The sequence below is a fragment of the Solanum dulcamara genome, chromosome 6, assembly GCF_947179165.1.
Source record: "Solanum dulcamara chromosome 6, daSolDulc1.2, whole genome shotgun sequence".
Lineage (NCBI taxonomy): Eukaryota > Viridiplantae > Streptophyta > Magnoliopsida > Solanales > Solanaceae > Solanum > Solanum dulcamara.
Window position 1 is genome coordinate 9,922,206 of NC_077242.1, and position 60,948 is coordinate 9,983,153.

At 33.3% G+C, this 60,948-nt stretch overlaps 5 protein-coding genes across 8 annotated transcripts; 2 read left to right on the forward strand and 3 right to left on the reverse strand.

The window, feature by feature from the left end:
• Positions 1-4,110: 4,110 nt before the first annotated feature.
• On the forward strand, positions 4,111-5,891 carry LOC129892434 (xyloglucan galactosyltransferase XLT2-like). The gene has a single exon (XM_055968000.1). The coding sequence runs from the start codon at positions 4,280-4,282 to the stop codon at positions 5,741-5,743; it is 1,464 nt and encodes a 487-aa protein (XP_055823975.1). The 5' UTR covers positions 4,111-4,279; the 3' UTR covers positions 5,744-5,891.
• Positions 5,892-23,515: 17,624 nt separating this feature from the next.
• Positions 23,516-29,246, forward strand: LOC129892049 (fimbrin-5-like). The gene is made up of 13 exons (XM_055967584.1): positions 23,516-23,779; positions 24,195-24,439; positions 24,805-24,976; positions 25,058-25,096; positions 25,206-25,274; positions 25,384-25,500; positions 26,349-26,560; positions 27,007-27,162; positions 27,240-27,439; positions 27,656-27,813; positions 27,893-27,989; positions 28,272-28,363; positions 28,721-29,246. The coding sequence occupies exons 1-13, from the start codon at positions 23,666-23,668 to the stop codon at positions 28,874-28,876; spliced, it is 1,827 nt and encodes a 608-aa protein (XP_055823559.1). The 5' UTR covers positions 23,516-23,665; the 3' UTR covers positions 28,877-29,246.
• Positions 29,247-29,442: 196 nt separating this feature from the next.
• On the reverse strand, positions 29,443-35,550 carry LOC129892289 (BTB/POZ domain-containing protein At2g04740). Its single transcript, XM_055967855.1, has 5 exons — positions 34,679-35,550; positions 31,878-32,637; positions 31,497-31,533; positions 31,247-31,380; positions 29,443-29,902 (listed from the first exon to the last, which is right to left on the reverse strand). Exons 1-5 carry the CDS (start codon positions 35,118-35,120, stop codon positions 29,542-29,544), a joined length of 1,734 nt encoding a protein of 577 aa, XP_055823830.1. The 5' UTR covers positions 35,121-35,550; the 3' UTR covers positions 29,443-29,541.
• Positions 35,551-36,053: 503 nt separating this feature from the next.
• LOC129893245 (uncharacterized) lies at positions 36,054-40,681 on the reverse strand. The gene is made up of 7 exons (XM_055968756.1): positions 39,856-40,681; positions 38,619-38,735; positions 37,932-38,110; positions 37,740-37,833; positions 36,805-36,882; positions 36,590-36,691; positions 36,054-36,394 (listed from the first exon to the last, which is right to left on the reverse strand). The coding sequence occupies exons 1-7, from the start codon at positions 40,330-40,332 to the stop codon at positions 36,257-36,259; spliced, it is 1,185 nt and encodes a 394-aa protein (XP_055824731.1). The 5' UTR covers positions 40,333-40,681; the 3' UTR covers positions 36,054-36,256.
• Positions 40,682-44,767: 4,086 nt separating this feature from the next.
• On the reverse strand, positions 44,768-58,855 carry LOC129892024 (3-oxoacyl-[acyl-carrier-protein] synthase, mitochondrial). 4 transcript variants are annotated; one of them, XM_055967547.1, is made up of 14 exons: positions 58,572-58,855; positions 56,735-56,964; positions 55,510-55,617; positions 55,360-55,431; positions 55,084-55,170; positions 51,430-51,581; positions 51,203-51,283; positions 51,073-51,106; positions 50,735-50,801; positions 50,556-50,632; positions 49,341-49,401; positions 49,147-49,229; positions 48,715-48,786; positions 44,768-45,470 (listed from the first exon to the last, which is right to left on the reverse strand). In XM_055967547.1, the coding sequence occupies exons 1-14, from the start codon at positions 58,678-58,680 to the stop codon at positions 45,306-45,308; spliced, it is 1,398 nt and encodes a 465-aa protein (XP_055823522.1). In that variant the 5' UTR covers positions 58,681-58,855; the 3' UTR covers positions 44,768-45,305. The 4 variants fall into 4 exon arrangements, 2 of the variants coding, with proteins under 2 accessions (XP_055823522.1, XP_055823523.1); XM_055967548.1 differs by having other exon boundaries at positions 45,330-45,470; positions 48,715-48,871; XR_008767251.1 differs by lacking the exon at positions 44,768-45,470 and having other exon boundaries at positions 48,713-48,786; positions 49,318-49,401.
• Between the last annotated feature and the right edge of the window lie 2,093 nt (positions 58,856-60,948).

Genomic DNA, 60,948 nt, shown 5'->3' on the forward strand with positions numbered 1-60,948 from the left:
CTTGTTATATCATGTGGCAGATCGAGGGTGCATCTAAGTTTAGTTAAACAAGTAGAAGGATATTATTAAGATTGTCAATAATTTGAGGATGAAACTAATGATTTGCGCCAAATTTAGGAGTGTTTTCAATATTTCTCTCTTCTAATTAATATTAACTATGTCTCATATAAGTTGATCATTATAATAAAAATAATTGTCTCTTATTAATTGATTACCTTACTAAATAAAGAAAGCATTAGTTAAAAAAAAAATTCCATATTACCAGTGCAATTTTTTTTTAAGTGTTCATAATTATTTGTAAAGTCCCAAAAGAAGTTTTTAATAGTTGAATTGATAAAACTATCATTTTATTTATAATTTTTGTAATATATTTATAAAAAAAAGTTATCAACTAATATAAAGAGAAGAAACTAATACGAGACAGAAGTAATATACGATAGGCATATACCAAAAAAATAAGAGTGGACAACTGTTGTCCCCTAATTAATACTTATCGTGCTGTCATGTTTACATGGTCGACCCTTCTCGACAACCTCCAGATTCCTATGCTACTGTTTTGTGAGTATAATTTAATTAATTACTGGAAGGACTTAGTATACACTTGTTAAGCTTAAGCTAATTTGTAGCTAGGAGAATTATATTTTTATCTGGGGACAAAATTAAAAGGGGGGGGGGGGGGGGGAAGAGTAAGAGGTATTTGATTATATTCTGTTATGTAACTTCCATGAAGTCAATTGGGTACTTTAGACCACCATGTAGTGACTCTTCTATCTTTAATTAAAATTTTGAATTTAAATTTTAAATATGAAAAAAATTGATAAAAAATTTTAAATTAGTCAAATATCAATGTGGATAGTGATAATCAGGCAAAATCCAAAAAAAATTTTGCTCAAGGCCATTTTCTAATAATTTGACAACTATCATCAGACCAATTCTTCCTTTTCTCTTATGAGATGCACCGATTAATACTCCGTTGATTGGATTTGGAGACTACTCTACAAATTATCACAAAAATCCATTGATTATAACATATTTGAGAAAAGAGAAAACAGAGAAAGCGTATGTAGACATTAGCCAATATAATGCGCACACCTACTTTTTCAAAAGTAGAAGACTTTTGAAAACAAAGTGGTCATTAGTTGAATACTGTCATTGTCCCTTAAAAGAATACGTTAAAAAATAAAAAGATTAGTGAACTATTCATATATTGCAATTTTCATATCTATAAACTATATGGGAATTGGTTACGTTATAAATATATGTCTTTTCATCACAGTAGTTCTTATACTCCCAAAATTGTAACTCAAAGCTCTTAAGATCTTTGCTTTGTTGACGACATTGCTAGACAATTACTCTAGAGACAACCTAACAAAAATCATTTTTTTTCTCTTTTTATCCATTGTTTATTATTCTTACTTATTGCTTTTAATATTAAAAATATATAATTTGATTATTATTATTTATGTAAAATTAAAATTTTAAAATAAATTCAATTATTATTTTAAGTATTCACCCGAAGAAGACCCAGTTTGTGATGAGTGAGTGAGAGGCCCGATCTAAAAAAATTGTGGTGGAAGAGCATTGCCACATTGCGGATGTGGATAGGCTTATCTCTAAAAACTCAAGGTGATTCGTTCAATGCATAGGCCATGACCCTAATAATATTTTAAAAAATTATTTAAATACATAACTTATTTTATTATATTTTTAAAAAAAAATATATCATTTGAAAAAACTAGAAAAATCTATATTCTCTCCTATTTTTAGATATATCACTTTAAGCGATGTATCGATCGGATACATTACTTTACTTAATGTATTGGAACGTCGTATACATCACTTTACGCGATGTATCGGTCGAATACATCACTTTATGAAACGTTTTGAGATATATCCAAATTCCACCAAATTTAATTTTTTTGTAATTTGAAAAAGAGAAGGGATAAAATATAATTTTCTCTTAATACTATGAAATTTATGTAATCTTTCCGTAATATTATTTACACACTATTTAAGGACGTTAAATCCACTCATATTTCCCATCGATTGACTTCAAAATCTTCCTCTCAAATGCAGTGGAAAAAATATTTCTTCCATTTTAAAATAAGTGGTATTTTTAAATTATATACAGAAAATTTATTCACTTTCAAGAAATAGAAAATACTTTACTATTTTATCCTTGATTAAATGCAAGTGTTTAAAGAAAGAAGTGATTTTTTAATGATATAAAATTTTATGTATTATTAAACCAAGGGTAGTTTTGAGGGGGGAAAAACTAATTATTTCTTGATTATATAAAATATCAGTTGTTTTGAAATTAAAAAAAATATCACTTATTTTAAAATAGAAAGAAGAACAAAATTGTACAGTATAATTATAGTTAAGTGCTTTATTCTTTTTTAAGACGAGCAATTTGATATAGAAAAAAAAAAGAGAATAAATCTACGTTTGAATGATGTGAAATGATCTAACTTTTCTATTTCTTTAATAGTTGAGGTCATATATAGCTTGTTAGCTCTGCTTCGTGTACATACAAATTACAATTACTCAATATATGAGTAACTCTTTTATGTTAAACTGTTTCTCTTTTCAAATTTTAGTTGATCATGAACTTCTCGATACTAATCCAACTAACTCGGCTATTAAGATTTCTAAGAGGGAGGTATACCAACTTTAGCTGTGTCCATTCATGTGCCAACATGATTCCACTAATTACTTTCTTCCTAGAAAATGGAAATAAAAGAAGTAAACATGACAATTAAACCAGTAATGACACATTCTTAAAATACAAAAGAGAGACGATGTGAAACTGTTTGTCTGTAGGCATGTGCTCATCTTAACCCCACTAAAAGTAGATGAGATTTACAATTCCATGTGATAATATATGGTTTGCTATAAAAGAAATTTTAAAAAAACAGCTATTTGCTGGTTGCCTATCTGTCTTTTAGAGATTTTGTCCAAATGCTATTAATATAGATCTAATTAAAACGCGTTTTATTACTAAACAATAATCTTGATGTTTCTACAAAAATCAAAGTGTCATTTTCTAACTTGTTGCACTAGCTTTATGCCGTCTGGAAAAAGGCTACCCATTGAATTGAAACTAGTGTGTATAAATTAGTTACTATTAATTATTACCTTTAGGCACCATCCACCATAAATTGTGGATGCTTCCCATAACCATTATTATTTGACCAAGAAAATAACATTTCTAAATTTTATACTATTGAATTTAATTAAATAACAAGGTAACTTCTATGAGTCCGTTTGGATTGACTTTAAGTTGGTCAAAACCAACTTAAAGTCCTTTTTTAGCTTTTGGACGTGTTTGCCTAATGCTGACTTTAAGTCATAAAGTTCTTAAAGTCAGTCAAAAATGAAAAGTTAGGATTCCTAACTTTTTTTTTTCCAAAGTGCTTAAAATCATTTTCTTTGACCATGGAAATTATTTTTATATCCCTTGTATTTTAACTAAATTCTCAAACTACTTTTTTTTATTCTTTTAACCCTAAAATTCACATCATAAGCACTTTTATCCAAACACTCAACTGCTTATTTATAAAAATAACTTTCAGCACTTCAAAGTTCTAAAAGCACTTCATACATAAAAGTTACTTTTTTTAAGTCAATCCAAACGGGCTCTATATCTTCTAATTTCTAAAGATAGGAATAATTAAGAATGGAGTAGATCTCACTTAAGGAATTTCAAAAAAATATTGTTATTGTTGTTGAGCTTAACTTTTACTAGTACAATATTATTCTCTAGATAACATATTTTTACTTGATCAAATTACTTTAAAATTAATTACAAGTATATTGTATATAATTAGTGCAAATTGCAACTAGAAAATCATGCAAGTTAATACAAATATATAATATATATTAATAATCTAATTTTGAATGACAAATATTTTAATTTTGATCCTGAATTCAAAAATAAAATCTTGATTTTTTTTGAAAACTCTATAAACGCCACAATAATTAATAATTTGTACTTAAAAAATCTGCTCTAATATGAAAATTACAGTTAAAAAATTAAATTTTACTGTCGAAATTCGAACCAAATATAGAAAGGCAGACGGTCAAATACACTCAAAATAACTCACACAGACACAAAAGGAGAAAGATGGAACACTTTGTTCAGGTTTAATAATAAACCTAGCTAACTAGTTAGTAGTTATAAGCCAAATCGTACTACTGCTTAGCTCACACAGACCAATCTTAAGCTACTCCGTTTCACAGTTGAAAACATTCGTCGTCTATCTACTGTTAAGCTACGATGCTGCAGCTGAATCTCCCCAAGAGATCCAGCAACACTAATGAACATCATCATGATTCTTCTAAGAAATCCAAATTATCTATTGAGCTTAAACACGCCTTCCACTCAGTCAAATCTCAAATCCCTTTAACCCATTGCATATGGCTTCTTATTACCATATTCCTTCAGATCGTAATCCTCTTCTTCCTCATCCGCTCCTCTCCGCCTCGTCCTCCGCCTTCCAACTCCCAACAGCTCATGGCACTCAATCCGGACTGCCAATCCGGCTACTTCTATGTATACGACCTACCCGCCACTTTCAACACGGAGTTCATTGACAAATGTCAGGAACTAGACCCGTGGAAATCGCGCTGCAGCGCAGTTTCCAACGGTGGGTTCGGGCCCAGGGCTACTGGGCTCGAACACGTTGTACCGGAAGATCTCACTCCAGCTTGGTACTGGACTGACATGTATGCTGCTGAAGTTATTTATCATAATAGAATGTTGAGCCATAAGTGCAGGATTATGGATCCGGAAAAAGCAACGGGGTTTTACATCCCGTTTTACGCCGGACTTGATATTGGGAAGTTTTTGTGGTTTAATTATACGGCGAAAGATCGAGATCGGAAAAGTGAAATGGTTCTCGATTGGTTAAAACAGCAACCGACTTTCACTAGAGCTAAAGGAGTAGATCACTTCATTATGCTTGGTCGATTAACTTGGGATTTTCGAAGATTAACTGATAACGATTCAGAATGGGGATCGAGTTTACTTTACATGCCATTGATGAAGAATGTGTTCCGTTTATCAGTAGAGAAGCATCAAAACGACGATTTAGAAGAAAGCGTTCCTTATCCTACAGCTTTTCACCCTAGATCGGAATCTGACATAGTTCAATGGCAGAATTACATCCGGAACTACGACCGTACAAAGCTCTTCTCCTTCGTCGGAGCTAAGCGTGAGAAAATCAAAAAGGATTTCCGAGGAGTACTAATGGATTACTGTAAAACCGAAGAAAACTGCCTCGCCGTCGATTGCGCCACCACCGTCTGTTCCGACGGAGCTCCGGCGATTACGGAGGCGTTTCTAGATTCCGATTTCTGCTTACAGCCCCGAGGAGATGGGTTAACTAGACGGTCTACTTTTGACTGTATGTTGGCCGGTTCAATCCCGGTTTATTTCTGGAGAGGAACATTTAAAGGTCAGTATGAATGGCATCTGCCTTGGATGGCGGAGAGTTATACAGTGTTCATCGATCATGATAATGTGAGAGATACAAATGGTACATTAATTCTGAAAGTATTGGAAGCGATTCATAAAGATAAGGTGAAGGAAATGAGAGAAACATTGATTAATCTTCTTCCTAAATTTATTTATGCAACGCCAGGTAAACATTTAGGGAGTGTTAAAGATGCATTTGATATCACCATTCATAGAGTACTGAAGAGATTGAAGTCTCGCAGAGATCAGTATTTTGAATCGTAAGCATTATTACCATGCCAGAGTTTGTTTTTTTTTCTTCCAAGTTTTTTATTTAATTTTGATTGGTGGATAGAAATAGTTAAATTCACAAGCTGGTAATATATTGTTTTTTTTTCCCTCACTTTTGAAATATAATGAAACCACATCATCAAATATAGAATCATCACTTTAGAAATAAGTATTCAAATCACGTTCTTGAAAAGTCGATGTAAATCAAAATAAATACTTGTGATATGTTCTTTACCCACTAATTCTGCTCTTATTTGTTTCAAAAATCTTCTTTTTAGATTAATTTTTAAGCTTTTTTTTTTTTGAGGGGGGCACTCATCAACTGCTTTTTTTTTTTCCTTTACAAAGTTGGGAAAATAAGGTAAAAGGGACCTGAAATGAAGGATAGGGGATTTGTATTTTTTTTTATTATAAATATTTAATTAGATGTTAATTATGAAGAGATGGGGTTGAATTAGAATATTTAAAAGTTTAGGGTAAAAATTAAAAGATCAAAAACTTTTAATAAAACCCTAATTTTCATTCATTTACTCCACTTTTTAAAACTTATATTCTCTATTTCCCTCTTCTCTTTTCTTTACTCCATTTTTTAAAACTTCTGTTCTTCATTTCCCTCCTCTCTTCTCTTCTCTTTTCTTCATTTTTTTAAACGCTCTTGTTTCTTTTTCTTTCATCTTCTTCTTCCTTAACTTCTTTACTTTTTTTCTTCTCCGTTTTTCCCTTTCTTTTTAAACTTTTTGTGTTTTCATCATCTTCTTCTTCGGATGTTGTCATTCTCATTTTTTTCTTCACTCCGATTTGATTGTGAAAATTATATTAAAAAATTGATGAAAAGAGAAGAGAACAGAAGAGAGGATATGTTGTAAATGTTTATATAAACATGAGTTGTTCAAGCAACCAAGAAGATATTTAAACAACCAAAAGTTGTTTAGTTCAAAAACCAGAAGATATTTAAACAACCCTAAATTGTTTAGTTCAAACAACAGAAGTTGTTTAAACAACCAAAAATTATTTAAACAACCAAAAGTTGTTTAGTTCAAACAATCAGAAGATATTTAAACAACCCTAAGTTGTTTAGTTCAAATAATCAGAAGTTGTTTAAACAATCAAAAGTTGTTTAGTTCAAACAACCAGAAGATATTTAAACAATCATAAGTTGTTTAGGTGTTTTTTACAACCCTCTTATATGTTGGACCTATTTGTAAATAGCAAAACTTTGGGGTGTATAAAAATATTCTTTTTAAAATTAGCATAACCCATTAATACCTAATTATACTAGAGTCTCTTTTACCCAATTTTTAAAACTTGTGTCCTATATCCTCAAATAGAGAACTGAAAAGTCTCTTTTAATTAAAATCCCCTACAAAGTTACGATTTGTACTTCATTAAATTCTTTTAATAATCGGTATAACATTTTAAAGATATTCTTCTTTTTAATTAAGGTTGAAACTTGTGTGTATATATATGTATATTTTTTTTTTGGGTGAAACTAGTGCAGCAAAATTTACTAATATCAGTGGTAAAATATTACGTATTATAGAGAATATAAGTAAGCAGTTAATTCTATTCCTACATTTCTAGCATTTTTTGTATTCCTGTAACAAAGGGAACTAATCATCATCATACTGTTGTCAATTCATCCATTAATAAACATGTCTCTTTTCATTTCTTACAGCTGCAAATATTAGGTGATGTTGGTCTGGAAAATATTTACCCCTGATATTTATGTCAAACTAAAAATACATATTATATACTAAAGAATATGTAATTATTATTTAATTAATAAGTATATATATATATTTTTCATTATCGAATCAATCAGCCATGATATATATTGTTTAGTGTAAATACCTAGTACACGTAAGTTCTTACCTGTTGGTCTTGGCCCTTCTTTCAATAAATAAATAACCCTATTGAATCACCTCCGGAAAAATTCTTAAAAAAAGTTTTAAAAGTTATTTTTTTGGATTTTTACACCACCCATTCCTATGACCCCTTCCTACACCCCCACCATCCCCTTCAAAATTTTAATTTGTAACCACTCAAACTTTTAATTTTTATAATTTTTTTATAAAAGATAAATTAAATATGAAGTAGATTGAATTTGTTATATTTTTTACCCCACGACCCCCTTCCTCCATAACCGATACCCCCACCTCTCAAAAAAAAATGTTGAAAGGTTTTCATTTTTTATCCTCCATATCCGTTTTTTGAAAAAAATGTAAAACTTTAAAAAATAGTTTTTTGGGGGGAGGTTGAGGGTGGGGGGAGTATGTGGTGTTGTACAAAATTTTAAAAAATAATAATTAATAATTAAAAAAAAATGGGTGGGTTTGTAGAAGGATGGGGTACGTGGTGGTATAGGAAATTTAGAAAAAAAACTAAAATTATATAAAAAAAAAAGAGCCAAAAATACCCCTGAACTAAAGAGGAAGAGGGAAAGAGGCTGACGTGGCTTGGCCGTCTTTGTGGATATTTTTTTTATATGGCGCTGCCACATCAGCTTTAACGGTCAATTCGTTAAGTGAAAGGATATTTGTGGTCTTTTTTGATAACGGTGAGGGTATATTTTATCCCAAAAATAGTTGAAGGGTATATTTGAGCTATTTTGAATAGTTCGACAGTAATTTTGACCTTTTCCGTAAAAATAATACTAAATAAAGTGTATTAGTAATGTTTGTATTAATTATGCTTGCATTAATTATAGATCGAATATTTCCTATGCATTATTTGGTTTAGTATTTAAAATAACATGCATAACATAAAATATTTATTTACAAAAATATCTTCAACAATTATGGTGGAAAAGATGTAAAAAGAATTTTGAGGGGTAATTGAGTTTTTAATCATGTTAATGCTTGCATTAAATCTCCTTACATTATTAATACCTAGAAATTCATGGTATTAGTAATACATACCTTAATACACAATAGAGCGTATAACTAATTCAAACATTCGTTAATTATACATAACATGAAAGTATACCAAATAAAATATTATTAATACACCTAATTTATATATACATTAATTTTGTTAATACACTCTACCAAATGATCCCTAAGTAAATAAATGAAAAGTTAATCTAAATAACTGTTCACTCTTTTTATATTTTTTTTTATTTTCTTTATCTAGATCATAGCAATAAAAAACATTGTGTGGTCCCATTTCTTTGAATTCTTGAAAACCTCAATCATCCAATGGATTTGCAGATCTAGTTCCCTATTTTATTGTTCAGAATAAATTTCGATCTACTTTAAATTGTAGCATAAATCAAAGACTTTTTTGGACTAATTATGTGTTTATAGATATCATTAGTGATATTTTGATTCTTCACCTTATATTTATTTTCTACCTCCAATTATTTTCTTCTTTAAAGTCCTTACGATTAGTAATTAAGAGACATATATTATTTGAACGAAGACTAGCTATAATAAAAAGAAAAATAATGGAGCATTTTGTTTGTCTCCCTTTTTCTTTCAATGAAGTATGCCTCCAAATAATATCAGGGTATTTTTAAATGTATACTAAAGTTCAATATTTGTAAATGTCGAGTTTAACCATTAATATTTCTGGTAAATTTCAATATTGTTTAAAATATTTGTGACATAAATTTATAATCTCTTTTTGAGTATTTTCTCCATGTGGTAGGCCTATTATTGCTAACTTACAATTTGTGTTGGGCCACAATACGGGGGTGATAATACTATGAAGATCCCACATGAAATTAAATTAAATTAAATTAAAAAAAAGAAACAAGATTATACCAAATTATTGAAAGATGCATGCTAACACGTTGAAGTTAAAGCGACCCATGCTTCTGCATGTATTTGTACCTTAAAATCTTTCTAAGTTTAATATATAGACAACCATTACAATTATTGATGAATTTCATTCAGACATTTGAACTATAATTTCTTTTAATTGAGCAACAAACGCATAGTGTTTCTATTAGACACTCTTAATTCAAATTTTGAAAATACTTTTGCATGTGTTCTCAAGCATATATTAGATAGTTAAATTAATCATATACAAAATATGCCATATTCTATTATCCTTAATTATACGCATTAATTTTAGTTGGAACAAACTTGAGGTTTTATGGTTTATTAAAGTCAATTGCATATAATTAAAATAGAAAATAACATATTTCAAGTGGTTAATTTATTTATGTAACATTTACTTGAAACTAGGTGTTGCTCAGATGATTAAAAGTTAAAACTCTCTACTTCCAATCCTAAAGTTGTTAATTCGAGTTACCAAGGAAGCAAAAATATGAAAATTCATAGGAAGGGGTAAGAAAAATATAGGTTTTTTTTTTAATAAAAAAAAAACAAACTTTGGTAATTAGAAGCCTCTTTTTATCCATCTATCAAATTATCTCAGGCCTATTCAATATATACTGAGAGGCAGCCAGGGAGGTAGGGCAGAAGACTAGAAGGTACATATTCGATAGAATCAAATAATTCAAAAGAATTTAATGATAAATTTTAATTTCGAATTCGTGTCTATACATATATACTTAATATTTCCAGCTTTAATCCATCTATGATTTTAATTTTCCCTTCTTTAGAAAATATGTACATACACATTCATCCACTAGTGAGAGATTCCTTTTGAAATATCATTAATTTCGAAGGGACAATGTTTCGTGCTGGACCTACTGACGAGCAACAATGATGATTCCAAAAGTCAAAGTTATTTATTTTTAGGTTTTTATATTTTTCACGTCATATTTTAAACACCAAAATAAAAATAATAAATAATAAAATTAATTAATTAGCAAAAAAAAAAGAAGCTTATTTGACATAAATTGTGTCATTTTCAAGAAGAAGCCGAATCTACGATTTTTACACTAGCTTAGGAAAATAATAAACCCTACAATTCATTAAAAAAAAATTAAGATGGGTTACAATTGCATTAAATTAAAATAGTCAAATTATGATGAATACTTTGAGGAATGAATTTGTTTGAACATGCTTTCTTAGGCGCCTATCAAGTTTGTCCCTATTTGTTAATTTCTTTTTCCTCTCTATATATATACATGTGTGTTGAGAATGGACCAATCATTAAATCTTGGATGAAAATTTCTTTAACCGATTTTTGTTAATGTTACCTTCTTGCACTTAAATTATTTTCTTAATTATTGAATATTTGCATTAAAAAGTTTGGTTTTAAGAGAGGACTTAAATTATTTTCTTAATTATTGAATATTTGCATTAAAAAGTTGGGTTTTAAGAGTGGATTAAAATAACATACGAGGCTAAACTTGTCTGTTTAGGTTTAGATTTGTTACACAAATATGAAGAGAAATAAAAGCAAGGGCGAAGCTAGCTTGAAGGAAAGAGGTTCAACAAGGGAGGCTCTGCAGCTTTGAAAAAAAAGGCAATTGTCTTAGGCCTCTAAATTTGAGGGACCTCAGGTTATAAGAAATTTTTTAAAAATATCTAGTATAATTTGTAGAAAATATAAACTTTCCATATAAGAGGAAAGGAGTAAATAGAAGTTTGAGAAATTTTAAATACTATATCTCAAGAAAGATTAAATAATAAACTTCATAAAAAATTTATATTAGAATTTAAGACTTCCATTAAGATTTGACTTTGGACCATCAATTTTTTTGAGCCGCCCTGAGGTTCAATTATGAATCTCTTTTTTTTTTTTCCTGTATGTGAAAAATGTATCTATGTGATATAAAAGATAGTTCTAGTAACATGGTTCAGAGATTCAAAAAGTATTTTATGTTATAGATTTAAATCTTAAATATGATATTTTTTTAGTTCTATTGTTAAATTTCGGACTTCACCATTAAAAATGAGAGATGTGTGTGTAGTTCCTAAAACGAGGGGGAATATTTGTGTTACAAACCAAAATCTTCATGGTGATTATGACAGTTTGATAATTTTATTTTTTTTAGAATGGAACCAATTGTGTGCGTATTTTGTGGGGTGGTTAAACTTCACCGACACTATCGTAGATGTTTTACGTAGCATTTGGCCTATACCAAATTAACAATATGTAGTTTAGAAAAAAAACTTGTTTTCACCTTTAACTTGTTGCCTAATATGTAGATCTTTTTTGGTCCCAATCATTCAATTATTTGTGTTTTCTTTTCTAAGTTTACAATTCAAGTGACCATATAGGCTGTTTGAATGATAAGCAATCTCTACTTTTAATTTTTTAAGATTATAGATTTGAGTTATCAAAAAATTAAAAATGTAGGAGTTTTTAAGGGAAGAATTAAAATCGAAAGGACTACTCTCTCCTTCAATTTATATGACACATTTTATTTTAGTCAATTTCAAAAAAATGATACATTTTATCATTTGACAAATATTTAATGAAACTATATTTAACCTATATTCAAATGTCCTATTTATTTAGCCAAAAATCCACAAAAGAATAGTCTTCTATTTAAATTTTTAAATTTATTTCAAGAATAATTTTGAAACATTGTAAAATCTTTTCATATTTTTTAACTTCTATATATTAAGACAAACTACATCAAGTAAATTGGAAGGGGGAAACACTTTTTTCTTTTTTTTGATAACGAAAAAATTTATTCATTAAGCATAATTAAGAGTTATTATTAAATGGGATTAGTCTAGAAGACATAGCACCTATTTTATCCCTTTAAATACTGAAATAACAAAATCAGGGGAATTAAAATTGGGGACTTGAGAGGCGATGGTTTACCCTGCGGCGGATGTCAGCGGTTTGAGTTTCAAGCTATCAAAAATATCTAAATCATATCCACTTTTTGCTAATTGATCTGCAACACCATTAGCTTTTCTGTATATGTGATTGATCGGTCCCTTCTTACTTTATACAATATATAAGTACCTGCAATCATTCATTATATTTTGGTAGGAGAAAAAAATTGTTAGTAAGCATATTGATCAGTTCCTTGCAATCTGTTTCAATTACTACAAGTTTTTTCGAAGCGCAATTTTTAGTCCATACAACTTTGAAGTTTAAATCCGTCGGTTTCCATTTGATGTAAATAATTCTTTTAATTTGTTGACTAATGCTTTTATTGGGCATTAATTTGACTTTTTAAGGTTTTATTGTAAGCATGATCAATTACCGTGGTGTTGGTATCATCCTTAAAGATAATGTCATTTCTATTTTCAGATTTGCCAAAAAAGAAAGGGATGAATTCTGGACAAAATAACAAGTCATTTAATTTTTCTTTTGATTATAGTTGATCTCTTGGTTATAATGCGTAAGTTTTTTGAGTTGTCAATTCCCTATAATGGAATTATACCAAATATGAATTCGATCCCAAATAGATTTTAAATAACTATGCCTAAAAAGTAAGTGTTCAATGTTTTCTACTTTTTTTTTCCACATACGTTACAAAAATTAGTAGGGCATATTTTCTTCTATATAGCAAATCGATTGTAGCTTGTTCAAACTGTTTGTTTTTCAAATCCAGGTGAGATTTTTATTTATATTATTAATGTCATCATTTCTGCAGGAAAACATTACTCCCTCATCCCCTTTTAATTGTCATGATAAAATTTAACATAATTTTAATTTTTTTTTAATTAAAAGTACTATTTGACATTAATTTTTTTTTGTTATCAATATAGCTCTTAATTTTAAATAAGTAATGCTAATGAGAAAATTGAAAATAAATAAATAATTATCTCTTAATTATTTAAATTTATAATTATTTTAAAATAAATATTTTTAATATACGACCAAGAGTATTATTTTGTTGGTTAGATACATTTAATTTTCAACCGACAAAAACAATATAGAAAACTGTGCTTGAGAATGACAAACATATTGGACCCCTTTTTCTAATTCACCGTTGGAGAAAAGAATATCTTCTAGAATTAATTATCTTGAAATTGTAGCATTATTTTATTCTACATTCAAGATGGAATAATAATTTTAAAATAATTTATTCTCAAATTAAATGAGCCATAAGGGTGTGTTCAATATCCGGGGGATATTATTCAAAAACTGTTTTCAAGTTTAGCTAGTTAAAAAATAGTTTTCTTAAAAAATATGAAAAAAATATTTTTTTCATGTGAAAGCAGTAAAAATAAATTTCACAAGCGTCATTTATATTAGTTGTGTTCTCACTTTCCAATATGTCTCATATTTAACCCCCCCCCCCCAACCCCCTAGTATTTGTATAACTTAATTATATATAAATATTTTTAGATTAACCCCTTAATTCACTTTTATTTGTCCGCTATGTTAAAAATGAATTTTTATTTTTATTTTTACTTGTCACTTTTAACATAGCAAATCAAGAAAATACAATTTTTTTTATATTTTACCTTTAACATTAATTATTTATTCCCGAAATTATTTTTCAAGACCTAATACTAAACATTAATTAATAAAAATAGTGTGATAAAATAGTCATGTCAATTATTATTTTCTTAATGGGTGTGTCAAATTCAAATATGACAAGTTAAAGTGCACGGAGGAAGTATTTCATGAAAATAATTTTTCTTCATTGCAAACACATCCTAAATGATAAAATATAGAAATCCAGTTTTTGAATATGTAACCAAGTTAATCAGATACTCTTTCCGTTCACTTTTACTTGTCATATTTGGATTTGGCACACTCATTAAAATAATAATAATTGACATGACTATTTTACCACAATATCTATATTAATTGATGTTTAGTATTAAGTCTTGAAAAATGATTTGAGAAATAAATAATTAATGTTAAAGGTAAAAAAATATATTTCTTGATATGTTAAAAATAAAAAAAATCTATTTTTAAAATAGTTGATAAGTAAAATTAAACAGACGAATTAATATATTGTGCTTGAGTTCATAAGATGTGAATATTTAGGAAGTGTTGAGAAGCACCAAAACAGAGAGCAACTGCGCAAGAAGACCAAAGCAAAGAGCAACTGCGCAAGAAGACCTAAGGGCAACTGAGCACACAAAAGAGAATACTAAATAAATGGGACTTTACTCTTTTGGGTTAATAATAGTAATATAATAATTAATATTATAATATATACAGTAAAATTTCACAAGTAGGGTCTAGAGAGGATAGAGTGTACGTAGACCTTATCACTATCTCATAGAGATAGTGATGTTGTTTTCGAAAGACCCTCGGCTCAAATGTATCAATCCCAAGTAAGAAAAAAAATAGATATAGCATAGCTAAAACAAAGAGCAATGTAAATTCTACAAGATAAAAATAATAACAGTAGAAAAATAATGTGATAATCGAAAAGCAATAACAACACAACTATAATGGAACGACTTGTCCTATGACCAACCTTAAACAGTCACAAGGCAAAACAACATTCTATCCCCACTAGCCTTCTATCCTGATATGCGACCTTCACTCCTTTCTATCTAAGGTCATGTCCTCGATGATATAAAGTTGCGTCATATCTTGTCTAATCACTTTTTCTCAATACTTTTTCGGTCTACCCCTACTCCTCCGCGTAACTCCTAAATCCAACCACTCGCACCTCCTAGTTGGGGCGTCGACACACCATTTGCACATGTCCAAACCATCTTAGTCTCGCTTCTCTCATCTTGTCTGCCACAGACGTCATTCTCATATTCTCTCCAATAACCTCATTACTAATATTGTCCCTCCTAGTATGTCGATACATCCATCTCGACATCCTCATCTCTGCAACATGCATTTTCTGAACATGTAAGTTCTTGACTGGCTAGCACTTTATCCCATATAACAAAGACAGTCTAACCATAATTCTTTAGAACTTACCTTTAAGTTTAGGTGATACGTTCTTATCACACAGTTCTCTAGAGGCAAGCCTCAATTTCATTCATTTTGCCCCAATGCAATGCGTGACATCCTTGTCGATGTACCCACTACTCTGGATGACGGACTCAAGATGTTTAAAGTTTTCTCTCTTGGGAATAGGTTGAGTGGCAAGATTCACTTTCATGCCCTCTTCATCCATCGTAACATTCAATTTGCACTCCAAGTATTCTATTTTGGTCCTGCTCAATTTGAATCCTTTGGACTCCAAAGTTTGTCTCCAAACCTCCAACCTATCATTGACTCTGTTCCGTGTCTTGTCAATCAGTACGATGTCATTCTCAAATAGCATACACCATAGAACCTCCTTTTGAATAAACAGTGTTAGTTCATCCATCACCACGATAAAAAGAAAAGGGCTCAGCACAAATTACTGATGTAGCCCCCTCTTAATAGGATAATGCTCTGAGTCTCCTCCTACCTTTCTAACTCGAGTCCTGATTCCATCATATATGTCCTTTATCGCCCTAATACACACCATCAGAATATCTTTAACCTCCAGAGGACATCCCTCGAAACTTTGTCATAGGCCTTTTCAAGATCAGTGAACACTCTATAAAGGTCCCTCTTTCTTTCCCTATATTCTCCACCTTTCTCTGCATAAGATGGATTGCTTCAATAGTGTCACGACCCAAAATGGGCCATGAATGGCACCCACACTTAACCTCCTAGGTGGGAGAACCAATGTTACAAACCCCAACTAATGAATATGACAATAACGCGGAAGCTCAAATAAATATGTTATCCCAAAACCTAAAAGTCATCACATGAAGGACATCTAAATTCTAAAACTAAATCTGGAAATATCAAACACCAGAATAAACAAATAACAAAATGTGTCCGAAAACTAAAGACACCATGCCATAACCGAGAGAATCCATCACGAGCTAGAAGGATAGCTCACCCTACAATCTTCTGAATTGGAGACTAACTAGAGCTGAGGTCGAGTCGAAGTCGGTGGAACACTCGCTGCACCCCACAAAATAAAACAAAGAGAGATACAAGTAGGGGTCAGTACAGGACAACATGTATTGAGTAGATATCATCGACCGACTCAAAATAGGAATTAATATACATAAAATAATAGTGAAAAATCAACCATAACACTTAACAGGCGGCAACCAACGAACAATTACATAACCGGTCAACAATATCAAGATCACACATGAGGACTCAAGCCTCCACACCACACTCTTTGAAATATGAGTTTTTGGAGATTGGGTAGTATTAAGTAATTTTAATTTATTTCCCTTTAATATTACCGTGTCGGAACGTGACACCCGATCTAAATATACCGTGTCGGAACGTGACACCCGATCTAAATATACCGTGTCGGAACATGACACCCGATTCAAATATACCATATCGGATTGTGACACCCGATCCAAATGTAATTAATTTATCATTTCTTATGATTATATTCCCCTTCATTAACAATATTTCATCAAGCCTTCTTTATTCAAGGCACCATTTTTGATAAGGCAAGTTCAAGATTATGGATTTCATGGCCTCGGGATTTTAGACCAATCACAATAACATATCAACCATCCAAACCACAACAATTAAATGCGTAGTAAACTTCACACATATTACTCCATGAATATCAATCACTATTAAAAATCTATTTATGATGTAGAATAAAACCATAACCTACCTTCACCGAAGAACCAAAGTTAAGCAAGCTAATTCACTGGTGATTTCCCTTTCCTCGATGCCTTAGAACATTCTCAATCTATCAAGTATGCAAAATTCATAAGTAAATGAGTATGTAGATATCCATATTACTATATATCTAGCATAGACCTAAAAGCTCACCCAAATCTATAATCAATTTTCAAATATCAAGTATAGGATTAAGTCTTAATTCCTACAAGTAGCATAACTCTAATTGTGTTCATATAATATAATACACTAATTATTTAATTACCTATCTCAATATATCAAAATATAAATCATAATATGATAACTATAAAAATAAGTTAAAACGAAAAGTAACTAAAAATTGATAACCCAACAAGAAATCAATTTGCAGAACCAATTCACAATATATTCCATCAAATCATTATCTAATGATTACATTAGAATTACCTCCAATTCAACTTCAATATTATATTTGGCCCTCTAACCTTCAAATCTGTAACAATTGTCCACCACTACACTTCTTTTCACCAACAAATATACTATTTATTTTCCATTACATACAACAACTTAACCCACCCAACTAGATGATTCCACGTTGTGTAGATTTCAATTCATAACTTTTGCAACCAACACTAAATTGACCAATAATATACTAATATATATGGTGCCTATCCTAGCATCTAATCTACACAATAAAAATGAAGAGGCATTACCTGAGAGGCTACATTTTCCCCTTATGCGTGTTGCTTTCTCTCGAGATGAAGGCTGCGCGTTCTTTTTTTTTTCTTCTAAAACCCTTATGTGTTGAAGTGATAAATATCATTAACTTATCTTAATAAATAAAGTGGTATATGATATTAAATGAATTAACACTTTAACCCATTAATTAAATAAGTTATCTAAGTTCACCCCTCAATTAAATGACCATAGTTATTGAATAGTCTAAAATATCCATTAAAAATTTACGGGGTGAGTTATTTATGAAATAAAAAGTTCTAGTTCTCAAAACGACCTAATGGATCGTTACAAATAGTCGCCCCCTTCAGCATGAATCCGAATTGATTCTCTGAAATAGACACCCCTCTCCTCACCATCATCTCCACCACTTTCTCCCAGCTTTTCATAGTGTGGCTTAACAATTTGATACTCCTGTAATTATTACAGTTTTGGATATCACCCTTGTTCTTGTACAATAAAATCATTGTACTCGTTTATTTTTCGGGCATCTTAACTGTCTTTAAAATAACATTAAACAACCTAGTTAACCACTTCATACCTACCTTATCAGTGCTCTTCCAAAAATTCATCGGAATCTCATTAGGTCCAATCGCTCTCCCCCTACTCATACTACTAATAGCACGTCTAACCTCCTCGACCCAAAAACACATGCAATACCCAAAATCTCAAAGACTATGAGAGTGCGCCAAATCACCTAGTACAATATCTATGTCCTCTTTTTCATTTAAAAGTTTATGGAAATAAGCTTGCTAGATTTGCTTAATAGAGGTCTCATCCACTAACAGTTCACCTTCTCGTATTTGATGCACTTTACTTGATCCACGTCGCGAGCTTTTTTCTCTTTCGCTTACATAAGCCTATACAATCTCTTATCCCCACCTTTTAGCTTTAACTCGATATATAAGCAATCAAAACCTGTCGTATTAGCACTCGTGACCACCGACTTCGCTTCTGTCTTTACCGTTTTATAGATATCCTTAAGCCTCTACTTCTCATCCTCATCCACACACTTTAACCACTTCGTATAGGCAACCTTCTTAGCTTTTACTTTGTCTTGAACTTCTCCATTCCACCACCAATCTCCTAGATAACCACCAAAAATTCTTCTCTATACCCCTAGTACCTCGATAGCCGCTTTTCTAATATAGTCAGCAGTCATGTCCCACATGTTGTTCATATCCCCGCTACTATTCCAAGCCCCCAAACTAATCAAATTCTCTCATATATCCCGAGAAAGGACAAGAATCAAGCCCCCCATCTTATCCTCGATTGATCATAAATGGTCTTCTTCCTCCTATCCCTCTTAATCTCCATGTCCATCTCCAAATGCGTATATTGGGTAGTAATATTTTCACTCGAAATAATCTTGAAATCCTTACAAATGCCTCTATCACCCTTTCGAAGGAGTAAGTAATCTATCTAAATCCCATTTACTGTGCTAAAAAAGGTAACCAAGTGATTTTCTCGCTTCAAAAAATACGAGTTAGCAATTACCAACTCAAAGGCTTTAGCAAAATCCAGGAGTGACGTATGATGGCCTGTAAGATCTCATAACTAATGCTCGATTTGGTCCCTTACTACAATAAGAACAGTAAAGAACAGAAAATAAAAACATAAGTATTTTATGTGGAAATCCCCTTACTCAAGGGAGGAAAAACCACTGTCTCACAGGATTTTAGTTAGATTCTATTATCAAACAAGGAGCAAAAATGATTAAAAGCCCTTGCAATCCCATGGATTAAATTCTTAATCCCTTCCCATTTACTATGATAACCTGGAATCCTCAACCACTAAGCAACAACTCTGTTTCCCACTAAACTAATTCCCTCAGATAAATTTAGACTTCAAAAACTCATCCTAACTAACTCTATCAACATATGACAGAATGAGAAAAAGACTGATTCAAAACAAAATACTAAGTTCCTTTATAGATCAAGAGTTGGTTCACATGAAATGAGCAAAGAAATAAAACTTAGAAACAACAAATAATGACATTCTTGAGCTCTATTGTTATTCCTTCATTTGTATTTCTAAAGAGTGAATGTTCTTGCCTTTTTAGTTGTGAAAGAGATGATTCCTTGAAAGCTTGTTTGTGCCCATATAGATGAGACATAGTATAAGATGACCATGTCCTTTTGGAGCAATTCTATTAGTCAAGAGGCATTCCACACTGCACATCTGAGCACTCACAAAATGGTTAATGACAGTATACTATTTGCAGCTGTCACTTTCAGTTGCACAAAAATGATTCTATTCTAACATGGGATCAAGTCCCATACCAGATCCCAGTTTGTTAAATCATCAAAACTATAATCTAACAACACCCCACTACCATTCCTCTTTTCAAAATCAAAGCCTCTATGAACATCATCAAAACCACTAGAAGTTGTACCAATATAACCATTGAAATCTCCACCAATGATAATCTTTTCAGTTCCCGATATACCTCTCACTACCTCATCCAGGCCCACATGAGGCACATAAACACTAACAATGTTCACAATAAGCCTACCAATAACTAGATTAATTATCATTATTCTATCACTGATCCTCTTAACCTCTACCACACACTTCTTAACATCTCCGTCAACTAGAATACCTACTCTATTTCTATCCCTTGAGCCTCTTGAATACCACAATTTAATTCCGTCCACATTCCGAGCTTTGGTACCTACCAATCTGGTATCCTAAACACAAGCTATATTAATCTTTCTCCTATTAAGACTCTTCACTAGCTCTATGAACTTCCCTGTAAGTAACCCTATGTTTCACGATTCTACTCTTAATTTAAGAAAATTCGTCCACTCTTACCATTATTTCCCCTATAACTGATTTCAATCGAAGACATGAACCTAGTCCACCATCAGTCCCCAAATCTACTAAATAGAATATGAACTACAAAGTAATAATCTGAGAACAAATAAATCGAGAGAATACAGTAAATCAAAAAGATACAAGCAAGAGATAATAGTAGACAGAACAGTAAAATGTAGAATAGAGACAACGCACAATAACTAAAAGCAATTACAAGAAATCAAGAACAATAACAACAAGTGAGGAAAGAGAAAAGAAAATCAAGAACGATAATGGTAAGAAAAAATCAAGAATAATAAATGTATGCAAAAAATCAAGAACAATAGGCTGCCATAACTAACTCAAATTGATCAAGAAGTAATATTAGAAGATGAACTGGTGCACAAAAAATTAGTTAAGGAAAGATAAAACCGCTCCGAAAAGACGCCATCATCAGCAATGGCAATGACGTGAGATCTAAAAATCCTTTGCCGAAAAAAGATCGTAGAAAGATTCTGTTGGAAGCCACCGAAAATTGGTAGATCTAGTTCAGATCTTGACAGATCTGGACAGATCCGTTTCATTGAGAAAAGAAAGAAGGAGATGTAAAACTTCGCCAGAAAAAATAAAGAAGAAGAAGAAGAATTTCGCCAGAGAAGAAAGATCAATTTTGTTCCATCTTACAACGATGACAAACCTAAATATAATAATTAATACGATATAAAATAAATTGGCTTTGGGATTAACAACAATATATTATGGTAGAATTTTAATTGAGGCTTTATAGTTAATAATAATAAGAAAAACAACATAAATTTCACTAGTTTAGGGCTTAACTATGTGTCTTACTGTGAGCTTTTGAAATTATCATTCGTGTCAAATTTTAATCCTAAGATATATGGAGTCAAACTCAAGTGTAATTTATTTTAGATACATTGTATCCAAGTGGATTCACATATATCTAGGATACACTGACTTTCTCACTCGTATCTCTCTTATCACGCTCGCCTCTCTCCTCTCTCGCTCACCTCCCTCCCTATATATCTATATTTCAAAATGTATCTGGTATCCTAGGTACATGTATCTAGTGTGATTTGCATGTATTTGGGATAAACTAACTCTCTCACTCGCCTATCTTCTCCTTACTCACCTTTCCCCTCTCTTGCTCGCCTCTCTCCATATGCATCTATATTTCAGAGTATATCTTGTAGCAAGAATACATGTATCTAGGTATATCTGATTTGAAATCTTGTATGAATTTATCAATCAGTAAGAAGTATGTAATTATTTCAAACTGTAGAGTTAGTAAATATGGTAGAAATATTTGTGTAATTAGGTAGTTTTTTCATAATAATATAACATGTACTTTATAGGGAAACTTACATAAATATACAATATTAAGAAACTTACATAAATATACAATATAAAACATATATAATACACGTTTTATATATGGATAATACATTTATCACATACTTTAATAGACTTATAATATATTATGTCAGTTTCTTACTACACAAACATAATATATATTTTAAAACACTTATAATACATTTATATTGTATGCATAATTAACTTTTAGTACAAGTGTAGATTTATCATAATATTGCTATGTATTGCTATAAACGGTAATAAATAAAAAATATCGCTAAAATCAATAATTAATTTTTAAAAAACACCAAATCAAGTAATTTTTCCTACTTTATATATCTAGAAGTAAAAGTATAGTATGGTAACTTTTAACGGTTTATCCAGTAAGAAAATTAAGTTACCCACCCCGCATCGATGAGCTATTAATTATAAATTTTTAATCCATTCATCAGCCGTTTATCCAATATCAATAAAGATGGAAAGAAAAAAGTTTTTATTTGTATAGTCTAGTCCCTTATATTTCGCGGGTCCGATAGGTAAAACGAATTTTTCTCGTTTGATTTTCCTGGTAAAGCAGGAAATGGCTACTGAGAACCAAGATTTGTCAATTTTCTTTCCCTAAACATGCACATCATTTACTTTATTTACCAATGCCCACAAATGTTCTAACTAAATAAAGATCATGTTATTATCACACTACAAAAACTGTATTTATTTCTCTGCAAATTTCTATGCTTCTTCAATCTCAATTAATTCATATATATTTTTTTCAAAAAATAACCGGGCATTGATTTTGTGAATTGATTTGCAATTTTAAGGAGAATGTCTGGTTTTGTTGGTGTTGTTGTTTCTGATCAATGGCTTCATAGCCAATTCACCCAAGTCGAGCTTCGTGGTCTTCATTCCAATGTATGTCTAATATTCTCTTTTTTTTTCTAGCTTGTTTGGATGGTTGTTACGTATTGTTTCATAATGTATTGTATTGTTTCGATGAATAAAGACATTATTTGGATTGATCGTATCGTTGTTCGTCGTTTTGTAATGCCACATACTAGCAATATGATCGAAATAACTTATAATTATAAAGAAAAAGTAAGTTACGGGGTGAATTTATTATAAAAAGAAGGTGTATAAAGGGAGAAAGATTTCTTCCCATATGTACCTAGTATATGTTGTTGATGGTGAAAGGTGTCAGGTATGTGGTGGAATTAATCGAGGTGCATGCGCAAGCTGGTTTGGACACCACAGTTATCAAAACAAGAGAGGGTGAAATAGGAATATTTTAAATAATAAGTAAGAGCACGATGAGAAGAAAAAAATGGTAATGACGCTACATCAAACTTGTCGTTATATAACAATGGATTTAACAATACAATACAATAAGCTTTTAAGTAACAATCAAAACGAACATTGTATGTAATGTAACAGTATGATACAATACAATGTGTAACAACAAGCATCCAAACAAGTTGTTAATTTTTATTTTATCCTGGAAAAATTTGTTCTTGTTGTTGAGCTGAAATTTGGTTACAGTTTGTTTCAGCAGGGAGTGGATCTGGGAAGGTCAGACTGGGCGATCTACCACCCGTAATGTGCAAACTTAAGGCATTGAAGGATATTCTCTCTGCAGATGACATTAGCCACATATTAAACGAGTCAGCTCCTGATGTCACTGAAGAAATTGATTTCGAATCCTTTCTTCGGGTGAGTGCCAGACAATTTTGTTGTGTTTCTGTTTATTTACTCACTCTCTTAGTTTTCTGCCAATATATGTATATATATTTGGGATTCAAAAGGAATGAACAACATGTTTGGCTTTCATCTCTGTCATATCATTATAGCTGTGATGAGTGAAACCAATGAGCTTATCAACCTGCCTTAAGCTGAAATTCTCTCATAACTTTACTTGGTTATCCTGTTATTTTCTTATCTTTATTTCTTTTGTATGTCTCATAAGTTTTGTCTAGAGCCTCTCTACCTGCCAAGGTAGGGTAAAGTCTACGTAAACTCTACCATCCCCAGACCCCACTTGTGGGACTATACAGCGTATTTGTTGTTGCTGTTGTCGTCTCATAAGTTCCCTATGTCAACTAAAGTGTGGTTTTTTTTGGCTGGCTAGTTATATCTAGATCTACAAGGACGAGCAACTACTAAATTGGGTAATGCAAAATTAAAAACGTCGTCCTCTTTCCTCAAGGCCAGAACAACCACAATTCGTCACAATATTAGTGAATCTGAAAAGGCATCATATGTTGCACACATCAATAGCTTTCTCAGAGAGGACAAGTTTTTGAAGGATTTTCTTCCTATAGATCCATCTGGCAACGCTCTCTTTGAACTCGTGAAAGGTGGTGTTGTTCTGTGGTAAGTGTTACTCCCTCCATCTCAATTTAAATGTCTTAGCTCGACTGGACATAGAGTTTAAGAAATAAAGGAAAACTTTTGAATCTTGTGGTCTTAAACTAAAGATATGTGGAATGTACCAACATATCCTTTAATCTTGTGGTCTTAAACATGTCATGTGGAAAGTTGGAATTAAAAAGTTGCCAAAAAAAAGGAAAAATACATTCTTTTTCGATACAGACTAAAATGTAAAGTAAGACAAACAAATTGAAACAGGAGGAGTAATAAGTATGAATACAATGATTATACCTAGGAGATTCTTGTTTCACTTAATCATTTGATCACTTGCATGTTTATTGATTCATTAACTAAACCATGTAATGCAGTAAGCTTATCAATGTTGCCGTCCCTGGTACTATAGATGAGCGTGCTATCAATACGAAAAAGGATGTTAATCCGTGGGAAAGGAATGAGAACCACACTCTTTGCCTCAATTCTGCAAAAGCAATTGGTTGCACAGTCGTCAATATTGGCACACAGGATTTAGTCGAAGCAAGAGTATGTAATATCTCCTACATATGTACTGCTTAATTATCAGTATTATAGCTGCTGAAGTTTCCTATGTTTTTATTCTCTTAGCCTCATCTGGTTGTTGGGCTGATTTCTCAAATTATCAAGGTATTTTTCGACTACTACACTTGTTCCATATGTTCGTCGTGCAGCTGGTCTTGGGAAAAAAACAGATACAACTATTATTTCTGACGTTCTTGTTTTGGGAAAAAAACAGATACAACTATTAGCTGATCTCAATTTGAAGAAAACTCCGCAACTTGTGGAACTCGTGGAGGACAGCAAGGTTTGCTAATAGTTGATTGGTTTTTCCTGTTTTGGTTCTAATGCGGAGTAATGCTATTAGAAGTTCTAATGCACCTTGATAGATAAAATAATGGTAGTAAAATTTGCAGGATGTGGAGGAGCTCTTAGGTTTAGCTCCAGAAAAGGTTTTATTGAAATGGATGAACTTCCATCTAAAGAAGGCAGGCTATAAGAAGCAAGTCAATAATTTTTCGTCTGATTTAAAGGTGAAAAAGTTTTACAAGTTCAATAGAAAGTTACCTTTTTAGAAATTGGTAGCATTATATTTCGAAGGACGTTTACTGTTTTCTAGAGATAAAGTTTACACTTGCACAGTTGGATGTATCTGTGTTTATTTTGCTAAAAAGTAACCCTGAGTTCTGTCATCTGTTTAACTCATTCAATATGCATTGTTACGGTCTCTCTTTCTCATATGTGCTTCTTTGAGAAATACTGAACAAGACAATTGGACTAGAGTTAGCTTCTTCTCTTAGCATTTTCTGCTTCATTACACATTGACTACTCTGTAATATAATCATCCGTGTATAGCTGTTAAATCTGCGACACACTCCTAATAAGTTACTAAGAATTTAGAGTTGCTACTACTACACAAGCATTTTGCTTAACTTTGCAAAGACAGTGTATAGCCATCAAATAATGTCATTATATTCTTTCTTAGCTTAACGGTTAGCTTTTGTGTCTTGTTAAGGATTATCAACTTAAATTTTTCATAACACATGAAACTCAAAATTTGCTTGTCTTCTTTCTGATTGAGGTCTAGAAAACTACTGATTTCCTTTCTTAATTCATACTGCTTTTACGACCTATTATATTGATTCATTTTCTCAATTATGTATATCTGTTTTTTTTTCTTAATTTGGAGTTCAATGAAGCTCAGGTGAAATAAGATTTGATAAACTTGTCCCTCTCTCTCTGTCTATCATCCCCTCTTGATTCTAGTTTGAGAGGAACTAGACATATGAAGAAGGAAATTTAATTAGTCTGCACATTAGTTCGTCTGTGAAAGTAGAATTCTCCAACTCTATTTCTGATGTTTGTTCTCTGTTCGTGGCAGGACGGAGAGGCCTATGCTCATTTGCTCAATGCTCTTGCACCTGAACATGGTACAACCAGCACACTAGATACTAAAGATCCAACTGAAAGAGCAAATTTGATTATTGAGCAGGCAGAGAAACTCGATTGCAAAAGATATGTTACCCCACAGGATATTGTTGAGGGCTCTCCAAACTTAAATCTTGCGTTTGTTGCACAAATATTCCAACACAGGTCAGATTAACAAGTTCTTTCCCACAGACCAATTATCTACTTTGGTCCTTAAGTTATAATCTGCTTTCATAGCAAATATTATAGACCAAAAATCCTCTGGATGAAAGGTGAGCTGAATTAAGCCAACTCTCAACCTAAGCTTAGTTTTTGTTAAGATTAGCATTCTTCAGTAATCTTAGTCTTCGATTGAGAGATACTGTGACAAAAATGCTAGGAATTAACGTATAAGCTGCCTCCATTCAGCAGTCGATGCTTCCACTTATAACTGATTTGATATCATTTGGTAAAAGATTAACTAATTGATTGTATGAACCCTCATTTACTATTCAAGTAATGATTTTGAATGAATAGTAAGATAATCTATTAAGAAGTTGATGCTTACGATAAGTGAAGTTCACAATTGTGTACTTTTCCATCCATTAAAGAATTCTTTTTTCATAATCTAGGAATGGATTGTCAGTGGACACCAAGAAAATATCTTTTGCTGAGATGATGGAGGATGATGCTCAAACATCTCGAGAAGAAAGATGCTTCCGGTTGTGGATTAACAGCCTTGGAACTGATACCTATGTAAATAATCTATTTGACAGTGTCCGGACTGGGTGAGTGCATTGCTTCATTGTTCAATATTATTTAGACATTATAAATGTGATTTAATGGTAATCCTCTTAACATACAGGTGGGTGCTCCTCGAGGTACTCGATAAAATTGCACCAGGATCAGTCAACTGGAAGCAAGCAACAAAACCCCCTATTAAGATGCCTTTTAGAAAAGTTGAGAATTGCAACCAAGTCATAAGGATCGGGAAAGAACTAAATTTCTCCCTTGTGAATGTAGCTGGAAATGATATCGTACAAGGAAACAAGAAGCTCATATTAGGTAGTGATACTCTCTTCTGAACCTCCATTTTGGCATGATTTCTTCATATTCATGCCAAAATTCTAAAGAGCTTTACGTTGTTAATGTGCAAAGTCGATTCTTTATAGTGAATATAATGGATATCGCAAACATTTGGCGATGTGACTTTAGAAATGATTTAGGCGTTATTAACTGTTCTATTGTTAGAGAAGTAAAAGATTCATTTTCTTTTCTCAGCTTTTCTGTGGCAGCTAATGAGGTTCACAATGCTGCAACTGTTGAAAAACTTGAGGTTCCATGCCCAAGGAAAGGAAATAACAGATGCTGACATCCTAAATTGGGCAAACAGAAAAGTGAAGAGTGCAGGCAGAAAATCTCAAATAGAAAGCTTTAAGGTGATTTAAAAAAAACTTCAACCTTTGATATAACGGTTTCTGTTTCACGGTATCTGAGTTCTTTGTTTTGTTCTGTTAGGACAAAAGTCTATCAAATGGGATGTTCTTCCTAGAACTTCTTAGTGCAGTGGAGCCAAGGGTCGTGAATTGGAGCGTTGTAACAAAGGGGGAAACAGGTACACACAAAACATAAGGAATCATTTATATGTAAATAGAGAAGATTCAGATTACTCAGATGGTCACTCAACTATTAGTTATTATCTTGGAAAGTCATTTTCTTTGTTGAAGCAACTTGGAATCAAGAATAAAGGCGACTTTCTGAGATAATAACTAGTAATTGACTGACGATTGAGAAATCAATCAAAGATTCGGTACCCTGTTCCCAACAATTAATCTGAATGACGACTTATTTCTTTGGGTTTCATGAAAAATATTGATGATTCTGGATGCAACTGCAGATGAGGATAAGAAGCTTAATGCAACTTACACAATCAGTGTTGCACGGAAACTTGGATGCTCCATCTTCTTATTGCCAGAGGATATAATAGAGGTAACATATCAGATAACAAACTGCTTTTTTGTGCCCGCATTTTGTACACCATCCTAGATGGTTATATATTTAGACATGCCATATCGTGCAAAGTTATATTGCATGCTACAGCGCAGATCCATTCAGAAAAAACGTCCAATGAACACCATGAAAACATAGCTGTACCATTAGTGTTTGGCTTCATGTAACAGCACCAAAATGTCTCTTTGCTTCATAGCTAGTAGCAATTTCTTTGTTCATGACCATTGACCATAAAACTTCATGATGTTTGCATCCTAACAATTTCTTATCTATGAAATCTTAGCTTCCAAAGAATCAACTCTTTTCCTCGACTCCTAAACTGACTTTGCCAAACAGGTAAACCAGAAGATGATCCTTACTCTCACAGCAAGCATCATGTATTGGAGCTTGCAACATAAAGCTGATACTCCAGAGACCATCCCTGAAGAAGACAATGCTGCTTCTGATGAATCTCCGGCTGCCCCCACTGATGATGAGAATGCTTCTTCCTAAGTCAGAGAAAAGGAGCGGCAAGAGGACACAGATATCCATGAAAATAAGTATAGATAATATCGTTCGCATAGTCACTGATGAATTGGTGGAGAGTCCTCAGCATTTGTTTTCAAGAGGACAAATCTCATATAGTTGGTCAATCTAATATGTTAATTACCTATAAATTCGTTAGTCACTATTCTTTATCACCACAAAGTGGTTAGGGTGGTTGGTACAAGGCAAGAAAAAAGTGACTTGTATATTTTTAAAGAATCTTTAGGCTCCCTGGACTTTACAGATTACCAGGGATTTCAAATAGACAGTAATCTTGTTTTCTTCATGAAACTGATTATGAGATTTGAATGTCAATCTAACCATTGGGGTTTTTAAAAGCCATTCAGTGGATTTGACTCAGAAATTGCAGGATACTTTGCCTCACCATTTCTTGAAGCAGTATCCTACTAGTTATATTTACATTGTTCTTTTTGTAAATGATAGATACAGTCAAAAGACCAAGCCAGTAAATTAAAAGAAATGCAAAGAAAAAGAAAAGAGACACTTCCAATTGCGAAAAGTGTAACAAGAACTTCACATATAAGATTATTTTTATTTTCCTCTGTGGGATTCCCTTTGCTACATGAACAAACAACACATTTATAAGATTCAAAAAATAAAAGAAATGTAACTCATACAAGTTCTTGTTCACTACTTGCATTACATTCAAGCCCATTAGTTTTTTCTCGTTCTGCAATTTGCATGAGCATCTCAAGGCGCTTGTCAAAAAGTAATGCACTCTCATCTCTCTCATCAAGTTCGGCAGCTTCAGCTTCAAGCCATTTCTCTCGCAGATCGTCCAAAACGTTTCCTTCAGCTATGCTGCTCATCTCAGCTCCTGGAGCACTTGGGGCAGTAGTACGAAGTGAGGAATCGCCAGATGGTGGTGGGAGGGTCAAAAGCATTGCCCTAAACTCTTGAGTATCCGCGAATGTCTCAAAGTTGCATGCCATTGCGTCTAGGCAATACTCCCGAATCTTAACAACACCATACCTAAAAGTGAAAACCAAAGAACTTAGATTAATTAAGCAAAAATACAATGGAAATAACTTAGACACGGTCTTCGAATTGTGGAGCATTAACTTTTAGTGTTCGTATAGTTCATTTAATAAAAGCATCTACATTGACTGGAGAAGCAACACCTTAGCTACTTCCTCTTTGTATGACAGACATTAATACTAAGCCTTGTCCAAGATGTCACATCAAATGACACTGGATAAATTTCCTTTTGTTAACCAAGTCCATGATAGGCTTGAATCAAATTGATCATATGGCATGTCACCATCAGGCTAAAGCTTCCTGAATGTGTTTGGTGCATTTCCTGCTGAATCAAGATAACCTCATACTTTCAGAAGATTACTGGAAATATGCATTTAGAGTGTGATACATTAAGCAGGACCAAACATGCTAGTGCTCAGAACACAAGCCTTCTAACACCTAGATGGCTAGATCATGTATGTGCTCTTGAATCATACATTGTAATAAAGAAGCTAAGGATGTCAGAGAGTTTTTAACTTGTCATTTTTTCTTGATAAGGAAGTTAGAGGATCAGAATCAAATTTATTTCTATTGAGCCGAGGGTCTCTCGGAAACAGCCATCTTACCTTGGTAGGAGTAAGGTCTGTGTACACTTTACCCTCCCCAGACCCCACGTTGTGGGATTTCACTGGGTTGTTGTTGTTGTTGTTGAGTAGTGGGGTAGATTATTATTTTTTTGGCATACTAGATAGATAATTAGATATAAATCTTAACTTGGCTTCAACTAGCACTTCAACGGGCAACTAAACAGTCCAACTTTGAAAATGCACCTCTAGACACCCTCAACTCATCCGCACTGTGTTAGTGGACACTAGACACTCGTGTGGCACATATATTTTGGGGATGTCTAGATGATCATTTTGTAAGTTGGAGTATCAACTAACACAACAGAGATGAGTTGAGCTGTCTAGACGTGCTTCCTCAAAGTTGGAGTTTTTAGTTGTCCACTAAGGCAAAGTTAAGGAAGTTAGCGGATCAGAATCAAATTTGGGAGCAGTTGCAATAGTGTTGTTCATAGGTCTTAACACATATTACACTTCTTAACTCTTGCACTTCCAGATAGATAGTAAGAGATGATCAACGACTATAGACACCAAATCAAACTTACACACATGAGTTTTAGCTTTAAAGTTTAAACATCCAAAAAGACGGATTAGAAGATGGTGATAATACATAACCAAAGAGATCAAAAAAATTCCTAGAGTAGACGTTGGTATACACTTGCAAAGGAATGTGAATACTTTTTATGCATATATTTATAAAGAAGGAATATGACTAAAGAAGACAGATAGCACATACATGTCTGACAATACCAGCCAATGGCACAACTCAGCAGGAGAAACCATTTCCAAATGTGGCAGCAGTGCATCTGCTACAACCCGTTTAAGGGGAAACAACAGGTACCTTGAAGCGGCATCAAACATTTCTTCAGCCTGGTAAAAGAGATTACATGCATCATAAATTAAACTATCTGAGCAATCAATGCAGCAGAGAAAGGAGAGACATAATTATGGCAGCTATTCTACAACTAGAAATTCAAACAACATACTTGATCAGGGTCAATGTCCCTCAACCCATCAGTATACCTGTTTAACAAAACATGATTTTGTTAGCAAGAGGTTGGAAGATGAGACACCTGAAATAAGCACAGCTGAAAGCCAAGTCATATGTCATTTGGGTCACACCAAAGTGAGTTTGTTAAGGAGGGCTGCCTGAGTCATACTGGTTATCAATTAAAGGTACAATCATGTAAATGTTGTTGATGATGCAACATACACATACTGAAATACAGCAGAGTAACTCCAATTTTGTTTTTTTGGGGGGTGGGTGAGGGTGTTAAAAGCAGTAAAGGAAGTCTAGTTCTTATTGTTTATTTCTGTATTTCCTTTTCAAAGAAAAACAAAAAAGAAATGAGAAATAGATGACTTACATATACTCTATCATTTTCTTAAAAGCTCCAACGGTCAAATCATGTTCTTCAATGCATGGAAGTGCATTATCAGGTAAACAATCTCTCCCTTCCAGAAAATGCTTCATGCGTGACAACCTCGCTTTAAAATATTCAGACCTTGATGCTAAGACCACTTGATGGCAACGAAAGATCTTCTTATCAACTCTAACACAAACATCTGCAAGATCATCTTCAAACTCACTAATCTGCATTGAACTGACAAGACATATAAGACCATCAACATCGAGATTTAAGTTCTGATCTCTGTTGGAATTCACAAGAGCAATTTGAAGGATTTTATGCAAAGCATTTGGAAGACGGTCTTCTTCTGGGAGAGAAATTCCCTGCAAGATGAACCGTTTTTGGGAGTTATCTACGTCCCTTAGTGCTTTGTACTCGGCATATTTTTGATGAATCAACTCTTTCTCAAGGACTTTTTGTAGTGACTGACATTTGCAAACTTTGCAAATTCTGACAAGATCTTCCATGTCATCGACTGCTATATCAAGCCTGTCGGAATAAAAGAAGTGGATGAGGCTATAAAGAGCAATATAAGATAGCTTTTCCCTAGAGAATCGAACTTCCTTTCTATCCTTCCACTCAGTCTGAAATTTCTTTTCGAAGAAAGGCGACCGTGCAGTCAAGATTACTCTGTGAGCCTCAATAGGCCTACCCTGCACGTAGAATACAACATCCGGAGGAAAGTCACTGGGGCTGAATCCTCCATTTTCTGAATTACCTATTAATTATCCCAGACCACCATGTCATTTTTGAGTGCATGAAGACAATCTGGACAAAGAATCAATGAGTGTGATATACGCATACAGCTAAAGAACCAAAGTACTAGTACAATCAGAGTCTCCAAATCTAAAGGAATCCGACTAACAGAACATCAAAAATGACGGAATCAGATTAAAATATCATTAAAAAAAGTCGTGACTTCACTGTCGCTGATAGTTCTATTAAATACAGTCTATCCAGCTACACAATCACACAACGCAAAAGGCTTCACCAGGCCTATAGTGAGAGAGGAATTCATTCACAAAAAGGGTGATTCATCAGGTTCTGTGTATGGAACAGTAAAAAGTGGAAAACTAAAGCATAGATCCCATCAACACATGAGGAGATTTAAGATTGTTACACTATTCATGGTGCAATAGCTAGTCAAGCAGTCATACTAAAAGACTCTATTTATTTTTGTATTTATGTTACTTCAGGAAGTCAGGTACTTCTTCTCATGTTCTGCGGTTCCTGAGTAGCAAGGATCCCGAATTCAATGTTGAATTCCTATAAATTGTGGCTTCTCAGCATTGTAAGTAGACTTTCTTTTTTTAAAGTACTCCCTCCGTTCCAATTTTATGTGGTGTTTGACTAGGAAGGGAGCTTAAGAAAGAAAGACTTTTGAACTTGTGGCCTAAAACAAGACAGACATTTACGTGGCTGTAAATCATCTCATTCAAGGTAAAACTGAAAGTTTAAGTTAAACTATTTCGAAATGATAATGTATGACATTCTTTTTGAAAAAAATACTAAAAAGGAAAGTATGAAACAGAAATTACGAAAAAAGGATTAATAAGTAGCTTTCTACACATAAATTTATTACAAGTGGGTGAAGGGAAAAACCGGGAAAGTTCTTTCTACATTATTAGACTGCTCAAGATTAGTTGAATATGCTCACATTACAAGGGTAAATTGCAGCTTGGTATGCGGTATAAAAAATGAGAACTAAATAAGCAATACCAAAAATATGGATTGTTGCAGCATAGCATTATTTGGCAAAAGACAAGCATAAAAGAAGCTATGAAAGTCAAGGAGCTATGTAGAGTGAACATTTCCGACAAGTCATGCAATTTTGATGGGTTTGCAAAATGTACTGCCTTTAGATTATAGGGTTCAAAAAGATTGTGCACCTTCTGAACATATTTGCTTTTGTGCTGTTTCTAGATGATTATTTTGATGTCCCACTTGTTAATCATCACCTCTCTCTTTTAACTGTAACTTTTTTCCCTTCTTTTGTAATTCCAACTCATTCGTGCACTTATGTGCCAAAGTCTGCTTCTATCATGTATAAAACTGGATATTTTTTAAAAGAACGAAGAAGCTGGTGCAAAGACAACTCAAGCAATTTAGAGAATTTAAGTGCCAGGGTATTTTATATTCACATTGAGAACTCCAATGTTTTTAATAATACCACACACTCCTTAAGAAGAAAGATTCAATTTCTTAATAAGCTAACAAAAGAGTCTTGCTCCAAGGACGAGGCATGTAATTTCCATATTAGTATGGTCGTAAGTTGACTAATAGGATTGTTAAGAAATTAAGGGATCGTTTGGTGCGAGGGATAATGGATAACTAATCCCGGAATTAATTTGAGGAGGAGTTTGTCCCATGTTTGGTTGGGATAAAATTGGATAACTTATCCCGGGATTGTAGTGTTATTCTCATCCCCAATCCCGGGATAACTTGTTTCCCAACAAAACGAACTCTCTAAGTCCTACATAGGGTGTTGAAGTTCTTCACCTAGATGCCATGGTTAGTTCACATAGAAGTCTAATACTCCATACTCCAATATTAAAGTTAGATCATTTTCCCTTCCTCCAGAACCTATAATATCTCTATGCATTCTTCTACTTCTTGTACACCAAAAAAACGAAAATACATCATCCCAAATTATTCAGTATTGAGGCATATCAATTAGTATTATGGTAAAATGGAAACACTTCATCCAGATACCAATAATCAAAGACAAAGTTTTCAAAGCTCAATATGCACAAACATACCCGAAATAGGCACTTGACCTTCAGATTGTTCGAAAAATTTCCTATTAGCCCAACAAGCCAAGAAAGTATCTCTTAAAGCACCTTGCAAAGGTCCAAGCGGAGGAGGCCGAGCTTCAAAGGCCTTAAGGAGCTTCCTAACCTTAAGATTAAGGGCAGCGTAATGGCAACGATCACCATCAAAAGTATGCTCAGAACATATAGCAGCACTCTCCAGTAACATTCGGGCAGCATCAAGATGACCGGCAAGACAAGCATAATAAAGGGCGACTGAATCCCATTGGTCCCTCGCATTAACGTTAACACCAGACTCCAAAAGGTATTTGAGACGGTCGACGTCTCCAGCTCTTGAAGCTTCGAAAACGTCTCCGTATGGGACTTTCTTTAAGGGTAAACATGACTTGAAATCGTCTGCATCTAAGAAAATGTCATCGAGGTCAGACATGGGAATTGAATTGGGAGAAAAGAAGTTTGTTTGGTATGTGTGAAGGAGTTTTAGGGTGAATTGGGTATTTGAATTGAGGGGTTTAGCTTGAAATCATGAAGACATTCGTTAGCTCCAAAGATTGAGGAGTGGATTACTATGGAAGAAAATGAAGGAAGTTTGTGTTGCAGAACTGAAGGATTGACAAGGAAAACAGTGACAAAATCTGGAGGCATTATCACCCTTTGCCTTTCTTGGGCCTGCTTTTTCCTAATCATGGGCTTAGGTTTTACGGATTCGTTCATAAGGTGTCAATTTCTTTCTCTCTCTCGTCTTGTTTCTTCATACAACATAACAATCCATTATGTTGATTTTAATAAACTTGTCCAATTTCTTTATCTCTCTCATCTTGTTTCTTCATACAACATAACAATTCATTATGTTGATTTTATTACCAATAAGATAAAAAGTTGTGTAGTTAATTGAACTACTAATATACAGAGAGCCTAAAATTATGTGTGATATTTGGATTAGTCATGTGAGGGTTTTGCCTAACATTAGAAAACTCGTGACAACTAAATAAGGATTCCAAGAATGTCGTGCATTAAAAGGCAATATATTTCTACCTTTCTAAATATGCACAATAGAACTTTAATAACAATTAGAGAAGCAATTTGTGCTTGACCGTTTCTAAAATTGCTTCCACGGAAAAACTAGTACTTTTTTTTAGCTTCTGAAAAATAATTGTTGCTATTCTTTAAAAGCATTCCTTTTTCTAAAAACTTGGCCAAACAACTTACTTTCAAAAATAAGTACTTTTGACTTCACGGAAGTTTAGCCGAACAAGCTATAGCCACTTAATAAGACTGAGTTTTCCATACCAGCATGGTCTTTCATTTTACTATAAAGTTGGCTCGACAAAATGAGACTTACGCAGGATTTTGATAACAGAGGGAAAAGAATAAAGGATAACTAAATTACAGCAATATTTTCAGACTACATTTACACTTCTGTAACACCTACAACTTAATAAACAAGCATACTCTCTCTCCAAGCCGCAGTCTTTACAGCAAAAGGTTGATCTCCTAGCAAGGGCAGCATGCCCTGACACGGATACATTATACATATGCTACAATTACTAGGTTTCCTCGTAAAAACTACAGTTTTTCATCTGGAAATACAGAATTTAGTCGTCTTGATCTCTGGTCGAGCTCTGCCATTACAGCCGGTTCTTGCTTTTTCCTCTGTTTAGATATAGTAGTCGTTGTCATAGAGCCAACTTTATCAAAAGCAACCTGAACGAACGAATGGTAAAGAAATGATTCGCTGTAGAGTTTATGACACAGCAATATGTTGTCCTAAAGATTAAGCATCTTAATTCAGAACAAGAAGTTCCAGAATAAAAAAGTCATTTATGCAACATTTAGGTAAAAATGAATTAGAGGGATCATGAGCATAAGAAAAATAATAGTCTAGTGAGAGTATGTTACCGTCAACAACTCATCAGGATCAAAAAGGTGATGAGTGCTTCTCTGTATGATACTAATTACATCCCCGACATGATGTGCTACCAGCAACTTCTCTTCGTTCATCTGCAGTCATTTAAAAATTGCAGAACTAATTTAAAATTTGAAATTCACTTCTGCTGAGTCAGGAGAAGTATCGAAGAAACACATACATGACACAGAATTTGAAGGAATATTACCTTGAAAATTGCCAATGCTACATGAAATAGAACCTTAGCACCTTCAAAGAAGAGGACATCCCAGACTCGCAAGGTTGTCTGAAATGAATTAGTACACACAAATTTAGAGGGTGTTTGGCTATGCTTATAAGCTAGTCAAACTAGTTTATAAGCACTTTTTAGCTTATTTACATGTTTTTGGTAAACACTCAAAGTGCTTATAAGCTAAGTTGCTCAGACTCTCCAAAAATGTTGCCACCCCCGTGTTAGATCCTTGAAAAATACACTATTATTGGAGGATCCGACACACACCCATCGACATTTTTGAAGAGTCTGAACAACATAGCTTATATAAGTTAAAATCAGTCAAAAGTCATAAGTTGGTGACCCCTAACTTATGGTTTTTAAGCTTATAAGCACTTTTTAGCTTATTTACACATTTGGTAAACACTAAAAGTGCATATAAGTTAAAATCAGTCAAAAGCCATAAGTTGGTGACCCCTAACTTATGGCTTTTCAACTTATAAGCACTTTTAGTTTAAGCTTTACTATTTTATCCTTAATATATTTTTAAGTTTTCAAAATATCTTTCCTAAAATAAAACATCTAACTTCATATTCATTCAATAAGATACTTCTAAATTTGTAATCTTTTTGTAAAAAACTTAAGGGTATTTTTGTCATTTTAAATGAAAAGTAGTTTATCAACACCTTTTACCAAACACGTCAACTGCTTATTATCAATTTCCACACTTTTCCACTAAGTAACTGCTTATTTATAAAATCAGTTTCGTCGTTTAAAATAGTTTTCAGCACTTAAAATTTAACTATCAACTAATCCAAACAAGCTCTTACAAAACAATAACCAATATTTAGCAGGTGTTTCCAAATGGGTTTGGATGATCTATTTTATAGCAATCCAGAGTTTCAGACACAAAGCAAGAGAGAATTTTTCACCTCAGAAGGCAAACTTTTGGAGAAAAGGCAGAGAAACCACTCAGTGCAAACAAGAGAAACATCAAATTCTAGAGAATCCAAATGAGCTGCTAACCTGCATTTTCCTCATCAATTTCAGAAAACAATCTATATCCACGTGAATCAAAAACATCAGTGGGAAAAAATAATTGCAAAAGGCAAAAGATCAAGTACCTTGGACATTTTTTGGTTAATAGGTCCTTGAACACTCTTTGTTCAACATGGCATCCGGACAAGTTATTAGTATAACAATCACTAACCAGGACATTCTCTAAAAGGACAGCAAGCATCCAGAAAGCATCTTCTTCAGTTTTCAGCACGAGCAACAATAATGCTGCAACATAGTTCAATCCCTGTAAAACAATCAGCTCATTTAAATTAGTGATGTAACAACTACTATTGAAGCAAAAAAAAAAAACCGCTTGTTCTACACTTCCCAACCTCTTTGTCTCTAAGTGGGCACATTTAAGGCCTTGTGATGTCTAAGATCTTTTGACATGTAAGAAAATGTTTAATTAATTTGGTTGAGCACCTGGTTCTAATATGCTGAGCGGAAATTTTGATTGACTAGTTTAGAGCTAAGAACTGTGCTATATTGATAAAGCAACTTAAATTTCATCCTTATTCGAATTGCCCATCCTCAAGTTTTGCTTCCTTATTAGCCTTAGTTAAATATCCTTCTTACTCCTATTCAACTCTAAAAAAGGACACAGCTTTCAATTGCAAGATAACATGAGAGAATCGAATGGTATCCCTAAAGAAATGCATAATCTAGCTAAATAACGGATGCACGGACTTCTGTATATGAAAGAGAAAAGATCATAAAAGAATCTATCTTTGTTAAAGACGAGAAGGATATACCTGGCAATAGCCAACATCAGAATCTCGGAAAGAATAGGCGACGAGAACTCGCCTAAGAGCAGCATGACCCTCAGAAGTGTCCAACCAGGGATGACCAGGAAAAGTTCGTGGAAGGTCCTGCGAGTAAAAAACACATACAGATCACTAATTTGGTAATACCAAATCCTTAAAGAAAATGTATCTCAAATTTTACATTTCACCTCAAGCTTGATAACAAGTTACTGAATATAATCCTATTTCTTGTCTTCCATCTCAACATAAGCATTCCTCACATAACTAGAAGAGTTTCTTTCAGCTTTATTTCACAATAAATTAAACATCATGAAGACCCTTTTTTATATACAAACTGGTGCTCTACCATGAATAACTAGAAAGTCTCGCTCTTTAAATACAATGGGTGATATGGCTTCTAGTCTGTGTGCACTTTAACTTCATCAATCTGCATTTAACCCCTAACCAATAGGAAATGTCTATTCGAGTTTGAGCCAAGTATATTAGCCCAATAGAGAAATAGCAAATGGGACATGCTCTTCGACTTATAAAGGATCCTTTTCCAGCCAACCTTCAACATTACAACAGAGGAAAGCACTCAACCCTTGAAATCTGTAACACCAGTCTTCTCCTAAAACGGTTATCAACACATCAAGTACTTGCACAAGTCATCTCCTAAAACGATTATCAACACATCAAGTATTTGAACAAGTCATAAAACCTTGGCATTTTAATGAAATATTTGGAAGAGAGAAAAATTGCAGACGTATAACATCCAACAATATTATTCGCCCAAAAAAAAGGCATCCTAAATTACTCTTAGTTATACTTCACAAACTAGAATTTCACTCTATAACTAGATGAAAATGTTCGCATATAGAACACATATTAACAAGAAAACTGCCCGCAAATGCATCCAACATGTTATCAACACATCAAGTCTCAACATAAAGCAACAGCAGCTAAAACAACAACAACCTTCATTATTCAAAAGGTAATATCAAATAGCATAACAACATATGCAAAGAGATAAACCAAATTTATTCTCTAAGGGGTCGTTTCATACACGGAATTAGGTGGGATATCCCAGGCTTAATCCTGGATATCCCATCAAACTTGGGATTATTTTATTAGTCCAAGGATTATAATCGGAGGACTATAACCAGGGGATAATTTAGTCTGTGAACCAAACGACCCGTTAATATCAACAAGGGATCAAAGGTAATGTTTTGACCAAGAAACTCACATGATCAATCTGTTTGGTTGCAGGTGTGACCTTATCCTCAACAGCCATGGTCATATCTTGGTAATAACTTTCCGGAACGGTTGATTTCTTCTTAGCTGCACCTGATAGTGAAAACCACACCTTAGGCCTCAACACAGGTGGGATTCCTTTCCTAATTAGTTTCTTGAGAGTAATTGCATTCACCAAAGTAGAAAGTTTAAGGGAAGTTTTAAGGGTTGATGTAACTTGTGTTTGCAAATACCAATTTGCACCTTTGCTAGCTTCTAATGCCCACCACACCCTACCCTGTTCCCTAACCTTCTCCCTAACCTCATTCAACACATTTACATCATCAACATTGCCTTCAACTGTGAACCCATATAGATCTTGGAATTTAACAGTTATATTTGCCCTTCTGGAATGAATACTTGGCCTCAAAATCTGAATTTGAGATTGGTATTCAAAGGCCAAATCTTTTCTATTTTGGGTTCCAAACATTTTTTGTGTGTGTGTGGGAGTTTCAAAGATTAATCAAAAGGGTATGGGAAAATAGATGTAAGAACACAAACGGTCAACTTTCCAGACAAAATGAGAAAATCCAGGGCCTTAAAAGGAATGGGTATTTGAGCTTTTTAGAAAAATCCCATTTCTGGGGCATCAGATTCTTGAAACACAAAATGATTTGTACAGAAAGAAGGGGAAAAAATCAGATCTTTTTTTAACAGCAAATGCTTGAAAGGAAGGCAAAATCCTGTACAACAGAAAAAGAGGAAGACAGAAGAAACAAATTAGGAACGTTGGATAATGGAAAGGGAGGATTCAAAATGCAAAGAAAAAGACACAATTTTGTATACGCAGGTGTTTGGATCGGCTATAACTTAAGCTGATTATAAGCTTCTTCTTTTTTCTTTTTTTTGTGTTTGGCTAGTTGTCATTTTGTGCTTAAAATAAGTTCTAATAAATAGTTAGATTTATTTGAATATTTATTTTAAAGCAGTTTATAAATCAAAAAAAAAGTTGATTGCACCTATTCTTTTTTTTAACTTATAAACAGTGTTCAACTTATAAGCTGCTTAAAAATAAGTTAATCCAAATATCCTAATAATCTATATTTGAGTGAATCAAAGCTTTTTCAAATGAAAAGATTTGGTGGCCTCAAAGTAGACAGAAGGACAAAGAAAAGATTATTTATATTTGTTCTCTTTTAATTTATTTGTCTTAATTTTAATTTTTTAAAATTTTTATTTCTAGTTTTTCATGTGAAATATTTAATATTGTAAGATTAAAGAGGATTTTTAATACGTTCTACGTATTTTTAATTTAATATCAAAAAGTTCAAAAATATTATTTTCTTAAATTTTATGTCAAGTTAAAACCACATGAATAAATAGAAATAAACGAAGTATGATTTAATATTCCTTTCTTCTCAAATTATCTAGTGATTTTTAAAAATAATTATATCAACTTATTAATAAAATTCAAGATATAATTAATTGTTTTTTCATTTTATTTTTAATACTAGAAATACCTCAATTAGCTAAAATTTATATTTCAAGACATAAATGAAAAATTTTAAAAATATTCTAATTAGTACTTATTTTTATTAAGAGGAGTGTAAAAAAATCGAACCAAATAATTAAGACAAAATGATCAAAAATGTCCTTAAACTATTTGAAATAAACAAAAATGCCCTCCGTTTATAGTTTGGTCCAAAAATGCCCTTGCCGTCAATACTTTGGTTCAAAAATGCCCTTATTATTATTTAATGGGTCAAAAATGCCCTTTTTCAAATAAATATATTATTTATTTTCTTTTCGAACACATATTTTTCCTAATAATATTTCTTTTATTAGCAAATATTTATTCTACTTCAATTAGAAAAAAATTAAAAATATTTCTTATTTTATTATAACTATTTTTTATCGTGATTTGAATAAAAATTAATGATGAATTTATTATGATCTTATATATATATATATGAGACATATATTATCCATTAAAACTTAGAGTACATGAAATTATTCTTTTTTAATTGATAAAATGAGATAACCATGAATAAAATAATTTTCTACATTTGTATTACTTAGTGGTTTAAATAGAAAGAAAACAAGAATGAAGTTCTTTAAAAGTAATATTTTTATAAGGAATACGATTTTTTTTTTAAAAAAGATATATATATATTCGTAAAAGGCATTTTTGATCCATTTTGTAATAATAGGGACATTTTTTATCCATTAAATAATAATAAGAATATTTCTGGATCAAAATTTTATTTTTGAATCAAACTATAAATAAAAGACATTTTTTATTTATTTCAAATAGTTTAAGGATATTTTAAAATCTTTTTTCAATAATTAATGAAGGAGGGAGTATAAATTTGTGTTATTGTGACGTTATATTGAGAAGGTTTGTGGGGTGCCATTATGTTTTTAATGATTAATTTATGGAGATAAGTTTTGTTGTTTGTTTGGAGCCCACTTGCTCAAAGGCAACATATTAAATTCACTACTACCAATTTTTGCTTCATTTTCAGTGCACCTAAAAATTATTAAAGTATGAATCTATAAAATAAAAACATTTCCATTCATGTTCCACCCAATGTGACATAAACTCCGTATTTACTGGTTCAACAAACGTGAGCACCTCCTAGATATGGAAATTAAATAAACTTAATTTATTTGACTGCTCCACCCAAAATTCATTGATTCTAAAAGGGAGGAGGCATCAGAAAATGTGAATTATCGCAAAATTATCAGTTGCACTTCTAAATTATATAAATTTAAATTTATTTATTAAGATTGCATTGGGTTTTGGTTAACTTATTGTATTTATTAAGATGATGTTATTGTATAGTTAAGTGCACTTTTTGCACTGATTTTTATATTTATAAAGTTGCATTACTCATTTTGATATATGATTATTCTTAATAATTTTTCACGGATTTCCTTTATTTATGAAGCTGACGTACTTGTAAAGTTGATTTTTACATATGTTTCCTTCATTTATTTGGTATATAAAACTTGCAAATTGTTGTTCTTGTTCATGTCATTTTTATCAAATTTGCACCAAAATTACATTTTAAAAAAAATTACACCAAAAAACAGTCAAAACAAGACCAAAAATCCACCAAAACTGTATTAAAACAACAGCAAAGATTGCATTTATACAACAACAATAATTGAATCAAAATAATTCAGAGGTTTATATAGTACGAAAATAATTAAATTCAGGAGATAATAAAACCCACATGATTTAGGAATATAAATAATACAAAAAAGATTAAGTTCAAGAGGTAATAAAACCCTACATACTTTACATATTTAGCTGATAATTAAAGGGAAAAAATCAGCCTTCATGTTGTTAAGAACTTTTCTTAAGGAATTTTCTTATTTAGATACATAAATTTAACCAATAAAATCAACCTATTTGACTTAGGCAATAGCTGTTTTCCCTTATTTGATTTTTTTCAACTACATCAGTTCAAATGTCTTTAAAGTGTAAATATTGTTGCTCTAAAGTCTAAACCAATATCAATTCAACAGTGCCTATATTTGCAATTAGTCCTCTTTTTATTTTAATTGTGTTGGAAAAACTAAATAAAAATTTCAATATCTTTTATAAGTTACATGACATATGTTTATGAACTATATAAATCTTAAGAATTTGAAAAGTTGAATGTAACCTTGGAATTGAACTTTTGGACCTGTTTGGCCATAGATATTGCCAAAAATATTTGGAAAACAACTTGACAAATATTTTTGACAAACAATCCAAATTCAAATTTACTTTTTAACACGTATAGATTCAAGTAATTATCTTACAATCAATTGGATCGATGAGTTCACTCAATAACTAGTTTGAGTCGAATGTCTATCACATCCTATCCCAATTTTGATGCATGATGCTCTTTTTGCCAAAACTTCACGTATTTGTTTGTCTCCCTCCGAATGTGTACAATAGTAATTTTATTCGCTTTCAATAAATATTTACCATCTTCAATTATTGACATTTAAAGGAACAAAATTATAGTTTTACAGTATGTAGTTTACTTGTTTAGTACTACTCTATGTTCTCTTGTACTATCTTTTGTTTTAATATTTTATTTTATTTTTGAATCATTTGAACAGAAGAAAATGTTATCTTCTTTTTGCAACAAATAGCTTCATGAAAACGATACACAAACAAAATGGAACATCATTCATCAGTACCTATCATATTTCACTTTCAAGGAAAGAAAAGTTCAAAGAGATATCCAGAGTTTGATTAATGTGTCCACACCTACCTAATATAAGTCATCCTAAAACATCCAAGTAATGCAATTATATTGGTTGGACAGCTTTTGAAGGAAAAAAAAATGTTATTGTAATGAATAAAAATGATTTCATGAACTTTGATCTCATCTAGTGTGAGACTGAGACATGTAATTGTTTGAATTGTCGATATTTCAACAACTAAAAGTGTGTAAATTTCCCTTAAATATAATACATCAAGTGACATAAGTTATTCTCTGGTACTAGATTTAAGAAAAATAAAAAAGAAAAGGTCGTCTGAGACTCTCAGTTAGTAAATGATCATTTGGATATTTGACTTCCACATTTATTCTTAAAGGGATTATGTATCTGAATAAATACATATTCCTGGAAAGAGTCTGCATTTGATAAAACAAAAGGGTCCCATTTTTTATTTTCTGTCTTGCATTCATGCAACGCATTAGGGTATCAATATCTACACTTGGATCTCACGCGTTAATAGCAAAGGCAAGATTGACAAATAGAGAGTGGCAGACTGCTGGCCACAACATTAAGGCAAAAGTCAGAACTAAGAGTTGGATGTTGCAAACAAAATCCCACATACGTAAATAAAAAGACAATGGATCTACAGAAAAGGTGTGACGATATTCCTAATGACGTGGAGTCTTTTGAAAAACACTGTGGAGGGACAATATCACATTATGATAAAAGTACCTTTGAATTGTTTCAGCCCAACACCTACCTTTCTATATCACAATGTGTCTATCAATGTGGTTGACAAGACGACGACAACAATAACAGTTACACCACAGTCCAGATATAGCTGGAATCGATTACAAGAATCCCAACTATCCATGTCACCAACTCATTCAAATATATGGGGGGGATATTATGTTCTCCAGCACTAGAAGTTCTCAACATTTTCTACTTGTTCTTGGGACACATCAAAGGGAAAAAAACAATACAACTACAATAATGATAATAAATTAAAGAAATCAGAATGAAACTGGAGCCTCAAGGCAAGAAAAGAGTTGGCTTAGACGTTTTATTTAAGCAAGCTATAGCCCTCAAACCTCCACTCTTCCTTCCACTTGCTCCCTCCTGTATTTGATTATCGAGACAGGGCGGGAGGGCTTTTGTTTGCCTCACCTGGTTAACCATAGTTCTAATGCCTAACAAAACTCTTGTTCCAGCTGGGTTTTTGGTTAACTGGATGAGTATTCAGTTGGTTGAAGTAAAAAGCAAGCAAGAATTCGTTCCTCCAAACCCAAATGAGTTTGATAAACCAGCTTTAATGGTCATTTGCTTTGAAGCAGTCAAAGGCATGAAACCACCATTGAATACTGGATCTGGTTCATAAAGGTTCAGTGTCAAAGGCGCGATACCCTGCAAATAAACATCAAAGTGGTGAGTAGCTCATTCATGAAATAGAAAACTTTGCAGCTACCTCATCTAAGTCTTGAAAGAAGCACGATGCTTGCAATAGTTAATGCATGTATCTACAGCCTTGACCTTTATTCCAATTTAACTAGTACTTTTGTCATCTAAATGAATCATACAACTAAAAATCCACCCAAATTTATTGGATTTACGATATAATTCCGAAAAACTCACATCCTGACTCACATCCGAAGTCTCAAAAGTAATTCTCATGATTGACATCCATATAATACACTAGTTTTCTCTATTTCTATAATTCTTTCATTTATCGTTGTAAACACGTAATTTTGTACCCTCTAGATATTTTATCGCATAATTTTTTTTAATGTGTTTAGGTCTAGTGAATACCTATTTTTTTTAACCATTCCAATGATTTACACCATTTAACGTTTAAATAATTCTTTTAGGTCCAAATTAAATATTTGGATTTTTTTTAATTTTCTTTTAGTAAGTCTTACTTTTGAAAATGAAAACTACAAAAATTGAGACACATTTTAGGATAAATTTTATTTACTTTTCAAGGAAAAAAAATCAAAAGAATGTTTTCCTTAAATTTAGGTTTTAACAAATAAGTTGGTAACTTTAGTTTTTTACTTAGTATATTTTATTTTAGTATAGCTATTTACTTGTCTTGTTAGTCCAAAAATAGTTAGCTAATTATTAATATTATGTTCTAATATATTTTTAAAAAAACCAAAAATAAACAATAGGAAAAAAAAATGGGTAACCTATAAATCCCTCAACCGACACCTACTCCCTTTTGCCCACTTTTTGTGGACGCACACACATACGACTCACACACCACAAATCAATAAAAAAAAATTGCACGATATACAAAAATAGGAAGAACGGAAGAGAGAAAGAACAACTTGAAAAGTTAGGTGCAATATATATATATATGTACATATGGCATAAAAAATCTTTGGAGTTTTCTTTTTACAAACTATACAAGAGAAACTAAAAACAAACTTTTTTCAATGATGTTTACTAAGAAAACGGAAAATCTCCTCTTCTTTTTGTAAAAAAAAAAAAAAAAAAAAAAAAGATGCCGAAAAGTTGGAGTTCATGGAGTAAGGGCATAAAATCAAAGGAACACATCTCTTCTATTTCGCCAGTCACGCCCAAAGCCGGTCAACAATTTACAAGCCTTCCAAGTAATATTTGCAAACAGCACGTAGGATGCACAAGTTGGTCAGATAAAAGGGGTATCTGCCCTAGACGAACCTGGACCCTGTGTAGAGTCCTGCTAAGTCAAATGCACATGATGCAGATAAAGTGAAGCCTAAGAGGGATACCATGTCTGCATTTCAGTTTTACTAGGGTCAAACTTGAGGTACAAAGGTATAGACTGGTTGTAAAACGAGCGGACAACTCGAGCCGGGGAGTGGCAACGTATCAGTAGCAGCCTTTTCGGCTTTGTGCGTGGGTGCTCCTCATCATAAACATGTGTGATTATAAATTTTTCACGAGGGATCGAGGGTCCACATGGCTTTATCTCGACAGAATGGATATGTAGTCACAATTCCCATGATGGTATCATTGAAGACTTAGAGGGGTGCGAGAGAAAAGACAGTTTATAGTACAATTCAACCATATCAAAGTGATAAATGAACGGACAAGTAGGCACATTAGGCCAACATAAACGTAATATCCTAGAAAATAATAAGAAGTCAGGTAAAAGTCAATATAACAAATTCGAATTCTAAAAAGTCGTCAGAAATGTCACACCCTTTATCATCAGATTTTTCCAATTGAAGTGACGTTATTGAGAAGGTATTAATTTATTTGCATAACAGAGTTGCCACTAATCTACTGATTTTCCAAGAGGCTAAAACTCTTCTAAGATCTGAAGGGGACCCGACAAACAAAAAACTAGAATCAAGAAAACCTCAAAACTCTAAGCTCTCTATTTTCTCTCTGTTCTTCCTATTTCTATGTTTTGTGCGTTTTATTACCTTGATTTGTGTTGTGTGAATCGTATGTGTGTACTTCCACAAAAAGTGGGAAAAGGGAGTAGGAGTCGGGTGAGGTTGAGGGAGATGTAGGTTACCCATTTTTTTCCTTTTTATTTTTTGCCTTTTGTTTATTTTTGGTCTTTTATAATATATTAGAACATAGTATTAATATTAGCTTATTATTTTTTGACTAACAAGAAAAGTTAAATAGCTATAATAAAATAAAATATACTAGGTAAAAACTAAACTCACTAACTTATTTGTTAAAACCTAAATTTAAGGAAAACATATTTTTTTGAAATTTTCTTCTCTTGAAAAGTAAAATAAAACTTATCCTAAAATGTGTCTCTATTTTTGTAGTTTTCATTTTTAAAAGTAAGACTTAATAAAAGAAAATTTTGACCTAAAAGAATTATTTAAACATTAAAATGGTGTAAAACCTTAGGCATGGTAAAACAAAATTAGTTGTTCACAAAACACATTAAAAAATTATGTGATAATCTCTAGAGAAGGTAAAGAATTACGTGTCTATAATTGCCTATTGGTATCATCTTTCTTGTTAAATACTTAAAAGGATCCTGAGCTGCTGAAGATGAAGCCACTAGAGAAACATGTTGGTAAACCTAGGAAAGAGTCGGCATATGCACAGATTTCTCCGATCCACCACAATAATTTCAACTCATTCCATAATTTGTTAACTTATCCACTTCGCTAAAAGCTCTCAAAGTAAGGTGATCATTCAGCCTATGACAGAAAGCTGTTTTAATAAGATGCTCATGGTAATGCCTTAGTGGACTGTCTGTTTGCTAAACGACAACTCCTCTGATTGAACACCACCAGTCAGTTTGACCTTGTCCCCCCCCCCCCCCCCCCCGGAAAAACAATTTAATTGGCACAAGACATATGACCCCATTTGAATCCCAACCTTCACATTGAAGTGCTTAAATGTAGTTTGTAGTCAAATGACCAAAGATGATCATAATTCCATCAGTTTCATATTCTGTATACCCAGAGCAACAAAATCGCCTCAAATTATCCAGCAGAAATACAAATTTTGCACAGGCTACTGATGTAAGGTCAGATACAAAATGTTCTTAATTGAAATATCTTCAGAAACAATATAACATTCAACATGTAGCACACCAGGAGATACCATTGAGTACGAAGAATTCAGAATCATCAAATGTAAGGAATCATCTGAGAAGTCTTCTCTAATATAAATGAAATATTCTTACGTGGTGTATTGCCAAGACAGTAAAAATTGCTTCAACAGCTCCAGCGGCTCCAAGGAGATGACCAGTAGCACCCTAATGTGTTGGGGGGAAATTCAGCAAAGTTCATTAAGAAAAGGGAAAAATTATATTTCACCATGGCAATATTGCAGACAACGTGCTGTAAATTGAGAAAAAGGGGTTATTGCAGATGACATGCTAAGCATCCACTAATAATCACAGTAATGTAGAAATAATTCAATAAGGTGATAGTTTGCTGAAAGCATATTAAGAATTCTAAACCTTTTATTAATCTGATGCAGAAAAACATGACACGAGATCACCAACAGAACATAACTCTCCTTCAACTTTGGTTCTTAGGAGACTTGGTACTTACTGATTCTACTCTAATCTAATTACAGACTGAACTTGGTTGACAACCCCAATTCTGATTACCTTTGTAGAGGATAAGGACAGGGCCCCTGATGTAGCATGATCAGAGAATACACCTTTTATTGCATTTGCTTCTGCTGCATCACCTGAGCAAGGTATTTCAGTAACACATACAAAAATGTCAACTTTCTGTTTGCCATAGAGCGCAAAAAATTTAAAATCATTACAGAGCACCTTCACAACTGCAAAACGATTACCAAGGGATGTAGATGTAGCATGAGCATTTATATAATCCACTTGACTAGGATGAAGACCAGACTGCCAATGACAAGAAGGGGAAAAAGAAGCTTTAGGGAAAAAAACGTTTACAAATCAAAATAACATCACAATCTTAATTCTCTGTTTAGAAGGCTAGAAGGATCTCTGCTCTAAGTTGCATGAACATTGAATAATAGACGAATCTTGCTCTACTTTCTGAAACTGTACACGACGTCCTAAGTTTCTAAGTTTCAACCAGATCCATACTAGAAGTTTCAAGAATTGTTGGTCAAGAATGTTCATGTAACAAAATATATTAAGTTTTATAACTCCGTTACAACTTAAATCCCCAAAAAAAAAAATTAGCAATGCTCAAGCAACTAGACAACAGAAATAATGGAAGTAATGCTTTAACAGGAATTTATTTCTGATCAAAAAAATGCTTTACAAGAACTTTATGTCTATTTAAGTTAATTTTTTACTAGTCGTTAAACCAACCAAATATATAATTATAACAATCACGTACTTTCTTTTCTTTTTTCTAACTGCATTTTGGGCCCAAAATTTTCTCATGTAGGAGAAAGCTAAAGGCTGATAGTTGCTCTCTCAGTTAGAATTCATGTGAAACAGTTTCAACTAAACATAGATATGAAGGTGTTAATTTTACAGAATATTAAAAGCAGTTAATGGATTCATGGAGAACTATTGTAATGTGTAAAATTCAATTGCCAAATGAATTTGAATTCTTAAAACATGTGAAAGTTTTGTAGAATATCTCAGTCAATTAGCTATTTCAACTTCTTTTCTCGGCTACAAAATGTTTTGGTTATGTACATATTGATGCAATAGAATTTCACTAAAATCCACATACACCGGGAACAACCCTGATTCTGTACGAAAACAAATGGACAGCTAGGAAATTGGTAGTGGCAAGCTGAATGGCTATAGTACGAAAGAGCTAAGAAAGAAGAGAAAGAAAGGAAGCTATTAATCAAGGTCTTGATTGTCATAATCTTTCATTATAATAGGCAGGAAAAGTGGTTAAAACAATGTCTACCAGTACCGAGATGTTGGTAGTTCATGCAAAGTTGCAACCTTGAGGGCAATTCAATGTAATTTACCCTGCTTTAAAACACGTATTTTCATATAATTTAGTGGGACCTAAAACCAAAACCAAGGCAACGACACAGGTCACAAATCACAATTAACATTACCTGTTTCAAAGCACGTGTCATAGCCAAAACTGCACCTCTTCCACCAATATGTGGTTGTGTAATATGATGTGCATCACCTAAGCAAAATGATTAGGTGATATAAAATTACAAGCACAGGCATAATAAAGGGAAGAACAAAAAGGAAATCAGCTTTACAGGTGAACATAACCAAACTATACCTGATGTTCCATAGCCACGTAACTCTGCGTATATCTTAGCTCCTCGCTTTCTTGCATGCTCCAGTTCCTTGGAACATTATACCACATGTAAGATGAAAGAATAGTCCAGGTGATGCTAACCAGCAACAAAAGTAAGCCGAAAGAGGAAATGGGAAAATTGACTTTACTAAACTATATCTCGATTAAAGGATCAAATTGAATAATCAAGGAGGTTTTTTCATGGCTACAACGTTAGGACGAGGCACCCCAATCTCTCCATGGTAAGGGGATAAACCCCCTCCCCCTATATACTATCTGAACAAAATACAATTTTTTTAAAAAAATAAATCCAAACTCACCTCTAATACCATGACACCAGACCCCTCACCTATCCTGCACTTCAAAATGAGGATGACATACGAAGATGTATCATAATCAGTTCAGATATATATGATATGCAACCTTCTTATAAGTACAGATATTACTTACACAAATCCATCACGACCACAATCAAATGGCCTGGAGGCTTCATGGGGTTTTAAATTATACTTGGTACTCAATGCCCTTAACCTAAATCAGAAATGACAATTGTCAGAAAGATAGATAACACACAGAGAAGGTGTTATGGTTGTAAAACGAGAGTCATAACATTCATAATCCAAGTAGGCCTTGTTAGGGACAACAAGTAATCCCATAGACTAATAATTTAGGCATACCTACAGAATCCAGCAATAGATAAAGCATCGATGCTGGCTTCTGTCCCCCCTGCAACCATCACATCTGTATCTCCAAACTGAATCATCCTGGCAGCATCACCAATTGAATGAGCTCCAGTGGCACAAGCTGTAACAGAAGAATGGTTTGGTCCCTAGTCATATCCACAAATAAGATAGGCATTACTCTTTAGTTGTATACATGGATCTAGTACCAGCAAAAAGGCAAGAAAAGAGAGGAGGTTAAGTCAGTAATATAACCTTTTCCTTTAAGTTAATGCATAAGAAACAAAAGTACCTTTAATACAGATTGTTAAAATGCTAGTCAAATGAAGTATGCATATGTCCTAGGTACTGAAATTCTTAAAAATATATTAGAACATTTTCCTATACTCTTTTCAAGTACATGCAAAAAATTTGGAAATTACTATATGGTTGCATGCCAAGTCCAAAAATGTTTTACCAATCATTTACCTGAGAATGAATATATAGACTGTTAAGTGTCTCACGTTGGTGGAGGAAATGGGTTGTTGTCTCCTTATATGGTCTTGGATAATCCTCACCACATGAACTACCTTTTAGGATTGAGTTAGACCTAAGACCATTTCTTGTCATGATATCAGACCTAGAGTCATTTCTATTATTGTTTACTCAATGTTGGACTCTCATGTTATGTTGTCCATGTTCCAAATGTCCAATCATGGCGTAGGGGCTTGTTAAGTGCCCAGATTCGTGGAGGAAATTGATTGTTGTCTCCTTATAGCATTGGGTAGTCCTCACCTCATGAGCTAGCTTATGAGGTTGTGCCCAAGGCCCATTTCTTATCATAGACAATGTTGGGTCTCCTCAATCCATGTTAGCTCGAATTTTTACCTTACAGAACAAAAGTTAGTGCTTAATTTTATCCTTATTTCCATATCCCGAAATATCAGATGGTCTTAGTAGTACAATGCATTATTCCATTTGGCAACTGACATTAAACGCATGGTGGATCAGCCAAGCCCAGGGGTTGGCGAGCAGATACAGTGAAATCACTTTATACATTTCAAGTTTAAATTATTCTAGGGAGCAAACACAAAGCACTGGAGATTTGGGATGGGATTCTGGAAAAGACAGAAAGGAGTTGGCAAGGTGGAAAGCACAATACCTCTCATTGGGAGGTAGAGTGATTCTGATTAATTCTGTACTGGACTCCCTCCCGACTTATGTTATGTCCTTATTCCCAATGCCTTCAAAAGTTGTCGAGAAACTGGACAGGCTTAGAAGGGACTTTCTATGGCAAGGAGGGAAAGAAGGCAAGGGTTAGTATCTGGTGATGTGGAATACTGTAATGCTGAGCAAGGAAAGAGGAGGCTTGGGTATCAGAAATCTAAAAGTTCAAAACAAATGTCTTTTAATGAAATGGCTATGGAGATATACAATTGAGGATAACACTCTCTGGAAGGAGGTGATAACAACAAAATATGGGGAACTGAATCCAAGGTGTACAGAGGTAGTTACAACACCATATAGATGGGGAGTATGGAGAACAATCAGAGCATTATGGAGCTTTATGGAAGAAAATCTGATTCTCAAAGTGGGAAGCAGCAACAGTTTCAAATTTTGGGTAGATGGTTGGATTGATCAGACCCCTTTGAGTGAATCATATCCAAACCTCTTCTCCATTTGCACAAAATCCTGATGCCAAGGTATTGCTGGTCTATGCAAGGATGGAACTTATCTTTCAGAAGACTTTTGAATGATTGGGAAATAGAGAGAGTGGCCTCATTACTGGAAAAATTGGGGGGGAGGCGGGGGGTACTAGCCTTGACACAAATGCAACAGACAATGTTATCTGGAAACACAACAAGGAGGGCAAGTTCACAGTTAACAGTGCCTATAAGATAGGGAGACATGGGAGATCTGGAAGTGCTCAATATCAATTGAAGAATAATTCCCACAAAAGTGCAATGTTTCACCAAGTTAGTAATCAGAAAAGCATGCCTAACCCAAGAAGTCCTTCAGAAGAAAGGAAGGACACTGGTACCAAGAGTTTTCTATGTAATCTAACTGGAGAAACAAACAGTCACCTATTCCTACACTGCAAGTTCACAGAACAGCTCTAGGAACTTCTTCTCAACATCACGGGTCAAAATTGGACAATGCCAGAGCACACAACTAATCTATTCAGTTGTTGGAGCAGAAGAGGGGGAAGCAAGACTCAAAAGAGATGGTGGAAGTTGATACCATCATGTATATGTGGTCTGTGTGGAGAGAAAGGAATGGAAGATGTTATGAAGATAGATCCAGTTCCATTCACAAAGTATGGAATTGTTTAGTATCTTTACTTTTTGGTGTAAACAATTACGTATAGTGGATGTAGATCCAAATTGAAGAGTTGATAAGAAATTTGTAATTTTTGTGATGAATTTTGAAGGTGGCCAGCATATCCTAATGCTGAGGAATACAAACTTACCAATTCTCAAAAAAAAAAAATTACTCTAGGAATTACATCACTCAAACAAGATAAGTTCAATTCCAATATGTTAAGTCCTTCCATGAAGAAAAGTGTTGCCTGAAACAAACACGAACACGTAGCTTACTTATCAATTCTCATATGGAAGCTTCATACGAAATGAAAAGTCAAAATTCAATCTTTGTGAATAACTAGTGCATACCATAAGCATGATGGACATATATTTTGATTTGGTCTTCGCATACAAGTAATAGATTAATCTTCTAAGAACAAGATTAACACCAACAGCAAACCAATATCCAGAATTGTATCTTCTACAAGCTAGATCTTGTGCAATCTGCTTCCATACGTCCTTTCTCCTAAGCCCTTTGACTTGATGGATTATAACACTAGACTATCTAGAGACCAATACTTTCAGTAACAACAGAAAGGGCCATCTCATGTTTTGGTAAAAGCAGGTTTCATGGCCAGAAAAACGTTAGCCACTACTCTGCAGTCCTCAGCTCTCCACAATGATTTTCTGGTTGGTTCAGACTTGGTTCAACAAATTACAAACTTAGAGTAATTTCTGAGGATACATAGAAGATTATGTCAAAAGAGCTGTTTAAGGGACCATAAGATCTCGTTGAACACCATCAACTGAGGAACTTGATGCGGAAAAACAAAAGAGAGAGAAGTGCCGCTTATCAAAAGACTTATAACAGCATTCTCATGATATCATTCTGTATAGCTGTCACCATTTTCAAGATATCAAAATAATGCTTAATGTGATATTTTATCTATCAAACTTATTTCTCAGGTGATCTCTTAGTATTTTTTTTTTTACTACTACAAACACAATTTAGAAGTCAAATAATTTCTTAAACTCCGTGCCAATCCAATAGAATATCCATTTGTTTTTATTTTTCTACTTTCTCAATTATAAGGTCGGATGAAATCATCACATAAACTGGGGATTGTCTAATATCTTTCTTATTAGTTGATACCTCAAGGGAACTATAAGAACCAAAATGGAGTGATGATCAACATATAGAGAAATAAAATGAATGACAAAGAATTACACCAGATCCTAATAATCAAGCTTCTTTCTTTTTATTTTTCCTTTTCTGTTTTTTAGTAAGTCCCTGATTCCAAGCCTTTTGAACTTCCATTACTTCGGATTTATACAATTTTCATACATTTCAACAATACTATTTACATACCTGAAATCCATACTTCATGCTTACATGACCAGAAGCCATGTTGATCAATATCCGTGGGATGAAAAATGGACTAAGCCGGCGTATATTCTGGCATAAGAAAGTAGATTTATCAGTAGTAATTGCACTTATCTATATATTCACGGGTAATTCTGAATTCACAGCAATTTAGTAGCAGATACTATAAAATGACAACGATGGAAACTTTTTTTCTCCTTTTTTGATAGGTATGGTCTCACTATTTCATCATCACTCAGCAAGATGCAGCTATTAACCAACCTTTTCACAGATCATTCTGGACGCTTCCAATATGTCACTGATACTTCCAGTTCCAGCACCTAAGGAGACACCCTGATACAGTTTCCTCTTAGATACCAATGAAAAGCAAAAAGAATGATAATGTAACATCGGGACAAAATAGGCAAATACCGTATGTTCCTTTGCATCCTGCTCAGTGGGCATCCATTTAGCATCTTTAAGAGCTTCATCAGCAGCACATAAAGCATATCCTATAAATCTTGCAATTGATCTATGCTCCTGCCAAAAGGTAGATATCACAAGGCTATTATAGGACCAATGAGAGTTGTCAAGCAAAAACAGCTTTACTGGAAAATTTGTCACTCACAATAAACACCAGAATCTTTCCCTTTCTCCCCATGAAGAGACAGAAGGGTAGAGAGTTAATGAAATTAAAGCACCAACTGTTTCAGTTTAACATAACTGCTTCAGCAACCCCTTTCAACTACTCTATATCATTACCTAGTTTTAGGGGAGAACTTCTGGTTGCCAACATGATATATCATTAATCTTAGCATCCCTAATTTATTTGTATGTTTTCCACAACAACAAAATTTAATCTCGGGAATTTTTTTTCCATCAACAACCATAGGTATTTGCTAATCTGCCAATTACCAAACAAAAAATAATGACTACACCTGATGCTTTATGTAAACCACGCATCATCAAACTATATAATGCACCACACATTGCAGGTGGACTAAAATGTTCTATCCTATAATTTAGATTGAAAGCAACAACATTTAAGTAAATGTAGCCTTTCCCAAAGCTTTTATATCACAACACTTTTTTGTAAGGATCTTCTATATCATGTCCTAAAAGTAAATTCAAAATCACTTGTAATATGTTCCATTGAAAATCATCACAGACCATTTAAAGGTCACATAGAAAGAATGGCTATGACAAATTTAATTTTGTTTGATGTGCTTGTCTTCCGAGCTGAAGATGCCCTACAAAAGATAACTTTTTATTTGCATTCCTAAAGAGGTCTTTCTTTTACCTTTTATCTGAAAATGGTGGTTCTGAAACATGTCCTGGATCACATTTAGTTGAAAAGAGTTCCAAAAACACTTTTAGTACCAATTAAGTGTTTTCTAGGATAGATGCAGTGGATTGGGAATCTAACACAGCCATTATATGATAGCAGAGGTGTTAGGAGTAAGGGTGGGATAGTGGAGGGGTGAGGCACAAGGTACAGGACATTAGGACAAGATAGAGGAGGCACATGAGCTAAAAGTTTGGAGGAATGATGACTTTAGAAAAAGAGGCATTTTACATTTTCAGTAGAAGACGTCATTCCAGAACATTTCTACACATACAACAAAGATTAGTATAGTGCTTGAAGGTTGGGTGGTACCTTAGAGTTTAGCCACAACTGCTCGTTGAATTCACCTGAGCTAGAACCATAGGGCACAATTGCAGCAACTTTGGATGTCAACTGATCAAATGTATACAACTTAACTTCTGGTTCAAAACCATTCATCTTCAAATCATCAGGACATATTGCTCTTACACCACATTTCCCTTCTATTAGCCTCTTCCATGTGGTTTCCACTCCACATCCAAGGGGAGTCACCATCCCTACACCTGAAGCAAAACCACCAACCAAAAAAACTCACGCTTTCCAACACCAGCTATACTAAATTTTGAGCACGACGTGCACCTGTTGATACATATGTCTGTGCAGAATCATCACAGTGCTTTTTTTTTAGGTAAGGGTAACTGTGTATTCACAAAAGTCTCATCATCAAATAAATGATGAGCATGGGTCACTTACAATCTCATCAGCGCATATCAAAACTACCCCTAGGGAGATTACAAATTACCTATGAAATCAACAAAAAGTTTTATATCCCCCCCACCATATCCTGTTTACACCAAAAATACAAGGGCTAAGGCTATTCATTCTAATCTTCTGAATGTTATTACTCTTATCCTCAAATCATCTAGCACTCCTTTCTTTCCATAAAGTCCACCAAATGCAAGTTGGGATTAATTCCCACCAGTCTTCAGCAGACTCTCTTCGTCCTATCTCCTCCCAGCTGTCTAGTAAACCCTTAGTGGTCCGTGGAATTACCCAGCACACACCAAGGATGCAAAAAAAACATATTCCATAGATTAGCAGCTACCTTGCAGTGGAGGAACAAATGTCCATTGAATTCAGCATCTAGATCACACATAAAGCACCTTGAACAAATTTGTCTTCTTTTTTTCTGAAGCACTTCATGTGTTAAGCATGCCCTTCTACACACCAACCAAGCAAAACATGAGACCTTTAGAGGTATTTTTATCTTCCAAATTAACTTCCAAGGCCAAATTCTATTATGTGTTTGATCAGCATTGCTACTCCAGCAAAAACACTCCTTTCCTTTGTAATCTCCACATAGGTTTATCAGGCTCAGTGGAGGTGCCTGGGTAGGTATTTAGAATCTGAAATAGATTAATGACTCTCTCTATCTCCCAGTCATTAAAGGCTCTTCTAAACAAGAGATTCCATCCCTGTGGGCTCCACATCTGAGAGATTTTGTCCTTGTTCACAGTACTTGTTTCAACACTCACAATTTTCGCACAAAAAGACCAAAATATATAAGGCATTCTAAACCATATGAGCTAGAGTTGATATTACTTTGAGGATATCCAAGGTCGTGCTATCCAAACACAGAATGCTTATTCTTCCCTTCAGCTGTTCTGAACTTAGTACTTGACAAATTTTGACACCACTGTATAATTCTGATCTTATATTAAAACAACTGAACAGCCAACCAAAAAAAAAATAATCCTGAACCACATGGCAATTCTACTTCTAACATCAGTGTATTCTAAATAATATGTTATTTACTTTGTATTCTAGGTTACTGAGCTAGATTTATTACTTGTTGTTGCGGGTAATGTAACCCCATAGTATTTGAAAAAGAAACATATACACAATTTTGTACAAAAACAACCAAAGATTCAAGAAACCCATCAAGTTCATTTGGATGTAGTTAAAATTAAGCGCATTTACAAGTCAAAATGAAACGAAACGAAGAACCCAAAACAAAACAAAAATGCTATCTTTGTTTGGCTCAGATTAAGAATACAATAATTCTTAAGATGTCATGAATAACATCATTTGAAACCCATTTGGGATTAAGTTTAATAGAGAAAAATAGAAGGAGAATGAAAACTGAGGAGTAGGGTTTGTGATTGATTACCAGTAACTACAACTCTTCGAAGAGGAGGAACAGGAGGAGGGTCAAATGAGCTGAAACGACGGAAGTGAAATAGGGTAGGAATGACTCCTAACCATTTTCTTCCCCTCATTGCTGATTCTCTCTGCTACTTCCCGCTCGCTCGCTCCCTCTCAGTTTATAGTTTTCTACTTTTCCTTTCCAATTACAATATGTACAATATACTCCCTAGTAAGAAAAATATTTTTCTAAAATTTTTTTGAGGGCAGGGGCTTCCTCTGCCATTACCATCCGAGTCGTCCAGCGAATCCTCGAGGAATTTAATTTCTTCGGGATACGGTTTTTTCATGTTTGATTGGTTTAATTGATTTGAAAATACTATTCAAAAATAAAAAAAATATTTTTTAAAACTTTCTTTCAACCTCATCACCTACTCCAGCTCCCAACCCTAATCCAAAGCCGGGGTCCCTACCCAAGTCCCGACCACAATTCGGATCCCGACCCAGACTTGAGTGTAAAGCAAGTATTATAATAAAGAAGTCATGTTGATAATGATAAAGAAGAGAAGAATGACAATAATAAATAATATGATAATCAAATCAAAAAAAATAACATATAATACAAACATCGAAAAATAAGTTAGTAATGGAGTAATAATAACAATATTGGGAAAGGAACTAGACAACATTGGACTACCTACTAACCTTTAACCCTAATTTTGGACCTTGATATTTTCCTAACTCGATTAGTGTCTTTAGTAAAATGCAAGTGAATTATGTCATGTCTAATCACCCTTCCTCGTGACTTTTTCGCCCTACCTTTCTCAAATACCTGTTATAGTCAACGTCTCACACATCCTCACTAAGGGAATATGTGCATCTTCTCTTCACAAGGTTGAACCATCTCAGTCTCGCCTTTCACATCTCGTCCACCACGGAGGTCTCTCCACCTGTCCTAGATAGCCTCATTCTTGATCTTATCTCTCATAACATACCCACATATCTATCCAAACATCCTTATGAGTTACTTTTTTCTTTTGAACATGTGAGTTCTTGTCCGGCCAAGATTCCATCTCATAAAACATAGTTGATATGAGCACCATTTTATAAACTTCCTTTCAGGATTGATGGCACATACTTATCACATAAGATATTGAACACTAACTTCACTTTCATCCATCCGGCTTTAATACGATATGTAGCGTCATAGTCAATCTCCCAATTTCCTTGAACTATTAACTTCAGGTTCTTAAAACATTCTTTATTGAAGATAACTTGAATATCAATATTTGCCTCCATAAATGTCACATGAGTTACGTTATTGAACTTGCAGTCAAATATTGATATTCATGAATCTCACACTTGATAGCCTATATTCATATTTCAGGCTAAAAGATTGATATTTTCAAAACCTAAAACTTCATTAATTAAATAGTTGCATGATTTCAAATATTCTTTCTTTTCTAAAGGTTATCCAATTACCTTTCCATCTCAAATCTCCCCATCAATATATGTAGAGAAAATAGCCAAATGCCCCATGTCACGCCTCGAGAGGGTATCTTAGGCGTGGTCGGCATTTAGAAGTCATTGCTAGCTCCCAAGTGAACTACTTGACCTGATCACACATTCATTCATTCAGCGTGAGACTTAGTTTAAGAGAAAAACAAATCTTAGTGGGATAACTCAATCAACAAGCTCAATCATTCTAATCAGTAACATAGTTTGAAAGAAAACTAATCAAGAGTTAAAGACATCAAAACAAATCCATCACTATCTAGTCTATGAAGCCTCTATCACTATCATTTAATTGGTGTCAATGACAGGTTCATGGCTACCTCAAAAGAACTACTTAAGCAATAGAAAAAAATGAATATGATCCCTCCAAAAGCAAAGAGGTCTCACCACTATCAGGAAAGAAGTAGATCTTCAACGAAGTGCCTGTTGATAATCTCTAATATCCGTCCCTGCATCATAAAACGATGACGTCAGTACATGGAATATAAGAGTATGTAATATGGCAGAATGAAACAACAATACATCAAAGGTACTCAAGATAGAATGAAACTCACTCAATTCAATATGATATGTAAGTATAAAATATAACAATGCTTTAAAAAGGGCTCAATAATATGCATCTTATTCAAAAACATGTCATATACTTTCATGCACAATCTGGGAGTCTCTCTTAATCAACAACAATCCCACCACCTATAAATAGGTGATGTACAACGAAACGACGTCATTGTCACGTCCGTCCAATACTTGCCAAGGTAAAGGACGAATCTACCAATCTGGATCCACCAATCAATCAAGTCTTATCTTTTCAAGACAATGAAATAGGGAAACATCCGACTTTAACGGTTCGATCCTCTCCTATGCCGGCTATGTAGTTATTGAGTTTT

Coding starts and splice junctions, on each gene's coding strand:
- LOC129892434 (XM_055968000.1), top strand. CDS start 4,280: ATGCTGCAGCTGAATCTCCCCAAGAGATCCAGCAACACTAATGAACAT.
- LOC129892049 (XM_055967584.1), top strand. CDS start 23,666: ATGTGCAAACTTAAGGCATTGAAGGATATTCTCTCTGCAGATGACATT. Junction 25,275..25,383: donor AACTCGTGGAGGACAGCAAG/GTTTGCTAATAG, acceptor TAAAATTTGCAG/GATGTGGAGGAGCTCTTAGG. Junction 27,440..27,655: donor AAACAAGAAGCTCATATTAG/GTAGTGATACTC, acceptor TTCTTTTCTCAG/CTTTTCTGTGGCAGCTAATG.
- LOC129892289 (XM_055967855.1), bottom strand. CDS start 35,120: ATGTCTGACCTCGATGACATTTTCTTAGATGCAGACGATTTCAAGTCA. Junction 32,638..34,678: donor AGGTCAAGTGCCTATTTCGG/GTATGTTTGTGC, acceptor GATAATTAATAG/GTAATTCAGAAAATGGAGGA. Junction 31,534..31,877: donor AAGAAAATGATAGAGTATAT/GTAAGTCATCTA, acceptor TTTGTTAAACAG/GTATACTGATGGGTTGAGGG.
- LOC129893245 (XM_055968756.1), bottom strand. CDS start 40,332: ATGTTTGGAACCCAAAATAGAAAAGATTTGGCCTTTGAATACCAATCT. Junction 38,736..39,855: donor CAACCAAACAGATTGATCAT/GTGAGTTTCTTG, acceptor TTTTACTCGCAG/GACCTTCCACGAACTTTTCC. Junction 38,111..38,618: donor CTGATGTTGGCTATTGCCAG/GTATATCCTTCT, acceptor ATTGTTTTACAG/GGATTGAACTATGTTGCAGC.
- LOC129892024 (XM_055967547.1), bottom strand. CDS start 58,680: ATGAGGGGAAGAAAATGGTTAGGAGTCATTCCTACCCTATTTCACTTC. Junction 55,618..56,734: donor AGTTGTGGCTAAACTCTAAG/GTACCACCCAAC, acceptor ACCTTTTGGCAG/GAGCATAGATCAATTGCAAG. Junction 51,107..51,202: donor TGTGGTCGTGATGGATTTGT/GTAAGTAATATC, acceptor TTTGAAGTGCAG/GATAGGTGAGGGGTCTGGTG.